The 72,089-nt window shown below is 44.2% G+C and overlaps 1 protein-coding gene across 2 annotated transcripts; it reads left to right on the top strand.

The window, feature by feature from the left end:
- The first annotated feature begins 38,083 nt into the window (after positions 1-38,083).
- Positions 38,084-41,355, top strand: LOC127291822 (uncharacterized). 2 transcript variants are annotated; one of them, XM_051321149.2, is made up of 3 exons: positions 38,084-38,306; positions 39,084-39,281; positions 40,990-41,355. In XM_051321149.2, exons 1-3 carry the CDS (start codon positions 38,240-38,242, stop codon positions 41,037-41,039), a joined length of 315 nt encoding a protein of 104 aa, XP_051177109.1. In that variant the 5' UTR covers positions 38,084-38,239; the 3' UTR covers positions 41,040-41,355. The 2 variants fall into 2 exon arrangements, with proteins under 2 accessions (XP_051177109.1, XP_051177108.1); XM_051321148.2 differs by having other exon boundaries at positions 38,104-38,306; positions 40,984-41,355.
- Positions 41,356-72,089: the final 30,734 nt, after the last annotated feature.

Raw genomic sequence — 72,089 nt, forward strand, 5'->3', positions numbered from 1 at the left:
TAGCATTGCCTTGATACAAGACTTATACCTAACTGAGGAGAAGTAATCCTAGTCAATTAAACATAACCTAACTATTGCTCACATCCTAAACCTAGTGGTGTATTATATTGGGTGATCACCACTAAAACCCTAGATCACCTTTGCATTTCAATCCAAGTATCACTTTGGATTATAAGTAGAACCATGCCATGCCTCATGCCTATTCAATACTTCAATTAGTGAAGTATCACCAAAGCTTTAAAACCATTCAAGTAGGATTCACTCCACATAAAATATTGTCCTAACTTGTGTATCATGGATTAAAAGTATAATCCAAGCTAGAAGTGGCTAAGCAAGATTAGTAATTATAGAGTTTGTTCAACCATTTTCTTAAACTCTTAGAAACAAATTCTCCACATAAAATGAGGAATCAAATTCCATCCTCATAGACAATTACTTTAAACCCTAGATATAATTAACATATATGTGAATCATCAATATGATTAAGCACACTAGCTAAACTTAATAACATGTTCCTCATGCATATATTTCAAATCACTTAAGTGGATTTGGTTCACAAATAAAAAAATAATTGAGAGTAACACCTAAACCCATGTCTATTTAATTATGTCTCATTAAAGCCCCAATCTAATCAAATACTAAGTATTAAATTAAACAACAAAACTATATTGTGAGCATGATTTTCAAATTATATTGGTATTGAAATAATTTAACACCTGCAAAACAAACAGAAATCAATTTGAATTCAAATATCAAATTCAAACCAGAAAATAGAAAACAAAAATAAAGAAAGAGAGGGAAAGCCTTACCTGGCAGGCCATCGCAGCCCAGCAGCAAACCGTGTCGCCAGCCCAGCCCATAAACGAAACAGCCCAGATACCGTTTCGGCTTGCTTTAAAACTCGTGCGAGGCAAGTCGTCGTCTCCTTCTTCTTCTCCGGGGACGACAGCGCAGAGGGGAGCTCTGGCCACGTCCTCGTCATGGATAAGCTCATCCCGGACGCCGCAGAAGGTTCTAGAGCTCCACACTATCGTCCTCGCGTCCGAAATATCTCCTTCACGCCAAGATTCGTGCCCAACAATAGCTCACCGTCACTCACAGTATCCCGGCCATCGCCGTCGACGAAAGGACGAACCAGACCTCGCCTCGTTCTATAAATATGCCTGGAGATTCTCTAGGAAACCCTAGAACCTCGCCGCTCATCTAATTCTTCTCAGACGCCCTCCAGCTCTCTCATTCTTCCACGTACTGTCGCCGGCGTCGATGATGAACCCGACAGTACAAGCCATTCCGGAGCCCATGGCGTGGCTCATTCGACGCGCCTGACCGCGTAGAGCACCCTGGCGGAGTTGAGCATCAAGGGGAGCCCGGAGCTAGGCAAATTTCATCGTTCCCTTCCTCAGTACTTCGCCGGTAATGGCGAATTTCTCGCCGTCTCCGTCAACAATCGACGTCGCCGACCACACCATCTTACTCAGGGTGAGTTTGCGCGCTTGTAGAACCTACTCTCGCTTCCTAGTATCATCTCTAGCTTGAGTTAGCCGTTTGGCCAGAGCAGCGCCGCCGCAGATGTCTTCTCCGGCGATGCTCCGGTGAGTATTTCGGTAAACTGCCACCACCATCGTGCTCAGTAGGTCGGGGGGTCCAGAAACATGTAGTAGATCATCCCCGGGAGCCCGAAATCGGCGTCGCCGTCGCGTACTGACTCGCCGGCGTCAAGCCGCCGGTGATGTCGACGTGGCAGTGGGACCCGTTGACCACTTGAACCAGTCAACTGCCAACGAGGCAGGTGACCTGGCATAGGACCCACCTGTCTGTCTCTGTGTGTGTAATCGAATCGGTATGTTTAGTATTTAGGTTAATTTCAAATTCCAGTAAATGTCTGAAACTTTGCAAAATCATAGAAATTTCATTTCAACTCAGAAATATATGAATAATATATCAAAATGTTCACAAAAATAAACTCTATTCAAATAAAATATAAAACAAAAATGTGTGACAAAATAAAAATCCATTTATTTTTAACTTCATTAATTATGCCATTTCATTTGTTTTAAAACACAAATTGAATTCAATAATTATTTAAGTTTCACCAAAAACAAATAATATCTATTCAGTAACTAAATAAAATGTTAAGATTAGTTTTCTTTATCATAATTGCATCCACTTAAATATTAGTGATAATTCATAAACCCTAATTTGAAAATTGTATCTTCTATTTTCTTAAATAATTACAAATTCTTGTGAGAACTAATAAAATGTCAAACCATTATTGATTTTGTTCCAAAGCAATTAGTAACCACACCTTTATTGCCATTTATCATTTTAAGAGTTGAACCATAATTTAGAAACCCTAGTTCTAATATAAGTAAGACCTTGAACCTATTGTTTTATGTGTTCATCATAAATTGTTTCAATTCTAAAACCCTAGGGGTTTAATCCATGTGAATCTATAAGCTTCAGTTATACCTATAGAACCCTAATAAGAAACCAATGAATGCATGCTTATGATCCACTAACATAAACCAAGTCACATGAGACTATCATTTCATGTCCATATACTTAGTTAAAACCTATATGATTCACTAGTGCCACCTTGATGCAAACCCTAGCTTGTTAAGTGGATTAGTACCATTGATCACCACTTCTATATACCATACCATTAGGATCAACCTCAACCATCATCATTTAGTAGAACCATAATTATGAACCCTAGTATCAACCTTGTGTAGTAATGCACATCACATGCTCCTATTCAACTAAACCCTATTTAAGGATCCTAAACCACTTAGCTTGGAAACCATTAGTGAATACTTAGTGAAGCAAATGTGAAGCCATAGTAAACCCTAACTCATAGCAACACCCTGACCATCATTCTTTGATATGATACCCATAATCAACCATAGTAATAAAACCTGTTAATACTTGCTACATATAGACCAATTCGATTTAAGAACCAACTAGTTCCTATTAGAGAACTAAATGAATCCAATAGTAAACCCTAGAAAGCCATAGCTCCTATGTATAGTAGTTCATATTCTTATTTAACCTTTTCTTCAAAATTTATTCTTTTGAAGTACAAATGTCAATCAAACCATAGAAGCCATAGTTCTTATTTGAAATACTTCTTAATTCTTAAACAACATGTTCTTCAAAAGTTATTCTTTTGAAGTGTAGTATAAGTAATCATCAACCATGATCTGTAGAACTTAAAATTAACAACTGTTCTTTACATATTATTCCATCACTATTCCTTATGTGTATGATTGTTATGATGTCTTATATCACTTGATTATGAGGCTAATATAACCAAACCCTAATAAGAACCTTGTTTGAGAACCATTCTAAAAGTGCAACCAACCCTAAGGAAATCTTTACAACTCATACATCCTAAATCATCGAGGTTAGGTTACGCTCGGGACGATTGCATCTCATACTATGCATTATAGCATCTTTGCCAGTTCTTTAAACATTGTCCTTACCGGACGATGATGGTATTTCAGAATTTGGAGTTCTCACGCATCGAAGCTTTTGCTTGCATAATTTTGCAGTCAAGAAAGGCAAGTTCATCGCTTGCTCATGTCATTTGATTATTTGTATCAAACTATATGCAAAGTCCTATACTTATCACTCATGCATTGAAAAGAAAAGTATTATTTTACAATTATGAATATGACTATGTGGTGGGCAATGGAACCATGGTATGTGTTGATATGGTGGAGGTTCCATTGCATGGGTTATATCACCCTAGGATTAAATTACCAATGCCGTCCAGTGATTCTAGCGCCTTACAAACCGCGTTGACCATGAGATCTATAATGGCTCTGGGGAAGCCAGCCGTATCTTTTCCCTTCTGCACGCCAACGGATTGGTAGAGCTGGCGGGGTGTTGGAGGCACTGCCGTAGGTTGGGATAGCCTTTTAAATCCCCATCCATTAGTGATGATGGCTCTACGATCTATGAAGGATTGTCCGGAGTACACCATGAGTAAAGCCGTATTATCGGGGGAAGTCTACTGGAGGTGTACGGTTGGACAAAAGGGTGGGTTTGCAGTCGCGGAGAAGGCGGTGTGGGCTTGGATCTTTATACCTGGCCTCACACCAAAGGAAGTGTGAACGGGGGCAAGTCCCTGCGGATGGCAAAAAGGGTGAGATCTCTTGTGGGAAAAGTAACGCACCTCTGCAGAGTGTATCAAATTGTGGCTGTCACTCCTGTTAGGAAGGAAGGGAGCTGACAGCGCGGCAGAAAGGAACTCCACGAAGTTCTAGTCAACCTGTGAAGACTGACGGGCATAGTTTTCAGAATAAAATAAACCTTTTGAAGAAATGCTTATGAAAACTTGCATTGGCCTATGACTTTCTGGTCTATGGTTGTAGCTAGTGCATGATACACCTATTTCCTAATATGAACTTGCTGAGTACGCTCGTACTCATTCTATCTCGTTTGAACCCCCTTCTTAGATCAAGGCACCGAAGGAGAAACTACCATAGAACTCGAAGACAAAGGAGTCAACTGCAACAAGATGAAGAATCCAATCAAAGAAGTCAATGGAGTCAACTTCTGCACCAACTATAATGGAAACCTATACTAGTAATAGAAGGGAACCTTTCCCTAATCCTAGCACCTAAGTAGCTAGATTTCTATAGCAAGCCAAGTAGCTCTTAAACTTGAGTTAGCAACAAGTTAGACTACGAGTCGTTCTTCTGGAGCTTTATTTGAAGTTTTACCTCACTGTAAAGTAGGAGGCTGTGTGGATCTTATGTAAACAGTTTGTGTGTACTTCTATAGACATACCTTGGACTCGCATATGTTTCTGTTGTACCACTCTGAGAGATGTAATATGGGTGGAACGGTGTTTCACTTGTGTTATGTCAACGACTTGTGTACTACACCATGCAGTGGTACGCTGGGTCATCACATAGACCATGAAAACTTCTAACTTGACTCACATTCATGGGAGTAGGCCAATTTTGAATAGCTTCAATTTTAGACACATCTACTTCTACTCCATGCTTAGACACAACATAACCCAGAAATATGACCTTATCTTTGCAAAATGTGCACTTCTCAAGATTACCATAGAGTTTATTATCACGCAACACTTGCAAAACATGTCGAATATGTATAGTATGATTCGATTCATTGCGGCTGTAGATTAATATGTCATCAAAATACACAACCACAAACTTGCCAATAAAATCACGCAAAACATGGTTCATCAGTCTCATGAAAGTGCTAGGTGCATTAGTCAAACCAAAAGGCATTACTAACCACTCATATAAACCAAATTTTGTTTTAAAGGCTGTTTTCCACTCATCCCCTTCTTTCATCCTAATTTGATGATAACCACTACGCAAATCAATTTTAGAGAACACAAGACACCACTCAATTCATCTAGCATATCCTCTAAACGGGGAATAGGGTGACGATATCGAATAGTGATATTGTTTATAGCTCTACAATCTACGCACATACGCCATGTACCATCTTTCTTAGGAACTAGAATAACAGGAATAGCACAAGGACTAAGGCTTATGCAGATATAACCTTTGTCGACTAGCGCTTGTACTTGCTTCTGTATCTCCTTCGTTTCTTCGGGGTTCGTTCTATATGGTGCCCGATTGGGTAGCGAAGCTCCGGGAATCAAGTCGATTTGATGCTCAATACCTCGCAATGGTGGAAGTCCTGCGGGTACCTCATCCGGAAACACGTCGCCAAATTCCTGCAAAACATTAGAAACACCAAGAGGAAGAGGGGTCATGTCGTTAGAAACCAAAACCGTACCCCTGTACAAGAGCACAAGAGGCATGGCTGTAGGATCCTCACTAAATTCTCTCATGTCTTCTTTGGTGGCTAATGAGACTAAGGAATCCACTCTCTCACTTTTCGTTATATCACTCACAACATTACAATTCTCTCGCCTATCTAAAGAAGCATCCTCCAAATGCACTTCAACTTTCTGACGAGATTCATTGACAATTTGCTGTGGTGTCATAGGCTGTAAGTTAATTTTCTTGCCCTTGAGCTCCAAGTGATATGTATTGGCACGGCCATTGTGTTGCACAGAACGGTCATAAAGCCAAGGCCAACCCAATAAAAGGTGACACACCGTCATAGGAACCACATCAAAATCAATGCAATCCTTATACGGTCCAGTAGCAAATTCAACACGCACCATGTGGTTTACCTTCATCTCACCATTGTCGCTCAACCACTGAATATAGTATGGATGCGGGTGCGGTAGATACTTCAACTTCAGCTTGGTACACAACTCCTTGCTTGCTAAATTGCGGCAACTCCCGCCATCAATAATGACCTTGCAAGCCTTGTCAGGACCAACTAAAGCTTTTGTTTGGAACAAATTGCAGCGCTGAGTAGATGCACTAGGCAACACATTAAGAGCACGCTGCGACACAACAATGGTGCGAGCATCAGACGGATATGCATCCTCACCATCAGTGTCATAGTCATCATCTTCTGGAGCATTAGGATCAACATCATCTCCAGTCTCATACTCATTGTCCTCATTGATAATCATGACTTTGCGGTTAGGACAATCTCTCTTGAAGTGACCTTTGCCGCCACATGTATGACAAACCATATCACGGTTACGCGCAGTAGACACATTAGAGCCACTCGTACTTGCAGCAGATTCGGACTTCTTTGTGTTAGACACATTGGAGACCGGCTTACTAGGAGTAGAGTAAGGGGCGGAGCGTGTCGAAGGCGCCAGCGCCGTAGATGGGGCTGCGCGGGGTGTGAAACGCCCAGCTCCTGTAGCTCGTCCTTTGATCTTTGCTTCGTCAGCCAACTGTGATTCAGCTTCTCTTGCATGATGTAACAATTGATTCATATTGGTGTAGCTGTAGTGACGAACAATGCCTTTGATATCATACTTCAAACCGTTCAGAAAACGCTGCATTGTCATCTCAAGAGACTCACGGACATGGCCACGCTGCATAAGCATCTCCATCTCCATGTAGTATTCATCGACAGTCTTCACACCTTGTCTCAATAGAGTCAGCTTATCATATATATTCCGCAAGTAATTTGTAGGCACAAAGCGAGAAGTCATCGCCTCCTTCATGGCACGCCATGTACGTATAGGTTGCTCACCATCCTCGTCTCGGTTACGAACAAAAGCATCCCACCAACGCAAAGCATAGCCATCAAATTCGGAAGAAGCAAGCTTGATCTTCCGATCTTCAGTATAATGTGGGTGTAAGCTCCACAACTTCTCAATCTTGAGCTCCCAAGTGAGGTATTCTTCAACATCAGCTCCTCCTTCAAATTTGGGTATAGAAAACTTGGGCTTACCCAAGCCATCTTGCTCATCTTGACCACGACCATTGCGGCCAAGTGGAGCCCAACCGCGAGGACGATAACCACGTGGCGCACCACGAGCATTGTGTGCGTCATCTTGAAGCTCAGGATCATCATCATCGTCTTGTTGTTGTTGCGCGGTCAAATTCTCAACAGCTAGGCGCAAATCAGCAAGACTGCGTTGTACATCCGTCATTTGATCTTGCATTGTAGTGACGGTCACATGAGTAGCATCCAACTTCTGGGAGATCTCTTGGACCGTCCCCTTAAGCTCATCATCCTGAGCGCGGAATTCACGTCGCATCTCATTACGAAGAGCCTCATACTCCCTCCATGTGATAATATCTGCAGCACTCTTATTTTCCTGGTTCACAAGTTTATGATCACTAGCAGACATCGTTAGTAGATTAGTGCACTAAATCAAAAATATATGGTGGTACTCTCACAACTCACTTAAAACTGATAAGAAAAGGAGATCTTACCGTTCCAAAGTAAATTAGTGTTGCTTACCACTTGTAGTAACAACTAGTGCACGGATGTAGCGAAGCGAATATCAAGGGTACAAGAACAAATCACACGACAAAGCAGGATATATGTGGGGCTGTAGGTAGGCTACCTATTTGCACCAATAACAAGCTCTAGCGCTGACCATAGACAACCAATGATACTCACACAAGGTGATATAATGGGGCAATGCAACTATATGTGGGAAAGGTTACAATGCACAAGAGAGACGCTAGCAAAGCTCAACGAGACAGGCACAAGATTGCTCAACTACGGGTGCAGTAAAGTAAACTTAGGCCTTCACTTGATTCAACTAGCACTTTACTTTTCTTTTTGGATTTTCTTTTTGTTTGTATAACACGCAGCTATGTAGCTCTTTTTGCTTCTTTTCTATTTTTGCTCTTTTTTTTTTGATTTTATGACTCAACTCCTTGATAACACGGCCAACAGAAATATGCAAAGCACCGATAACCTAACGAGCAGCCTGTCGAGCGGTAAAACTAGTCTCTTCTGGGGAAGTTCCTAGTCACTTTATATCGATAGGCTGTGTCTATGGTTGGGAACAAGCACACTGTACGCCATGTGGACTCGGAGTAAACAAAACTGATACTATGTGATAAGAGAAAACACAAGATGATAGCGTAGACTCAAACCCTAAAAACTAGATGGAAGACAAAGATACGCAAAAACAACTACGAAAAGCAACTAAAACTCGAAATTAGTGCAATCTAAGGCTATGGAAAACCCTAACCCTAATATTTTTGGCTTTTTCTGGATAGGAAAACACTCACAACTCAACTATGGGGTGGATTGTGGATGGCTTACCGAGGAAAACTGGAAATCTGATACCAAGATGATATGGGGTGGCCCGATCTTCTCAGTAAGCAACGGTGGTGATGATGATCACGGGGTGATGGCAGCGGAGAAACACGACGATGTAGTGGATGATAACTTGTATGACGCAACGAGATCTCTCGATTGGTCCCTGTCGCCAATGCAACAGCTCTCAACCCTGCAAGATATTCGCAACTCCACACACTTGCGCACGTAGCCGCCGACCACGAAGCGGTAAGTTGTAACCGTCTAATTCCCAATGGAACAGCAGATCACACAAGACTTTTTCAGGATCTACACAATATCAAGCAATATGGTGTAGGGATTCAATAGTTTTGCATAAGCAAACAACTAAGAACTAGGGTTTATCTTAAACTTGGTCTAAAGCAGCTAGGGGGCGTCCGGGGCACTTATATAGGCGTCCGGGACGACTCCAGGTCGACAAGATACAAAAATAACCGACCCAGAATAGATCTGGTCGAGACAGACTCGGACGAATCCGGTCTGGAATCCGGTCAACCGGGCCTGGGACCGGGTCGGCCGGTCTGGGGTCCGGTTCAACCGGGCGGCAACCGGGTCGGCCGGTCTGGGGTCCGGTCAACCGGGCGGCAACCGGAAAGTTGCGAGGTTTTCCGGTTTTCACCCGGTACGATAAACCTCGTCCGGTTGGCGCCCGGTCGACCGGGTCAGGGACCGGGTTGGCCGGTCTGGCGGCCGGTCGGACCGGGTGCTGGACCGGCCTGGACGTCTTCTTCTCCTCTCGCGCATGCCTCCCGCTCCTCCCTCGCGCGTCCATGAGATATCTTCATGTCCAGCTCCATGTCCAGCTTCACGTCCATCTTCATGTCCAGCTGCTCCTCTCCTCCTCGTGCGATGCTCGTCTCCTCTTGATACCTGATGATACATAAGTAATAGGACTTAGGCAGTATAAAGTTCTCATCAATCAAAGTACCGTTTAGAAACAAGTTCACATGTTGTTTAAGTAGCTTCGCACGAGCCCTTGTAATTGGTCCAATCCGAACTTCATTGGACTTGAGCTTCACAGCAGGTTCATCTTCATCTATCAATGATGGAGGTAGTGGTGTAGTAGGGATGTCCTTATCAAATGACCTCGAGTTCATCCTCGACCTGAACAATGGCGGTAAAACCTTCTACATCTTATCTTCGTCGTCGTTCTGCAACAACACGCCCTACTTCACCACTATATTTGTTACAACATGCATATTAGATTCGCTAGGGTTTCCATTAGGATTTGGTTCTAGTAGACAATTGTTTGTCGTTCGTGTCGAATGCTTGCCGTTCATGGTTGTGATTTCCTTAGATCTATTAGTATATGTTACAATCACGGTAGATCCATTCTAGATCGGATTCAGATTGCTCAAACTGTCTGATTTTACTATAATCACTAGGGGTTTTGCATGTTGTGATTGTTGTTCCAAAGATTAAGCTAAGTAGTCCTGGTTTGTTCAAAACCGAGCGCAAGACGAGCTGGATGAGTTGAAGAATGCTGAGGTTGCCAGGTTGAAGAATGTGCAGAGAACTCAAGCATAAGTTATGAGGTCTAAGAAACAGAAATGTGAGGCAGAAAGAGAGACGTTGCTGGCCGAAAAATAAGGTCTAAGATGAAAATAGAAAGTTAGAGTATGACAATCTGCTCAAACTGAATTTTGAAAAATGTATAAGCTCAAGAGGATCAGGGCTATTTGTGATGAGTGATGAAGATAATGTGTTAGAGATCTAATCTAGGAGATTCTGCTAATGGTTGAACTAAGTACCATTTGTAATGTACACACTAATTAGCATTTGTAATGTACACTATGTAGCATATCTAATGTACACTATTAGAAGACTCTGCTATGTTTGAACTAAGTAGCCCTCTATTTGAACTGGTACTTGTGTTGTTTATGAGTGAACTAGGCCGATGATTATATCCAGGGATCATACTATGGATGAGATGATTGATCAGAACCTATGGCATGAGTGAACATGACCATGACATAGGTTCTCATCAAACATCTCTTCTATATGCTATCATACTATGAGACCTATGTTATCTTGTTTTGGTGTTTTGCATGTTTCTGCTTCTTCATTGGTGATATCTAACCATGTGCATCAATTATGCCACAGAGGACATGAGGCATGTTTTGTTTTCTTCTTTTGTATTGGCCAATGATTCAAATATGGCACTATGAAAGGCAAGAGGTTGCCCTCAAACCTAGTCGTGTGTGTAACACATTCCTTGCACACTAGACTTAGTTTGCGGACAGTCCATTTGTCTGCCGTGTGACCCAATGTATGAGTCCTTGCTAATGTTTTTTATGTCCTTGTTCATCTATTGTGCACTTGCTTGTTGTGAGCACCACCTCTAATCGCTTATATTTTGTGTGCAGGAAAAGCATATCGACCTAGCTAGGGGCACATGTGGAGGTTCCCGGCGAGGGTTCACCCAAGAAGTGTCAAGGAAGGCCGGCTACCGTCGGCCACTTCCACAACAACGTAGTGCCAAAACACTTCGTGAGGATCATCTTCCCTATCTTTAGGTGACTTCCAATCCCTTCTGATTTCATCAAATGGTTCGGTCCCATACCTTCCAACATCATCGTCTGCATCAACACTGGTTGTAGCTGGAGGATGACTAACGGGAAAGTCGGCGACGATGCATTCGTCGACCAGGAGTGGGTAGTCTTGGCCATCGCCCATCAGCTCAAGATAGGCTAGTTCCTCACCTTGAAGAAGGAGTCCACTGGCGTCTTCTGTGGTCATCTTCGACCACACATGCACTGAGATGATGACAAGGTGCCCGGACCATGGCGATGCCACCAGGTGTATCGTGGTGGAAGAAGTAGTCTAAAGCTCAGCTGGTATGTGAGTCGAATGAACTACCGTAGCGTGTTGTGCCTGAATTCTGGTGTCGGTAGTGCTAAACAATTGCCATGTCGATCGCCGTATCATGTATGATTTTAGTAGTGTGATCTTGCCTTATGTGCTTGCTTGTGCGTTATTGATAGTGGTAACCTCGCTATTCAAGGAAATATGTAGCCATAGTCTGATTTTGGCTTCCAACCAAACAACAATATTCTCGTTTTAGGCGGCTACATGGACTTAAAACCGGCCAACCAATCAGCCAAAGCCCAAATCTCCACGGGATCGGAAAAAATCTTCACGAGCAACTAAACGACAGACCAATTCTGAGTTCTGACCCATGGCCCTTTTGCAACGTGCAGGTACTAGCTTCTTCCTGGCACAGTCATCCCCAAATTCAGTCCAGGCAACGCGCCATTGTTCTTGCAGGCAACGCCCCATATTCTCGTTTTAGTCGTTCCCGTTTCTGCTCTAATGCTACGCTCGCATGAAGCTTGCAGGAAACAGTACACCTCTTTCAGAATTTTGGTGGAACTAATCCAAGAGGTGTCCAATGCAAACAGGGCTCTGTCCACCATCGTTTGTCCACGGCCCCCACACGGTTAGTGGAATTTGGCAATAGCAATGCCACTCAATATCAGGCAAAAGGTGCATTGACTACTTCATATGTTCTGGTTCAGCAAAAATATATTACTAACTGCTATAGCTCTAGACAGTATTGTTAAACGATGGAAATAACAGATAATAAAACACCTTTGTTTGCATAAGCTGCTACAAGGTACATTCAGTGGGCAGTGCAAATGACCCCAGCAGAGTGATCCTGGAACTCACTCTATTTATCACAATTTCTCACACATCCAATTGCAGCCAACAGTAAACTATTAGCCTGGTAGCCTCTATGTTCGATCGTGTCTCCTGCCATCTCCCTTCTGTCGGATGTCCTCACGGCCTTGTTCCAGTGGCTTTTGCTCATGTTCTTGGTTGCCTTGCTTAGTTGCTTGGGTACAACCTTGCTGTTTCCATATCCTACTTGCACACTGCTGCAACAGCACTAAGGTAGAGTGCGGTTTTTCTAACGGATCCGGTAACTACCGGTGTCCATCTGCCCGTGCGTTGGTTGGTTGCGATGCGTGCTGGCCGAAGCGGTATACTAATTTTTTATTGAGTATTGCCCTGACACAAGCTGCGCTACTAATACAATACGTATCTACTGGTGGCCCTTAGAGCTGCTTCTTCTCCGGCTTGCTCTCTCTCCCATGATTTATCTCCTGTACTGGATCGAGATCCACTAAATAAGCAGCGGCGAGGCGGCGCGGCGAGGCAGTTGGCGAGGCTTCAACGAGGTGGCGATCAGGGACGGCGTCCTCCATACAGACTTTGTCGGCCAGAACGGTGGTGCCGTACAAGAGCACCACCTCCTAGCGCAGCTACTCACCGGCGTGTGTTGACTTTGGTCTCCTCCGCTGATTCCCCTTCGTCGCCGCTGCGTTACGCTCCAGCCCTAGCCGCGGATTGGAACGCCGGCGTGGCTTCGGCTACCCTTATGCATCGATTGCACGGCTCCCCGGTTAGATTTCCCGTCGAACTACACCTAATCCTGGACTCCCAGGTCACCATGGCGCTCCTGATTCGGGTCTCCTTCTGCACAACTTCCCCGTGGACGTCCCCCAGCTCATGGCTGTTGTATCTTTGTGTGTGGTTGCCGGATGTGTGTTTGGAGGAGCTCTGTCTCCTCAGATTTAGGCGAGTTTCCTGGCCACTCATATTACAAGAAGTCACTGCATCACCTCCAATTTTATTTTTCTTGGTACATCGTATCCAATTTCTGCTACTAGCCTACTACAATACTGTTGTAGATTTCCCTTTATTTTGTTGTTTGATTTCCTTGCAGTAGATTCAATTGTGTCTTATCCGGTAGCAATCTTTCATCCCACATCCTGTAGTAGTCTGTTTCTGATTTCTTTGATATACACATTCAGTTGATCTGCTCCTAATAGAACAGTGCTCACCCTGGGCTACGGCCAGGACGGCCGCGCTGTGCATGAGCAAGGGATCGCTCACGAGTTTGGACCTGCAGCGCAGCGCCTCGGCCTCCTCGTCGAGAGCCGCCGGAGGAAGACGAGCCGAGGCGGCCGCCGCCACCTTGTTCATGTGCGGGCTAGGTTTGGGATTCGCTTCCCCGATGTAGGAATTGTTTTCTCTCAATTCGATGAGGATGCAGATCTGAAGATTGATATAGGTGTTTGCTATTTCTTGTCCGATCTGTGATTTCTAAATCATCCAATTCTCTCTAGTTTAATTTTTCTCCTACTTTTTTTTATAATGGCCCAGATTGAGAAATTCTTGTTAAAATCCATCAAAAAAAACCAGATTTGAAGAATATTCTGGTGGTGGTTTGTCCATATGAACGGTGCTTTTGTTGATATTATATTGTAAACAAATGTATCAAATATCAATGGCGTATGCTATACTTTGTTGATATAATCCTGGCTCCTGTTTGGTATCTGCAACTAAAAAAATGTTCCGTGGAACATAATTTGCTTGTTTGGTACGACCCTTGTATGAAATGTCAGATCCCTTTTATACCAAAATGTTATTGAACCCATACTTGAAACATCTCTGTTCCTTTTATGGAATTAGCTCAAAGATATATAAAAAATTGTTTTTTTAAATGTACTGAAAAAATTCTGAAAACAAAGCAAAATAATTGAAACACATGTGAATCGTAAATAATTTTTTAATGGAAAGCTTGGAAAATCATGTATAACCCTTATATGCAATATGTCATATCTCTTCTATACCAAAATGTTAGTGAAACCATACTTGAAACATCTCTTGTTCATTTTATGGAATTAGCTCAAAAATAGAAATATTTTAATTGTATTTTGTTATTAATGACATATATAGATAGTAAAGGATTTCTCAAATGGTGCCGTAAGATCACTAGTAGTGGCGCACCCCTCTAGTGGTGCTCCACTGCTATATAGCAGTAGCGCACAAAAAACAGGTGCTCCACTACTATGAAAATACTAGTGGCGCACCACAACAACCATGCGCCATTGCTATATTTATTTTATGATTCAGCTCCACCCCAGACTTAGCAGTGGCGCACCTAATATAAGGATGTGTCAAGGGTGGCGCACCTATAAGTTAGTAGTGACGCACTAGGTAGTGCGCCACGGTTACTTGAGTTAGCAATGGGGCATGAGTGGTGCGCCACTACTAACTGTTAGCAGTGGCGTGATAGTAGTGGCGCACCACTAGTGCGCCACTGATGACAAAAAATGGTGCGCCACTGATAGCCTGTTTTCTAGTAGTGAACTATAATATATGTGAATCATATTTGTGTGAAAAAGAAATAAAACAGGAATGTGTGCGAAAAAAGGAGCATATTTTCTTAAAAATTATCATGACCTAAAACTTTTATGAAAACAATGTAAGATGATTGGAGTATATGGTAATAATATATGGAACTTCTATGAACTTACGAAAATAGGAAATTGTGACATGATATTTCGTAGGAAGATTTTGTCATTTATTTTAAAACTGATACAATATTTGAAACATGGTAAATGTGGCATATGTAGTTTGTACCAACTTGATATTAAAAAATGTCTCACATTTTAATATTATATACCATAATTTGTTCATAGCATAAGGCTATCCATAATCAAAATAGTTGATGTCCGAAACCTAGTTGGATTGTACTAGGTATGAAAAAAATTATATAAATGTGAGTAATATATGTAAAATTTCTTTGATTCCTTGATGTTACAGAATCTGATTTGAGTAGCTCACAAATTTTGAAGATATTTTGATTTTTTCTGAAACAAACTTACACTGTTCTGGAAATAAAGAAATATAACTGGAATATGTGTAAATCTTGTAGGGAGCTTCTATAAAGTTGTTTAAAAAATTTACAAAGCATAACTTCAAATTTGTATTGAAAATAGTTAAAATATATTTCACCCTCAAATGTTGTGGTGGAGGCCGGAGATCAATAATTAAAGAGAGAGAGAGTATGGAAAGCACATATGGGTAATAATGCAGACACATCCACGTGGGTGGGCTCCACAGACATGCAGTAAATCAAGATACAAGGATTTCAGGAAAAATACCCATGTGATACTAGATGATGTGGCGGTACTTGATTGGTGGGTGAGACTCCGGTAACTACCGGTTCCGTTAGAATTCACTTTCCCGGTATGCATGTATACTAGAGGGTGGAGTTCCAGAGAATACCCGAGTGGAGCCTTCAGCCCTGTGCTGCCCCTTCCTTGCTTCCTCTTCCACATCCCTCTGCCGGCCTCTCTCTCCCTCGCCGCCGGCGGCCATGGTGGCCGGCGACGGGTGGGAAAGGGGCCTGGCTTCTTCTAGTTGTAGGTGTTTTCTTTGGTAGCTCTCTCCCAGCGAATAAACAGGCGGCCGGATCCAGATACACTGCTTCTCTCTCTCAAGCCTTTCTTCCTCAACAGCGCAGCAACGAGGCAGAAGGTAGAAGAAAGAGGGCTTGTGTTTCTTATGCCGGCACCTCTCTGCTGGTTCCATGGCGAGGATTTGTTTCGTCACTCCTTGCTCCCATGTCTCTATCTCTTTCTTGCTGGAATAAATTGAAGCTGGTTAGCTGCTGCTCTCTTTGTCCATGTCAGTTCTTGGCCATGGTGGCTGGGAAGATGGAGATTGGATGGACTCAGCTTTCCTGTTTGGTGGGGTGCTGCTCTGGCTCTGTTCGTCCTCATCGCCGTGGTGGCGGAAGGGTGGATGGGGTGATGGGATTCGCTGCTCCACGGGAAGCTCAAGCTGCAACTGACGGAGTTCATCAATGGCGGCGAATTTGCGCCGCTGTTACCTATGGTCATCGGGGCCACTCCGTGCTGCGGTGCTGCGAACGCCGCAGTCTTCTCAACCTCCTGGCCGGCGAGCCTATCTGGAGGCCCTTCTGCGACTCAGTCAAGGCGTTCATCGTCGCTCCGAAGTCAAGTGGTTCTGTCCCCGACAACGGTGCCGGCGGCCATGGCGTTGAGTGCATCTTCATCTGCGGTGGAGTGGGACTTGATTGCTTTTCCCAGTTTCTTTTTGAGGTCCTTTGTGTAAAACTAGATGGCCTGATTGTATTTTCCTTTTCTTTTGAGGTCATTCATGTAAAAGGTTACCCCACCGAGTAAATGAAAGCAGCTGGACCCTTCGAGGTCCTTCCCATGTTCAAAAAAAAAAAATGTATACTAGAGAAAACTAGCTTGACATGCTTGTTTCTTTGTTTTTGACTGTTCAATCTAGCTCCATGAAACATTTTATCGAGTAGCTTAACTCATGAGTTTATTTGCTTTGCCGGCATTCTGCAGGGAGAAGCAAATGCATACACCAACCAATATGCAAACACCCCGATGCCCATGATTGGAGATACTACTGCAACAAGAAATGGCAACGAAGATGGCCTCCAACACAAGAGCTTGGATGATGATAGCAGCACGCAGACTAAATTTCCGGCTCAGGCAGGAAATCCCGATGATCTTGAAGTAAATAGGCTAGATGATGATGCCAGCATGGAGATGAATAATAGAGATCAACAAAGAGACTTGGAGGATCAGCTCCCCCATTTTTTCCCTCTCTCTCTAGCGTGAACAGTAGTTGAGAGGCCTCCACCTCACGGTGCAAGCGGGACGCTCCGCAGTAGCCCGCGTACGCGCCGCACATACCGCATATCATTACGCGGAGCTGCGTATGATTCGCCTTATTTTGCGGCGCCGCGGGCGCGCGCCGCGTATACAGCTCGGCCTGGAGGGCGTTCAGCAGCGCATCAACAGGAGGACGTTCCTGGAACTGGGAGGAATGCAAACGCTGACGACCACGCTCGATCATGTCTCCCAGTCCCAGCAGCAAGATCTTGTCTTTCTTCTCCACCTCCACCTCGCCGAAGACCGGCCACGCCCATGTCGGTGACATACTCCTCCTCCTCGTCACACCCTTCCATCACGAGGCCCATCTCCGACCCCCTGGCGTCGTCCGCCGGCCCTTCCCCACCTCTTCCTCCTCCTCCTGGATCGCCAGGAGGCATCTGTCCATGGCCGCGCCGCGCGCAGAGCCAGCTCCCGCCGGCAGGGGCAAGCCGATGCTTCTTGTCGCCGGCGGCGGAGCGCGGGCGCTCGCGCAAGGGCGAACAGATGTTGACCGCAATCTGGTAGACCCGACCGCCATGGTTCAGCGGGCTGGCATCCTAGGACCCCTTGAGGCTAGCTCCCGCTGTTGCGCAGCCGCCGGCTGAGCGACGAGCGCAACGCCGGTGCCGTCTCGGCGCCGCCGCGGCCAGGGCTGAAGGGCTTGGAGGCGGAGGGGTACAGGCCGGAGTTGGCGATGGAGGGGCGGGCGGTAAAGCAGATGAAGAGCTTCGTGCCTCCGCCCGCGGGCGCATGTGAGATGCGAGAAGTGGGGCCTGTGGCCGCTTCTTGTTTTTTCTCCTCTCAGACCGGAATCTCACTTGCGACTTGCGGCGCTACGCGGCAACTGCGGGCCGGCCTGCTTACGCCGTTTTTTTTTATATTCATTTTCGGCTGGAGCTCGCATATGTAGTTAACTGGGCCCAAAACTACGGCGCCGCGACGGCCCGCTGCCGCTTGCACCCTGACCACCACCACCAACCGGGTCAATCCGATGCCCTCTCCACTGGACTAGCCGGCCGGAGTTGGGCTAGGAGAGGCGGCGGAGTATATAGCTCTAGTTTTAGGGTGTTTGGCAGTATGCCTGTAGTTAGGAGTAGGGAATCAGTCTTTCCTGGCAAGATTTGGTGCATCCTGGGTTTGCTTCTTCACCTTCTTCAGCTCCGGTGGTTGGAGTTGAAGGTGAGCAGACTCTCTCCGGGGATCTCCATTAATAAGGCTATGGATGTGTGATGTTGCCTCTTGAAGTTTGTTGCTGCTCGGCAACAACTTATACTCCCGACCGGCCATGGAGGCGAGGGGGAGAAGAAGCCACTCCCGTGGTCATACGACTCTTGAGGAAGCTGGAGATATTCTCCCGCTTGGGTGCTCTGGCACAACACCGGCGGTCGTTGACGAAGCTCTCCGTCTGGCTTCGATTGTTGAAGAAGATGGAGCTTGCCTTGGAGGCAAGTCTTCTCGATAAGCTTCTTCTTCCATGCTTTGGCCCTAATCAGGTGATCTTCCTCTTCTCGGCCGGCCGTGGTGGCGAGGGAGCGGAGGAGGCTAGCCGGATGGGGGCTGGTTTGCAGCGAAGGATCCAGGAGCTCCTGGAGTTTCAGCTCCTTGTGACGGATTCCAAGCGACGACAATTCCGTGTCGCCGCTATCTTCGGTCTGGCACGTCAATCTTGGCAGCGTAAAGAAGGCCAAGACTTTATTGTTACAGTTTTTCACCTTTTCTGGAATGGGTTTTCCTTTTTCGACATGTAAATTACAGTCTTGACAACACATATAGATGTTAAATTAAAAGTCATTAATACATAAAATAGTCTTACTTGTGAATAACTATTTTTTATGTAATAGTACATATGTTCATGTAAATTACATCTTCTGTTAATTCGTAGAATGGCACAGCACTATGTCGCACCGGAGTGGACACGACACGAGGGACCAACCGTGGGAGCGCGCGGACGCCAACCAAAGGAGCATACATACTCCACTGGTATCGAGATGGCATGGTGCCTACCTGTAGCGTCGAGTATAGATACTCAGTCCTCTGAAAAGATCTCGCTATACTATGCGGTCGCCGCCTGTGCACGTACGGCAAAGGCAAAAAGAAAAAGGCACTCTCCACTTTCTCTTCTTTAGCCTCTTCGTCATTTGTCATTCCGCTCTTGAACTCTCAGTTTAGCCATTGTTTTCCTTCTTGATTTACACACGGACCATTGCTCAATTCCCGTGAATTCACATGAATTTGGTATCAAACTGAAACATGGACTATCGTATCTCCTTTTTCAAATAGGCAAGGCTCCTATATATAAGGCCACTATGAAAAATATACTTCTCCATCCTAAAATATAAGGCACACTGCTCATTGTGTTCCTGGGCCTGGTCGTCCCGTTCTCCTGTTAGTGCTCTTTGACGGGCAGCAGATGACCCTGGTGTGGATCATGGTGTTCAGCCTATGCTCATACGTCTTCTTCTTCCTCCTGCAAGTCTCGAGCTATTCTTCGCTCTACGACTTCTCCTACTCGCCTTCCTCGCCGCCACCATGGTCGGCCATTGCACCGCCATCTTTCGTCCTGCACCTGACCACGGTCTGGGCTGCCAGATACCTGGACTACTCTCTCGCCGTTGGCCCGTGCGCCACCGGCCTGCGCAACATGTTGGAGCGGGCTATGTACTCGTTGCCTAGTCCCTCGTGTCGTAGCAAGAAGGAGGCCGCATAGCTCACTTCCTCGATCAAATATGGAGTGTCCATTGCACTGGTTGTGTAGACTGCAGTCATGGGCATGCATGACTGTGTATACAGCAACCTGACTCGCGTGGGCTGGACATTTTCTTCATCCTCTCGTACATGGGCTAGATCCATCATCCATGTCTGCCTCTTGGAGTTCTCGTTGGTATGATGCAAGGGCAAGGGCTACTATCGTGCATGGCTGCCTCTTCTTTCTTCGGATGTCCTCTCGGCCTTGTTCCACTGGTTGTTGAAATGTTCTGGGTTCCCTTCCTTGGCTACAACCTTGCTGTTTACATATCCTATGCACACTGCTGCACCTGCACTTAGGTATGCATGCATGGTTTAACTATAGCCAGAACAAACTATCTTAACATGTTTGTTTAATTGTGCAATCTAGATCCATGAAACTTTTTATCGAGTAGCCTAACTCATTAGTACCCCTAAGTGGCTCTTGGGGCACAAGTGCCCCTAATTAGCATTTGGGGCACTTTGAGAAGTGTCCCTATGTAGTGCCTCAAATACCTTCTGAGACGTAAGTAAATATGGCATTTGAAAAAGTGCCCCAATAGATATTTACGGGCACTCTGTTCAAATTTAGGGGCACTTTGAAATAGTGAGTTTATTTTCTTCGTCGACAATATGTAGCGAGAGGCAAGTGACTACACCAGTTGGTTTAAAATTTCAAAGAAACTAAATTAATTTCAAGGGTCAGAAAATATATGTCACGCAATTTTACTAATTTCGAGGATTTTCAAAATATTTGTAACTAATTCAAGAAATTTTGGTTCATTTAAACTCTTCCAATGATAAAGAGAACATATAATCGCTGCCTTCCGAATAAGGGCCATTTTAATATAGCTCAGATTTCTTTCCTTGCTCTACAAACATGGGTGAGAATTCCCCTAACAATGGCTGGGAATCTTCGCGCCATAAAGAAGACTAAGATTGTTTTATTACGGGCTTTTCACGTTTCTTGGACTGGGTATTCATTTTTTGCCACATAATTGTAGTCTTTACATTACATGATTACATGCGGATGCAAATTTAAGTTGTTACTGTGTAGTATATAAGATATTCTTACCTATAAATTAGTACTATTTTTTGTGTAACACATATATACATGTAAATTATATCTTATGTTAACTCCTATGCACAATTAGTATTCATTGTACCGAAAAGGGCTTAGGTTTAATTTTTTTTCCCGTGCTTTTTGCATTTTCTGAGATGAACTTTGCATTTTCACACGAAGATGACAGTTTTGACAAAGACACTGAACAATGGTAGTACATTTAGATTTAAATTACAATTTTGGTATATATATACAGTAGTATTTTCCTATGTAAACATACACTAGTACAGAAATGACTTTTTGTGGCATGCCATTCTGTGGGGCATATGTTTTGCATGCTGTCACACAAATTATTTTTGTGGCACACCACTCAAATAGCATATTTTTGTGGCACACCACACTCACATGTGCCACAGGAATATGGTGGGCCCCACCCTGGCCAGGCTCAATAATTGATTTTACTATTTCTGTGACGCACAGAATCACGTGCGTTACAGAAATAAGACATTCTATGGCGCACCAGGCACACCTTGCCTGCTACGTCACAGAAATAAGACTTTATGTTGCGCACATGGGCTGGTACGCTATAGAAATCCACATTTCTGTGGCGCACATGAGCTTGCGCTACATAATTTTTCCTGGTTTTTTTTTTGATCTCCACGCAACTCGCCTCCTCCCTCCGCGGATCACCTTTTTAGCCTTGTTAAAACAAAAGAAATAGTTAGAAACTTCAAAAAAATAAAATCGTTCGTGGTGTCCATGCATTATGTCATCTAATTTTAATGAGAATTAATAAACATAAATTTTGAATTTTTTTGCAAAATTATGTTGCAAAATCATCAAACTGGATTTTCTGGTTGCATACGAAGTCGAAAATAAAATCTGTGGCCCACCAAGTGCACAAGCGCCACATAATTCTTTGGCTGAAATTTGAAATTCGGTGGCGCCTCCTCCTCCTCTCCTCCACTTCTCCTCCTCACCTTCTACCCCACTTCCACTTTCCCTCCACTTCTCCTCCTCTCCTCCTCTTCCCCTCCTCCACTTCTCCTCCTTCCTCATCTCCTCCTCCTCCTCCTCCTCCTCCTCCTCCTCCTCCTCTTCCTCCTTCGGTGACCTCCTCATCCAGCGACCCCTCCCCCCACCTCCGGTGACCCCCTTCGTCCGACCTCCTCCTCATCCTCCACCCACCCACCCACCACCGGGCGGCTTCCTCCTCCTCCTCCACCTCCGGCCTGGCTGGTGCGTGCCTGCCTGGTGCGCGTGTCTAGCTAGTGCGCCACAGAAAAAAGAATTTTCTGTGATGCATGGGTCCACAAAATGATAATTTTGGTGCGCACTGCTGAGCCTTTCTCTACTAGTGATATATTAATCATACTAGTTGAATGCCCGTGCGTTGCTACGGTTATTTTATTCTACTTACACACATGTTAATATAATTTGCGTGAAAACTTACATGCATATAAAAGATAGTACATCAACATAGTCTTAATTTTTTTGTCATGCTTATTTTTCTCATTTTTTTACTCCGCTGATCACGAGTGTTTAATGCAAACATGGCAGAAACCTATATCAAGCACATAAAATTTATAACTTACACATACAATTTTATATGAAATCAGCAAGATCAGTGATGTATAGTTACAATTTTGTATTTTCCTGATTTGGAGAAAAATTGTAATTTTTCATGTCTTACCTATAAAAACCAATTCAAATGTATTCGTGAAGTTCAGAAACCACATTAATGAACTCTTTAATACTAATATTTAAAATAAAATTGCTCCATTATATATAAAAATGTAAGGTCTATGCCTTTGAAATTCAAATTGGCTTACTAAGACATTCATGTCTCATATTCATTTTTTTTATATAGTGGTGTGCAAATTTCATGAAAATTTAAGGTCGCTATAACCCTTGTTATGGATCTTACCATGGAGTATTGTGGCTCCATAGTGTGCCAACGATGTGTTCACCTGTGGGCACCGAAAGCTGCGATGAAGATATAACACATCAGAGTTTTGGCCTCTCGGAATTGCACATGTCCTTTAGTGGCAACATTATATGGATATAAATATTTTAGAAATTTAAGTTTTATTTTTATCCAGATCAACAACATATTCTGCAGAAAAATGCATATGTTATACCTAGCTTAACTGAAGAGTGACACGTTTATAAGCTATACCTAGAGAATGATAAAAAATATTTTTAAAATTAGGGACTGTAGGTGTTCTTAAGCGGTAGCATGGAGTAATTTCAGATTTTAATCATTTTCTATATCTAGATCAGTAGCATATCTTAACAGACCAATCTGATTCAATCATTCTTAAGAAACAAATGATATGTTTGCAGATTCGATCGGAGATGTTTATAATATCGCAATGCATTACACATGGCATTTCTGCATATAGAACTTGTTATCACCCGAATTTGACCAGATCAGAGGTGGGCCGCGACCATGATGGGCTTGAAGATTATACATCGAAGAATATACGTGAATCGGCCTTATGTAACAAGTGTGGGCTAGTTTGCTCGTGTATATGTAACATAGTAGGATACGTGTCGGTTAGTTAGAGTTTGGCCCGTGCCCGGTTGGGACTATTCCCACGATTAGAAAGTCTACGGACTATAAATATGTATCTAGGGTTTATGAAATAAACAACAACCAACGTTCAACACAAACCAATCTCGGCGCATCGCCAACTCCCCCAACTCGAGGGTTTCTTCCGGGTAAGCGTCATGCTGCCTAGATCGCTTCTTGCGATCTAGGCAGTACAAGTTTATTCGTATCCATGCGTTGCTCGTGCTGAAGCCTTTTTGATGGCGAGCAACGTAGTTATCTTAGACGTGTTAGGGTTAGCATTGTTCTTCGTATCATATGCTATCGTCGTGCAACCCTGAGACGTCTAGCCGCCCCTGCACCTATTTTAGGTGTAGGGGCGGCACCCCGCTTGATCGTTATTCAGTAGATCCGATCCGTCATGATTTGCTCCTTGTTCTGCAAGGATTAGTTTAATATCTGCATCGTTAGGCCTTACAAACGAGTTGAAGGATCTAGTGGCGCGTAGGGTGTAGTTTGCTAGCCCTAGACAGGATGTTCCGAGGATCAACCTTGTGTTGGTTTTTAGGCCTTGTCTAGGGTCGGCTTACGATCACCGTGCGTGGCCACGAGGCTCAATCACGAGTAGGATGTTCCGATTATGCGGTGAAAACCCTAAATCGTAGTAGATCGTTTTAGCTTTATTTCGATCAAGCAGGACCACCATATATTCGTGCACCTCGTACGAATCATGGGTGTATCGACTCTTTGAGCCGATTCGCAGGATAACCTGAGAGCCGATCGAGGCTCGTATTTAATGTTTACGTGTATGCCATGCAGGAAACTAAGCGAGGCATCATCCACCACCTTCCTGGCCAGGTATACGGTCAGGTGGCACGCCCTTGCACCAGCATCGGCGCGTGCGTTCCAGAAGACCTTGCGGGCCGTCGCTCGGAGGGACCAGGGCCAGCCGCAGCCCTAGGTTGTTCCCGGCTCTACTGTGTTGCCCGTCGCTACTCGCCGGTGGGTTTCTGACGCCAACACATTCTGGCACGCCCGGTGGGACTATCTTCGACAACAACCCCATCGCCATCTACATCTGAGATGGCGGAAGGAACGCCAGTCACGTACGACGACCTGACCGAGGAGCTCAAGAAGAAGTACGACGAGGTTAAGACACTCCTCGAAGCCGACCTCATCGGCTCTTTTCATAGAACCCGCTCGCACGGCGTCAGGTGGAAAGGGTTCAACCCTGAAGGCGCGCTCGATGGAGTGGACCTGTCCGCCCCGTCAGAAGAACGCACCAGGTCCCTGCGTCAGGAGATTAACTACATGGTAGCTCACTCGCTACACCGCCATTCTGAGAGCCTGGTGAACACTTTGGAGCGTGTCGCTCTTCGGGTGATCCAGGAAATCATGAGGCATCAGTACTCTCCGTCAGGACCAGCTCTCGGGACTCACCAAGGAGAGATACCACTCCAGTCCCGTCCACCGCTGCCATTCGCGCTGGCAGCATCGGAAGTGCCGGATTCACCGGCATACGTCGTCTACAAGATCGGTGGTGACCCTAGTGACTACCAATTCTTGCATGAGGCGCCTAAGGAGATCCCTCACGGATACACGTGCACATACGTGCCAGACTGCAGCAACTGGGCACCCACAAACCAGGCTGCAACAGCAGGGACTTCTGGAACAACAGGAGGGGCTTCGGGAACAGGTCTTGAGAAGCAGACGTGGCTAACTAAGTATGCCACTCCGACAAACCTCCAGAGCGCAACTCCTGCAGTTGGCTCAGAGCTGGAGAAGCAAGCATGGCTGGCTAAGTATGCCACTCCGGCAAATCTTCAGAGTTCGAACCCGACAGCCAGCACTGTGGATCAGATCAGTACCATCTTGAGAGACCAGTTCGGCATGGTGCCGAAAAGGAGGGCAGTCGGCTATTCTAAGCCGTACCCCGACGCGTACGAACTGATCCCCCTACCACCCAAGTATCGGCTCCCAGACTTCTCCAAGTTTAATGGGTCAGATGGGTCCAGCCCCATCGAGCATGTGAGCCGATATTTGGCACAGCTGGGCATGATCTCAGCATCAGATGAGCTGCGCGTGAGGTTCTTCGCACAGTCCCTCACAAGATCGGCTTTCTGGTGGTACACATCGCTACCACCAGACTCGATCCGGACTTGGAAGCAGTTGGAAGAGCAGTTCCACGTGCAGTATCACTCAGAAGCTTCCGAGGCCGGCATAGCCGATCTAGCACAAGTACGTCAGAAGCGCGGAGAAACAGTATCAGAGTACATCCAGCGCTTCAGGACCGTTAGGAACCGATCTATTTGGCTCGGGTGACTGAAAAAGAAGTAGTCGAATTGGCGGTGGTGGGTCTCGCATCATCGATCAAGGACGTGGCCTCCCAAGCAGACTACCCTTCACTGGCTCACATGGTGCATAAGCTGTCAGCATATGAACAGCGCCACCCAAACGTATACCAGGACAAATTCAAGCGCGCGGTGGTCCTGGTTGAGGCCGATGAAGACGAAGGCTCCGCGGGAGATCAGGAGGTAGCTGTGGCTGAATGGACTCGGGGGGCAAGCCCCGTGTCCTGCAAGTGGGTTAAGCCACAAGGTCCTCCCAGAGGATTTGACTTCGACATTACCAAAGCTGAGCAGATCTTCGATCTTTTACTCAAGGAGAAGCAGCTGAGGGTACCCGAAGGCCACAAGATCCCCACGGCACAGGAGTTGAACGGGAAGCCATACTGCAAATGGCATAACACGTTCTCCCATCCTACCAACGACTGCAGGGTGTGGCGTCAGCAGATCCAAATGGCGATAGAGCAAGGGCGTCTAATTTTCAGCCAGTACGCCATGAAAGTCGACACGCACCCCTTCCCCGCCGTTAACATGGTGGAGTGCACTTACCCAGGAGGGTGCCAGCCAGGATTCTCGGTCAGTATCAACATGGTAGGATCTGGACACCAATCTGGTAAGGATGGAGACGAGGGCAGCTGCTCTCGTAGCAAGGACACAGAGGGAGCCGCTCCACGCGATCGGCTCCGGCATGATGGCAAGCGCTACGTCACAGAGGGAGAAGTGAAGAATATATGATACCAACGACCTCTCTCTGATCACCTCCTCAACAAATACGTGAGTCGATATGACCAACGCCGACGATACATCGACGATGATGAAAGGGATCGCCTGGCTAGGGACGCCGGGAGGCATCGTCGGCGGGAGCACGACGAGGAGAGATATGAGCGCCACGCCAAGGAAGAGGCGAGAGAGCAAGACGACGTTGACAGGCACTGGGACTGCCCCTTCTTTAAGCACTGCTGGGATTCAGGAATGAGCCGATTGCCTACAATCGGCAACTGCCCAGAATGTAGACAGAAGAAGAAGGATGCAGCTAACGTGTCCGTGTTCAGGCGGCTAGGGCCTCTCCCGCCTCGGAACAGGAACGCTGAGTCCTCCCGAGAAGAAGATCTCGAGGAATGGAAAGACAATGATGACGAAGAAGATAAGTACCACCGGCCAAGGTGGTGCCCTGATGGACTCAGCCGTTCCCAAAAAAGAAGGGTTCAGCGACTACGTGGTTTGGAGGAAGCCGAAAGGTTATACCTGCACACGTTGAGGAAGGCGCGGCCTGACCTGGCCGCTAAAGTTCAGCGAACCCTGGACGAAGAAGGTCGGCCACAAAAGAAAGAGTGGCGCCCCAAACACAGGAAAGCCGATGATGAAACATCGGCTGGCACAAACATGGTGTTCATCCTTCCGACGGAGTTTAGCGCTCTAGGATTGGACGAAGCACCTGTGGCACAACTTGACTGCGGCCCACGGCCGGTTATCTTTGAGAAGCCACGGGAGAGAAGCTACAGGCATCTAAAGGCCCTATACTTGCGAGGTTATATCGATGGGCAGCCTGTCAACAAAATGCTGGTGGACACCGGAGCGGCAGTCAACATAATGCCATACTCCATGCTACGTCGGCTGGGACGCTCTAGCTTGGATCTGATCAAGACCAACGTGACACTGAGTGATTTCAACGGCAAACCGTCTGGCGCACAAGGTGTTCTGAACGTGGATCTGACCGTAGGGAGGAAAACCATCCCTACGACTTTCTTTATCGTCGATAGCAAGAGCACCTATGCTGTCCTGCTAGGAAGGGATTGGATCCACGCCAACTGTTGCATCCCATCCACGATGCACCAATGCGTAATACAGTGGGATGGAGATGAAGTAGAGGTCGTCCATGCAGATGATTCAGCCGAGATTTCAACGGCTGACATGAACATTTGGGAGGCAGCGGGCCAAGAGCCGCTCTCAGGCATCAATTTGGACGACTGTGAGCGCATCGACGTCACAAAGGACGGGGTTAGGCTGGTCTTAGCCACCGGCCTGACAATATAGCAGGAGCAAGCCTGTGAATAAACGTGGCGAGGCCGATCCTTGGGATCGGCCCCAAGGAGCTATGGAGGAACATTGCAAGCCTTCATTGAGCGAGTTAATCAACATGGAGGCCGATTCCAGCAATCGGCCGAAATTGTCCTCAACATACGTTCTGCCTGTGTTCAACGTTGATCTAATGGGCAGCGGTGTTACGTCAGCTGACGAGAGAAAAACCTTATTCCTACTGAAGCTGACGTTCAAAGACACTGCCATGGCTAACTACAGAGCCGATATCCGCAGTAACCTGGCAGATTCGGCTCGGGGGGCACTTAATCGGATGAACATGTGCAACACATGCGCAGTAACATATTGGGGGCCGATAGAAAATCGGCCCGGAAAAAAAAAGAAAAATCTAGATGTACAGCCGATGCACGACATCGACTCTAGAACTGAGGAACAAAGCCGATGCACAGCCATCGACTCTAGCACAGATTACACAAGGTCTACTTACCACAGGTCCAACGATGATATCGACTGTGATGGGAAAGGAGACGATTGGTGGGGGCAAGTTTGACTGGATTGACATGGTGAATGATCAACATCCTCACCTTTATCCTCGCCTTGACTGAGGCTCGGGGGGCAATCGATCTGTAAGTACTCTCTTAGAAGCCGACTGAGTTTTCATCGGCTAGCCCGTCATCGTATACCTCTCCCAAGGTGGTGAGTTGTTGCAAGAAGAGATCACCAGAGCTGCTGGAGGGAATTTGAAGGGAGGTCTGTCATTATTGATAGACTTTGAAACAGAACAGGGTTATGAATCATCACTGGAATCTATCGCAAGATTTGCGAGCAAGTGACACCTGTTCTGCAGAAGTATCAGCTTCAGCATCAAGTCGTTTCAAGTGACGGTCCTAGAGTTCTCCTGAAGGCATGGGTTTTCCATGTGTATCCACCAGAACCCAGAATCGTTTGGAGAATCGAAGGGTAGATTGTGAAGAGCCGATGCGTTGCTATCGGCTCGTTGGGCATTGGCGGAGCAAGCAGTCGGCAAGGTCAGTATGAGGGGAAATCGGCTAAATTAGCATAGGGAAATCGGCAAAATCAAGTTAAAGGAAATTCTTCATTAATAGCCGGATTTCTTACAAGAAGAGCTGATTGCTCTCAAAAGGAAGTACTAGGGGATACTTTGCCCCATCTACTACTGGTCCTATACTAGGTCCTACTCTACGGGCCATCGCTGCCCTCAGCGTCGGAGCTCTCGTCGGCGCTGCTACCAGCAAGCTCCTCGTCACTGCCGTCGCGGCCGCCAGCAGGGCCCTCGTCGTCCTCGTCCTCCTCGTCAGCAGCGTCGTCGCTGTCGAGGTCGCTGAAGTTCCCCGGCCAGGGACAGAAGCGCTTGGCCGGCGGTTCGTTGGAGGAGGTGTCGTCCTCCTCCTCTTCCTCCCTCTCCTCCTCTTTCTCAGAGGAGGTGTAGTCGTCCCAGGAGAACGAGTCGTCCTCGCTCTCCGGCTCCAGCTCCCCATCAGCAAGGAACTGGAGGTCATCATCTCCGCTGGTCAAGGACTTGTCGTCCTCAGACCAAATGGAGGAGGCGTGGTCCTCCTGATCCCACTTCTCCGGGGCGCGTATGTCCTCCGGTGTTTCACGGGAGGAGGAGGATTGGTAGGAAAGTTCGGAGGAAGAAGATGAGGAAGACATTGCTCTGGATTGGGGATTTTTTGAGTGCCGATGGCCAGAACAGAGCAAGGGATGAAGAGGCGAACTATTCGGTGCGGTTAAATAAAAGGGGATTTAGCGGAGATTCAATGCCACAGCAGTTTCCGAGGAGATGGTGCCCAAAGAAAAAAAAACTGCCAAGTCACGCGGAGAAGTTGAGAAGGCAAGGCATCATGATGAAGGATACTGCGATGGTTCTGCTCTGCTACGACGTGACCCGACGAAGGAAAGACTGGGTGATTTTGGAATTATCAATTCCAAAACCAGGGGGGCATGTGTTATCACCCGAATTTGACCAGATCAGAGGTGGGCCGCGACCATGATGGGCTTGAAGATTATACATCGAAGAATATACGTGAATCGGCCTTATGTAACAAGTGTGGGCTAGTTTGCCCGTGTATCTGTAACATAGTAGGATACGTGTCGGTTAGTTACAGTTTGGCCCGTGCCCGGTTGGGACTATTCCCACGATTAGAAAGTCTACGGACTATAAATATGTATCTAGGGTTTATGAAATAAACAACAACCAACGTTCAACACAAACCAATCTCGGCGCATCGCCAACTCCCCCAACTCGAGGGTTTCTTCCGGGTAAGCGTCATGCTGCCTAGATCGCTTCTTGCGATCTAGGCAGTACAAGTTTATTCGTATCCATGCGTTGCTCGTGCTGAAGCCTTTTTGATGGCGAGCAACGTAGTTATCTTAGACGTGTTAGGGTTAGCATTGTTCTTCGTATCATATGCTATCGTCGTGCAACCCTGAGACGTCTAGCCGCCCCTGCACCTATTTTAGGTGTAGGGGCGGCACCCCGCTTGATCGTTATTCAGTAGATCCGATCCGTCATGATTTGCTCCTTGTTCTGCAAGGATTAGTTTAATATCTGCATCGTTAGGCCTTACAAACGAGTTGAAGGATCCAGTGGCGCGTAGGGTGTAGTTTGCTAGCCCTAGACAGGATGTTCCGAGGATCAACCTTGTGTTGGTTTTTAGGCCTTGTCTAGGGTCGGCTTACGATCACCGTGCGTGGCCGCGAGGCTCAATCACGAGTAGGATGTTCCGATTATGCGGTGAAAACCCTAAATCGTAGTAGATCGTTTTAGCTTTATTTCGATCAAGCAGGACCACCATATATTCGTGCACCTCGTACGAATCATGGGTGTATCGGCTCTTTGAGCCGATTCGCAGGATAACCTGAGAGCCGATCGAGGCTCGTATTTAATGTTTACGTGTATGCCATGCAGGAAACTAAGCGAGGCATCATCCACCACCTTCCTGGCCAGGTATACGGTCAGGTGGCACGCCCTTGCACCAGCATCGGCGCGTGCGTTCCAGAAGACCTTGCGGGCCGTCGCTCGGAGGGACCAGGGCCAGCCGCAGCCCTAGGTTGTTCCCGGCTCTACTGTGTTGCCCGTCGCTACTCGCCGGTGGGTTTCTGACGCCAACAGAACTATCTTATTAGTATCGAGACAAAATTGTAAAAATAAATAACTATATTACATCAGTTACATAGAAAGAATATTAGTTGGTTTATCGGTCATCCCTACCACTCACCATAGTAATCATGTCAGCAAGAGAGCCAAATGTTGAAAGGAAATTAAACACAATACCATGAAAAATTTGTGTGACATTTTTATTGAAGAACCAAAGGTAACAATGTATGAAATTTGAAGCCTGCATTTTGAAAAATAAAAATTAATCTCAAATACGTCTCTGAAATCATAGAGAGTATGAAAAGTCACAACACGAGTTTGTGACGTAGCTTGGAGAAATCACTGGTCACATGCACAGTGACTTCCTCCTCAAGTGACCGCTTGAATAAATCGTGGTACGCTGCAGCAAAGAACTACATGGGCATGCGCGCCCATGCAATCTTGACGAGCGCGTGGCCATCGGGTGCCATTGGCCATCTCTGTTTAGGGTACAACCATCACATGAGCCCGATCAGACAGAGATGGAAGACCAAAAACACATATCAGGATGTATGTATACATTCGCTGGATTGACACATACCTTTTTTTATCGTGTTCCTCAAAATTGACGTCGATCTCATCGTCCAGAGTGTTGAGAAGCTACTCGACGTAGGCCTCGGCAAAGATGGAGATGATCAGTCTCCTTCGTGCCCTATTGCGACCAATAATAATGAGAATTACCTACCCGGTCATGTCAACCACGACGAAACAGAGCGGCACAAGAGTGCATATAACACACCTTTGAAGGCACTATGGAGGTCCTCGCTATCCTCCACGACGGGTGGCACTCTGGCGGAACACTGAACATCACCATTTGTTGATGCAGCAGAGGCGGCGTCTAGCTCACGACGATCCCGCATCTGGCAGAGCGGTAACAGTGAGGACACGACATGCCACCTCCCGTTAGGCAGGGCGTGAGCATTCTCGCGCAGCCACGGTGACATGATAAGGACGTGGGGATCAAAATATGTACTCCATTTGTTTGTGTGAAAAAAGAAGTACGCAGGGTCCATTGTACTTTTTTTTTGCGAAAAGGGTCCATTGTACATAACTTTCTTAGATTATTGATACGTCTCAAACGTATCTATAATTTCTTATGTTCCATGCTACTTTTATGATGATACTCACATGTTTTATACACATTATATGTCATTATTATGCATTTTCCGGCACTAACCTATTAACGAGATGCCGAAGAGCCAGTTGCTGTTTTCTGCTGATTTTGGTTTCAGAAATCCTAGTAAGGAAATATTCTCGGAATTGGACGAAATCAACGCCCAGGGTCCTATTTTTGCACGAAGCTTCCAGAAGACCGAGGGGGAAAGGAAGTGGGGCCACGAGGTGGCGACACACCAGGGCGGCGCGGCCCAGGCCCTGGCCGCGCCGGCCTATGGTGTGGGCCCCTCGTGACGCCCTTTGACCTACCCTTCCGCCTACAAATAGCCTTCGTCGCGAAACCCCCAGTACCGAGAGCCACGATACGAGAAAACATACTGAGACGCCGCCGCCGCCAATCCCATCTCGGGGGATTCTGGAGATCGCCTCCGGCACCCTGCCGGAGAGGGGAATCATCTCCCGGAGGACTCTACACCGCCATGGTCGCCTCCGGATTGATGTGTGAGTAGTTCACCCCTGGACTATGGGTCCATAGCAGTAGCTAGATGGTTGTCTTCTCCTCATTGTGCTATCATTGTCTGATCTTGTGAGCTGCCTATCATGATCAAGATCATCTATCTGTAATGCTACATGTGTGTTTGTTGGGATCCGATGAATAGAGAATACTATGTTATGTTGATTATCAATCTATGTGTTGTTTATGATCTTGCATGCTCTCCGTTACTAGTAGATGCTTTGGCCAAGTTGATGCTTGTAACTCCAAGAGGGAGTATTTATGCTCGATAGTGGGTTCATGTCTCCGTGAATCTGGGGGAGTGACAAGAACCCCTAAGGTTATGGATGTGCTGTTGCCACTAGGGATAAAACATTGATGCTATGTTCGAGGATATAGTTATTGATTACATTACGCACCATACTTAATGCAATTGTCTGTTGCTTGCAACTTAATACCGGAAGGGGTTCGGATGATAACCTGAAAGTGGACTTTTTAGGCATAGATGCATGCTGGATAGCGGTCTATGTAATTTGTCGTAATGCCCAATTAAATCTCACAATACTCATCATGTCATGTATGTTCATTGTCATGCCCTCTCTATTTGTCAATTGCCCAACTGTAATTTGTTTACCCAATATGCTATTTCTTATGGGAGAGACACCTCTAGTGAACTGTGGACCCCGGTCCATTCTTTTACATCGAATACAATCTACTGCAATACTGTTTTTACTGTTTTCTGCAAACAATCATCATCCACACTATACATCTAATCCTTTGTTACAGCAAGCCGGTGAGATTGACAACCTCACTGTTTCGTTTGGGCAAAGTATTTTGGTTGTGTTGTGCAGGTTCCACGTTGGCGCCGGAATCTCTGGTGTTGCGCCGCACTACATCTCGCCGCCATCAACCTTCAACGTGCTTCTTGGCTCCTACTGGTTCGATAAACCTTGGTTTCTTACTGAGGGAAAACCTGCTGCTATACGACATCATACCTTCCTCTTGGGGTTCCCAACGAACGTGTGAGTTACACGCCATCAATTATCCCTCTAAAACAATGGTTGGAGTAGTTACGCCCATGGTCCTAGTAAATGGAAGAAATAACTGAGATTAATTGAGCGCAAGTATGGAAAATAATCTTCTCTCTTCTCACGTAGCTCTCCTTAAATTCAGCGCTGGAATTTTCACTCCCTTTTTTACGGGAATTAAGATAATATGGGAAAGGGGATGATGTTTATTGTTTTCTGTTTATTTGTGGCAATCCCATGATTGTTGGTACACAATTTATTTCCTTAAATATTGCACATTTAACACGCTGAAATTTTGGTCTTTGATCTTTAATTGGATGGTCAAGATGTCTTCAATCTTTGATATCAAACATTTTTTATGACGTACGAACTCACATATAATAGTAAAGATTTGTGGCAATCCCATGATTGTTGGTACACACTATATTTCCTTAAATATTGCACATTTAACACGCTGAAATTTTGGTCTTTGATCTTTAATTGGATGGTCAAGATGTCTTCAATCTTTGATATCAAACATTTTTGATGACGTACGAACTCACATATAATAGTAAAGACTTATTAATGAAGGTAAATACTCTGGGAGGGGGCGGTTGCCCCCCCCCCCCCCCCCCCCCACAGACACACATAGTCTAGGTTACCATGGTACGGAGATGCATGAAAACAGGGTATGCACTATGTAATAGATCTCATTCCCCACACAACCATCAAGCTACTATGTGGCAGGCAACATCAAATGCACGAGGAACCATTCTTGATTCAAGGACGACACTATCGTTCCTTGCTGATGGAGTGTACGATCATGTTATTAGTGATGTGAGTTATTCACATGGTATCTTTATAAACAAATAGTTGACCGGTTTATTCATTAATAAGTTAGTTGTGTCATTATGAGTTGTAATGCTTTGTTTTTTCTTCTTCTCAAAAAGAAGGTTGAAACAAACGACCTCTGCATCGAAATGACTAATATGGGTTCTTGTGACTTGTTTGGAATCCGTTGTGGGCAAGGCACTATGTGGAAGGATGACGTGAAGGAACTGCTTGCGGGGTGTGTGTGTGTGGGGGGGGGGGGGGGGGGGATGCCTCTGGAAGTACCTCTTATTAACAGTTTGAATATATTTTTTGAATATAATTAAAACATAACTAAGTCATAAGTAATTAATAAACAAGAGTTAAATAAACCTAAATTTGGGAAAAAACCACTTCAAATCCAAGTCAAATAAAGTGCTCCGGCTGATTCATAATAAGTGATGAGCTTTAGTTCAATCTACTCTAACTTTCAACTAAAACTCCAACACTTATTATTAATTGGAGTGAGTAAGTCAAAACCAAAGAAAAATGAAAATTTGATTTGTCTACATTCACACATACTATATGGATTGAGTTGTGAATCTAAACAAATCAGTCACTTATTTTCGAACGAAGGGAGTAGTTTATTGTACCCGGTTATTTTCATTCCAAGATAAATTTGCACTTGATATCCTTTGGAATTTTTTATTACATGAAAAAAAAATTGTTGGACGTAAGCACTGCTGCATCGGTGCTCTCTTGTCATTTCCAACCGTGACATGATGCCGCGATGACGTCTGTGGTGCCACAGAGCTATATTTTACGCCAGGGTCCGAGGTAGATGTAAATCTCTGTAACCCCCTTGTGATGGTACTTTTCTTGTTAAGTTTCTTCTTCTTTGCGTATGTGCTAACTAATTAGGTGTAGACGATGCAATCGTCCCGCAAACGAAAGCACCTGCCCAAGAATATGCATCTTGCAGAAGCATTGATGGCGGCTCATGCGAGCCCCCCGTCTGCAGCCGCGTCAAATTAACGAACCTTTTTTTTTTGCGAGGCGGGTAGATACGATCCACACTCATTTCTCCTGTGTACTACGTACTGGGCTGGTTACCAAGCATGTACATGCATGTGACGGTGACTTATGAGACGACTGATACCGTGTAAGGCCAGGCGCATGCTATTTGGCCAAACACCGATCGAACCAAGTTACGACTGACCTCGCCCTCGATTTGTTTTCCTTTTATTGAAATAGAGGCAACAATTTTATCTTATCTATTAATTATAAAGAAGGTGTTCAGTTTTTAGACTAACCTATAACAACACTCACAATCAAATCTAATATAGACATGAACAATATATAGAGTCGCACCCACTCTAGTCAACACAAAATACCACAAGGCAACATGAATAAATACTTCAAACATGGCACTCTAACACCGTACCGACAAATACATGCCATGATAAATGAGGCATCCATCAATCAACTGTGGTGACTAGTATAGCGCTAGGCAGCGTTGCCAACAGACCAAAATCTCGTACGAGTCGAACCTCACTTTTCCACACAACTTATATAACTCTGGCATGATCTGCAGTACCAGAGCCAAAATCATGTCTATATAGACTACCAACCCAACAGGCTACGAGAAACAACCATAGATATGTTCTTCCTCAACCATTTGAATGGCACAGCAGTACGTCTGATCGTATGGTACTGGAGTGGAGCCGGCCATGGGAGAGCGCCCACGCGACCCAAAAGAGTGCTACCGGAATCACGTATCTACAAAGTGTAGAATAGCCATTTCCATGACGAAAAAAGCTCTATCGATTCCTACAAAGTGTTGCAACACTGGTTGCAAGTGGATGATCATGCTAAAGGATGTCAACGGGCCAATGGTCATGGATCCAGGGTGGTCCGGCCAAGTTTGTTGTAGCTCACAAGCTCATGACAGCAGGATACTTCATAACCTTATTTTTTTTTAGTTTAAGGCAGTATTTCATAGTATCAGCCGTCCGATTAGATAGAAAGAGTGATACGCATATCATAAAATTCAGTTTATAAGAAAAAATGGGGTCCAAAATTCATACATTATCCGGTTTATAAGAGAATCTCTAGCAGCCCGATGCGTTTCGGTCACCAAAAGTGATGTGCGCGTCTATTTGCGTCTGGTCGTAGATGTGAAATCGGCCTCCAAGCCACGATTGAATTTTTGCATCTGGGAATGCTCCTAGTGGCCCGCCACATTTCATCTGTCCAACCCAGCCATGTTTTCTAGCCAACTAGATCAATTCAAGCCCCAGTTCTAGCTATATTTAGGCCATTCAAACGCGGCATCAGTGGCACGAATTACACCTAGTATAGTCCATTACGTAGTGGGTATAGTAGAGTACGAAATTAAGTTCCAAAAGGGCACAAGAGTGCCATGAGTAGCAAGGGTAGAAGGAAGCCATAGACCAGTTGGCGGATCTCGGCTCGCTTCTTCTCGAACCATGAGCATTGGTCGTCATCCATGTTTCTCAAGTTGGCAAGCCTGATCCTGGTGTCCTCGCTCGACACATGGCCTCAGCGTCAAGCCTTTGCACCCCACCCACCATGCGCAGAAGACCATCGGCACTGTCCCCAACCGCCACGGATGATCCCCTGCCATGATGCAAATCCTCGGTGTGACATCCTGGTCTAGGGCTTAATAGGATTGACAACAAGTTGCAACTTCTTTTCCGGAAGCTCATATCCAAAGAACCCCAAGGTTAAACGTGATTGGACCGGAGAGAATTAAGGATGGGTGACTGACCCGAAAGTTTTAGTCCGGGTGCGCATGAGTGAATTGCGCATAAAAGACATGCGTTAATATGTGGGGCTAGTCTCGAGATCCAAGTGAGTCACCCGCATAATATGCATCGGGCCCGCCAACACTGCGGTCCTCGCTGGTGGCAGCAGTGGCAAGGGCGGACACCTGGGCCTAGGTTGTTACCCGACGCGAGGGTTTCTCCTTGGTGCCACCAAGGGGATGACACAAAGATCGAATTTTCTCTTTTTCCTAATGGAGTCAAATGCATGGTAAGCATGTCTTGAAATATCAAATCCTGATGTGGCACAATTGCAATTCCGTGGAACAAATCAAACCAAATTCGTGTCCCGATTTTCGTGCCCTATGAATTCTCCTGTGTATAGCCCATCCCCTATGTATAGGGACGTTTGACGTGCCCCAAATATTATCCAACGTCCCTTGCTCATCCCCTGTATATAGCCCATTCCATGTGTATAGAGGCTCTATCACGGACGCCGAACATGATTTTTACATTTGCTTTTCGTTTGGAGGTCACGTTTGGGGGACGCGGGTAGTAACGGGTGCTCCCTAAACACGGATTCGGTTCAAACGTCCCCAAACGACCAATTCGACACTTTTGCGGAACGTTATTTGGGGATGCAATTGCTCTTCCCCGGATCATCTTGTTCATTTTAAACATGAGCGATCCATTTTACTCTCGGCTGGACATAGCTCGTGGACCGAAGCTCATCCATAGCTCATAGGCAGGGTGGTTAAAAAAAATGAAAAAAGTATCGAGTGAAATCCACGCGTCAGCTCATAGAAAAAGTAGTGTCACGGGTTGCCAGTCACTTTCCCCTCCTTGCACTCTCTGTCTCAGGCGTCATCGCCCGGAGCAGGCAGCAGCGATCCCCCGCCGGTAGATCCGGCGCCGCCCCCTCACTGGAGGTAGATCCGTTCAGGCACCAGCTAGCTCCAGTGCAATGTCTGCAAAATTCGCCGGCACCGGCGTGATTCTCCTGCTGGCGCTTCTTCTTTCCGCTTCATTAGGTGAGCTTACTGCACCAGTTGCTCCTAGTACGAATTAGCCATTAGGGGTGCAAGAGGAGGAGAGATACCCGACCCGATACACTAGCAGTTTACACTAGGAGTGGCTGAAGTTAATTTATTGTTTTCTTGTACTTGGAGCCCTAACCTTTGCCCTATATAAAATCCAAGAAAAAATCAACCCATGTTTAGGTCATCGTGGTCGTCTCAAAGCCTCAGACCCGTGTACATATTTGCCCTATATAAAATCCAAGAAAAAATCAACCCACGTTTAGGTTTTCTGAAAGCCTGGAGGCCTCAGATCCGTGTACTAACTAATCAATTCAGTCCCTTTTATTCCTCAAGCGGTATAAACCACGCCTATATTCCTTAATTGCTCTGATCTGAAGTTAACTGCTATGCAGTGGCTACCACTAGTATCTACTATTTTTTATGGATTACAACTTACAAGTTTCACAACATAGTAATAGCTACTCTTATTTCTTCTGGGATGCTAGTCTGATTGAGTAGCACTTCCACTCACATACACGGTTCACTGTACTATTTACTAAAAATTAGACACGTCTGTGTTTCAATTTTGTTCGAGCTGGTTGTGAACGGTAGAGCTATAATCAATATAACTGTGATGAAAATGTAGTTTTTCATGGCCAAACATATGCTTCAGTGTTGCGATATGGCGCTACATGACAAAATATGTAGTTTTTTCCATTCTTGTCCTGTCGGACAGACTTACTCGTCTTCTGACTTACAAATAACAAAAATATTTATTTTACTACGTAGGGGCAAGCACCAAGGTTAACTGCACGGTTCAACAGGCGAAGGATCCATCCTGCCCCAACCTAGACGATGGAGTTTGTGCTAAGCAGTGCAAATCCGAGGGATTCACTGGGTGGATGTGTGTGTCTAACTGCACATGCATATCGTGCCCATCTTTTGATACTGAGAATCACCCGGAAACCGTGGAGCTGCAGAAGCAAGGTGTGTGTCTAATACTCATATGCTTCTAACAAGACAGAATCTAGGATTTCTTTTTATAAGAATCTAGCCATGACTATACGATGTTATTTATCTTTTGGTTCACTGGACGGGTTTATCTCAACCTGGTACGGCTGAATAAGGAGCGGAAGGGTGTGCAAGCAAGGTTAAAATACGATTTGTGGAGAATTTGGGTTGACAACGAAAATCCCAACCAAAATTGCACTGAATTAGTGGCTGTGATAGCTTTTCTGGAGTCCAACAGCTTGCTACCCTTTCAGTAGGCCCCTCCCATCCTGTTGTCATATCGCTATCTGCAACTCCACCGGTGGATTCTGTATGTCTTGGAGAACATCTCTGTGCAGTTACCAGTTCCTCCAAACTAGCATCAGAATTCTCACCCTTGTCTCGTCGTATGATCTTGCCACTAAGTCCAATAACCTTCCTTGTCTGGTGTTATTACATCTTCCTTCACTGGCACCTCCCAGACCTCCTGCATTACCTCCCACACCCTCGCATCACCATGCCATATTATGAGCGCATGGAATGCATCCTCGCTCTCCATACTAGATCTTAGGCATGTTCCCAAGCGCCAAGTGCCTGCGATGTTTTGACTGCATTGTTGGTAGACCTTGAACAACCAGTCTTAAGGCACAAATCCTAACCTTTTGTGGGACCTTGGACCAAATCGGCGGTACTCCATCTGGTCTGTTACTGGAAGCAGCACCCCTAGCCTCACGCAACACTTCAGAAACTACAAGGGCATCGACGCTTTTAAATGTAAACAAACCATTTTCCTCCGGATGCCAAGCTATGAAATTTCCTCCCTCCTCACTTTTTTTATTTTTGAGAATCAACTCAACATCTTCCTGTATCATGTGGGCTCTAAGATCCTCCTCATCCCATGATCCATCAACACTGGAAGTGCTGGCAACACAGGCAGTACCCTGATCAGTTATAGGGTGGCGAGAGACAACACTCGGTATCCAGGGATCACACCAGCACCTTACCGTTCGTCCATCACCAATGCGCCAGATTCTGCTCTTCGTTAGTAACCCAATGCTTCTCCACACAGCCGAAGCGTTCCCAGTAGATACTCTATCAGCTATATTCAGTCTTTTATAATAGTTGGCCTTCGTAACTTTCAGGCTGATCAGTGAATCTCCAAGCCTGACAAGCTAGAAGTCTTAGTTAAAGAGTATCACAAGTATCATCAGTTCATCACAATTTTAGGTATTAAACAGATATCAGCCGGTATGTCAAAGTTGAAAACTAATTAATCAGTTGGGAACTGAGAACATGAAGGCAGTGCCCCTGCCAGTTGCTCAAAAAAAAGTGAGAACATGACCTTTTCATATATATGTGTTATTAGTTAGAGACACAAGTACATTATGATCCTTCACTCCATCTCAAGTTTTCAATTATTGATACAAATAAATTTAGTTCATTGCACATTTAGACTTCAAGGAGGCAATCAGAGTATTTGACATCAGCAAATACGCTGATCAGAGCGATGGAAAATGGGCAAGCATAATTGCATTGCCAAAAGTAATGCTAACAACAATTTCATTGTTAACAATTGTGAGTTAATGTGCTCCATTGGCCCATTACACCAGCTAGGCAGCACTATCAGTCTTACTAAGTTCAGCTCTTGCCATTACATCTGCAAACTTGTTGTGTACTGATACTTTAAATTTATGTTCAGCTGCAGGCAACAGGGGCGTGCCGGCTGCTAGTGTTGGCGCTGACCACGCCATCTGAGACCTTCCACGGAATGTTAGACATAGTCTGGTGGTGCAACGCCTGGTGTTGGCAGTGTTTAGTGCTGGGCTTGCTATCTAATGTAATAAGTACTAGAGATTCGGTTTGCCCTGACAAACCTGAACTGAACATGCTCCCTAGTTGTATTGTCTTGACAAATCGTGGTCACCCTTGTTCCCTAGTGGTGTCTGAGACTAGCTCTTTGTTGTGCTTAGTGAGGCTCTTGGGGCTTACTCTTTGATGTACTAATAAGCCAGGATTTGGTCATCAGACCTGAACTGAACTGAGAATAGCTGGTTGCATGCTTTTGCTGGTATTCGCCTTCTTAATTGCTTTTCTTTCATCCCCTAAAACGTCCTGGGGGCTATGAACTCTCCGATTTCTTTGTAGTGATACTGAAGACAGGTACTTCATTTTTATAATATCGTGCTGGTTTATTGGAAGAACGAATTTGGTGGAATCAGTATTGCTTCGGGATCGTATTCAGATACATCATTTAGGTTCTAACAGGACTAGTTGCACGGGCCATCTAGTTTCATCCTTTTTCTGATGTAAGTGAACATTTGTGTGCACAGAAAGAAACGTACACATCATTTATCAAAAATAAAATTTAGGATTTTATCAAGGTAAAATATAATAGGACCTCTTATCCATATAAAGAAGGTGTACAACTATTTATGTACTACTAACTCAAATTTAGTCACTGACATGCTATAGATATTCTTGTACAACGTGAGGAATGTTGTATTTTGCTTCATTTTATTTAGGAGGTGTACAAGTTTCTTCCTCGGCTACAATCAATCGCTCTTTCCTTTCTCTCAGTCTCTCACATAGAAGAAGTGAACAATACATTGATGATGTATGTATATTCGTGCGTATAATGTCACAACTAATTAACTTTTTGTTTGCCCAAAAAAATTTGTCTCTCCTTCCCGCTAGCTCTCCCCCCCCGGCCAAACTAAATAGTACAAAAAAGTATATCATGCCATGTCACATCGGAATTTATATTAACATGGAAGAAAAATATCAACTTATCTTTACAATACAATGCCCACCGTTGATAAAAACAACATTAAACAATGTACATGATTTAATTTTAATGTTGGCTAAGCTCTAATTCTCTCGAACAATATATTTGAAACACACGATTTTAAAACATGGAGATCTAAAATTTGATATAGCGAGCTATTATTCTCCTTTCAGGATATTAGCCGTTGCAAATCACACTCAAAAGTTTATTACTTCACTACAGATAATAGTATCCCTTTTTTTTGAGATATCTAGCATGTAAATTTGATATGAAATGTATTCAATAGCCCATCCTCAATGCTCTAAAGGTGAAGATATCACTCTTCGTTGGTTTGTCAAATAGTCAAAATATTTCAACCTAACTTGGATGACTTCATTCTCCATGAACATTTGTTTGTACATAAGCCGAAGATAATGGCCAGGTAGTCATGCCAATATATAATTTTGGGCGAGAACTAATAATATTTTATATTGTTATGTGATTATTTCCCTCGTGTTGAAGCTGAAGAAAATGACATAGCAGTCTATATGTAAGCCCACACTTATTTTATATAACAGTAGTACCTCTAATGATGCCCTCGGCAACCCAGGTGATGTTTTAGTGAGCAACAATTACAAATGTATCGATAATCTAGTCCCTCCTTCCTTTAGCCCGATGATATTACAAGAAATAGAAGAGTGTTTAACCACAAGGGTTAACCAAACATATTAGATTTCCCAAAACTGTTTTGCAAATTGAATTGAACTGTATACGTGAGTTACAACTAAGTCAAAAAAAAGAGAGAAAGGATTTAAGTCTTTATTTTTCGAAAATGAGTGAATGTAGCTGGTGGCTCCATCCCCCGCCACCTCCGAGTTGCGCATCCTCGGATGGCGCTCGATCGAGCGGTGCTAGATGATTTTAACGTGGGGTCCTCCGCCTACTGGACACACTATATCTACATGTCTACGGGCCACACCCTGCTCTCTCTCCTTATCTCCTTCTTCCCAATCGGTTTCATCCCCCGATGAACAGTCGGGGATGGCTCCTCACGCCGAGTCACCTCCCCATATCTGGCCAATCACCCTAGTCAGCCTGGATCCAATGCCGACCACCACACCACCCTCGTCCAGCCCTCGCCGCAACATAATCCTAGCGCTGCCAACCTTGTACACCGCCTCCTACCTCATGTTGCTGCTTCTCTGAGGTAGACGCCACTCTGCCGACCTCAAGCCATCGGTGGACACTCTGTCGTGGACTTGCGCTGGTTTGGTGCATGATGGCTCGGAGTCGCCCCAGTTAGAAATAAACCATGCATGTCTCGTGTGCGTGCGTGAGTCTGTGTGAGTGTTGGTTTGTACTTAGGTGTGCAGTACATAGGGGTCGTTTGGAGCCGTTGGAGGCAGCAGTGTCATGCGCGTGTGTGCTTGTCGTGTGCAGGTTGGCCGCAGCATGCGGATCGAACATCAAAAGTAGATGTGTGGGTGCTTTGTGTGTTAGCTTGGGTATAAAAACCCTCTGTAATAATGCTGGTGAAAGTGGTGAGTATTGGTGTGAGCTAGCTGAAATATAAGAAGGAGCAGTGTATGTGGGCCGTGGAGTTTGCCGCCGGAAAACCAGTGCATTCTTCTCCTTCTTCCACCTTCGTTCGAGCGAGAGATAAAGAGTGACATAGGGGCGGCGAAGATGCAGCGCCAACATGCCCAACGCTTCAGCCACTCCGTCCTCTCGCCCCAGAGCTGCGGTCACTTGGAGCCGTGGTCTGGGAAGATCTCGAGGTCCACGGTTGCCGTTGTCATTCGTCTTACAGATCGACCGCTTCAGAGGCTCCTTGCGTGGGCAGTCAGGACATCTTGTCAAAGGCACGGGTCCATACTGCGGTCATGAAGAACGGGAGGTCGAAGAGAAACTAGAGATGGGCATCTTGTCAAAGGCACGGGTCCATACTGCGGCCATGAAAAACGGGACGCCCAACCTTGCCCTGATTGGTCTATCCCTTGTCACTTGGAGCATTAGGCGGGTGATGTATATTTGTACATGTGTACCTTGCATGAGAGAGCTTGCCATATAGAGATGGGGATAAGGTTAGATCTCGCTCCAATTGCTCTGTTTTCTCTCGATTTTCTTATTATTCCCTCGAATTTGGGATTTAGGGTTCACGTTGTTGTTTTTAGATCCTGAAGAAATGCAGGCATTTCGAGTGGATCGATGTGTACGTTCAGAGGCTTCAATTACAGGAATCAATTGACGCTATTGGGGAGCGCAATTTGGGAGGGGGGACTTGATGTAGAGAATGCGGCGGAGAGAGGAGCCGTTCCGATTATGCCTAATGCTCCCAATGCAGAACTGGTGGAAGTGAAGGGAGAACTGAAGAAAATGAACAACCAGTTAAGGCAGCTGATCGAGTTGAAGAAGCAAGCTAATCTGATGGCTGGTTTTCTTTTTGTTGTATAGTTGCGATCGGATTCTTATCATTGCTCATCAGGCGCTAGAAGTTGTTACAAGGGATCTCTTGTTATAAATCCATTATTCAGTTATATGTACTTGTAGTTGTTTTCAAAGTTTAGTGTGTGCATTCACCGAAATTACCACAAAAAAATACGTGTTAGGGAATATAGGAATGCTAAAGATAGTTGATAATTGTTAGAGGGGTGACTAATAATGCATTCACCGAAATCTCACAAATATGTATGTCTCATGTTTATACCAAAATTATACCACTTTTGGGACGTTTCAAATAACAAACACTATAATCCCTAAAAGAAAATGAATGCTAAAGATAGTTGATAATTGTTAGAGGGGTGACAAATAATGCATCACCGAAATCCCGCAAATATGTATGCCTCATGTTTATAACAAAATTATACCACTTTTGGGACGTTTGAAATTATCAAAACTATATCCCAAACTATATTCCCTAAAAGAAAAGGAATGCTAAAGATAGTTGATAATTGTTAGAGGGGTGATAAATAATCAATTCACCGAAATCCCACAAATATGTCAAATATGTATGTCTCATGTTTATACCAAAACTATACCACTTTTGGGCCGTTTAAAATTACCAAAAATATATTCCCTTAAAGAAAAAGGAATGCTAAAGATAGTTCATAATTGTTAGATGGGTGACAAATCATGCATTCACCGAAATCCCACAAATATGTATGCCTCATGTTTATACCAAAATTATACTACTTTTGGGACGTTTGAAATTACGAAAACTATATCCCAAACTATATTACCTAAAAGAAAAGGAATGCTAAAGAAATTTGATAATTGTTAGAGGGGTGATAAATAATCCATTCACCAAAATTCCACAAATATGTATGCCTCATGTTTATACCAAAATTATACCACTTTTGGGCCGTTTCATATCACGAAAACCATATTCCCTAAAAGAAAAAGAATGCTAAAGAAAGTTGATAATTGTTAGAGGGGTGATAAATATGTATGCCTCATGTTTATACCAAAATTATACCACTTCGCGCTCCCTCTCCTCTGCCAGCGATGGACAAGGAGAATGCGAATCCGTCCTCCATCCTCGATGTCGTCCCTGCTAACCACGGTGCCTCCGTCTTCGGCGCCGTCCCCTCTACGGCCATCGCCGCCGCCGGTGCATTGGCGGCTCCCGCCGGTGCATCGGAGGCTGCCGCCGGTGGCGGTCAGATCCCGCCGGGATGGGACCCCTACGAGGTGGTGCCGTATGACTGTCCGCCGAACCCCTACGGCACCTGCATGGAAGACCCTTGGAATGAGGTAACTACGGTTTGCTCCCTTGTTGTTCCCCTTCCCTTACTTTTTCAACCCTTTTTTTGTTGGTTCCATGATTACTTGCCGATCTGTCGGTAGGATGAGTATTGGGTTAATATTTGCGCCAATTTTATTCCATTTTGATTCGATATCTTCTTGATTTATGCAAATAATCATGAGATCTCAATCGGTTAAGATTTGGGGTTAAGATTTGAGGTTCGGCCGGTTAATTTATGCAAGTAATCATGTGATCTCAATCAGTTAAGATTTGGGGTTCGGCCGTTCGGTTAATTTATTCAGATCTAGAATTTGTTTCTTTGCCTATGATGAATCGGTTGGCACAAATTTGTACAGAGCGGGTTCAGTGAACCATTGCTGTGTACAAATCTGTTGTGCATGAGCTTTGGTTCGCTTACCCCGTCCCTGTAGATATATAATTGTGTTCAATCTAACTGAGGTTGCCTCTGTTTTTCCTAGCTTTGTTATGTTGCACCTCATTCACTCATATTTTCCGTTTTATATGGATCAGCTATCTGGCAGCGATGTCGGCAACGACCAGGAGGAACAGCACGTCAAGACTCGGCAGGTGCTGCGGAGGCTGCAGGTCAGCCAGTTCGCCTCCTACTTCGCCAAAGGTGTCTACAAATGCCCCTTCTGCACTAGGAGACTCGGCGGCACCGACTTCAACTGCCTCCTCACGCATGCTGAGGACATCGGAAGGACCTTCCCCAAGGTCGGCTCGACGGTGAACGTCTACTCCTTCCGCTCCAAGCACAAGGCGCTCATCATTCACCTCCACAACTTCCAGCGGGTGGAGATCGCCGATGGGCGCATGCCTCCGCTCAAGGGACAGGGGAGCAAGAACTGGAGGAGGAGGAGCCAGATGGAGTAGGCGGAGTCCAGGACGTGTGCTGCTGCTGCAAAGCAGCTTTTTATTTTGTTGTTGTTAATATGTTGGTGTTGTCAAGAACCTAAGAACCTTATTTTGGCTGCTGTATGCAGCTTATTATCTACCTACTATCTATCCCTATTGTACTATACTTGATTGTTGGACGCCCTTGATTGCTTAGATGTTTTAGAGTGGACTGCATTCAAACTAAAAAGAGTGAACCTACACACTAAAACCTAGACTAGATACAAACTAAAGTAGATGAATTAAAGAAAAAATCAAAACATCTTATATACATGCACGGAGGGAGTACATATAAACCAAGTTTGGTGAGGTTATTAATATGGACCAGAGGAAGTACTAGATTTGCTGTCATATTTAGCAAAAAATGAGGATCAAAAGGAACAAATAATTGAAGAAAGACAGAAATGAAAACTTCTCTAGATTTGATAATAGTTTGGTGAAAAAAGACAGAGAGAAAAAGAGGAAAAAGGTGCTCTTAAAAGCGATATGCCAATTTGGGCCGAGAGAGACAGAACCCAGCTCCTGCTCACGTACAACCAAACGCGGTCTCGTCCTGTCCCATGCGGTCCCTTTCTACAAGCCCCACGCAACGCGGCCCCACACGACGCGGCCCCACACGTCAGCACAGAACGGTCAACTAAACGGGAATCCTACCATCCGACCTTCTTCTGCGGGTTTCAGACAAGGGCCTGGGAAAACTGAGGAAAAACTAAAGAGCTGGGGAAAACTGAGTACAACTAAGTAAACGAGGGCACAAAAATAGAAAGCCCATTTTTCTAATGCTGATCTCACCATGTCACCAGATGCAAATAAAGATACCATGCAATAGACTTTGCGAAATACATAACGCAATGCACATTCAGCAGCTAGAGTTCAAATGAGATGCACAACTATGGAAAAATACACCGGGACTCAATATAAAAGGATGGAAATTGTTGCTTATTTAGCCCATCCAGAATTCAATAACACTTGGAATGTTATGAGCCATTCCCATATGAGATAACCCTCGGGCTCTTTTTTTTTTTGAATAACAGCAGGAGAGCTGTTGTGTTCATTGCATTAGAGGATGAAATTTTACAGTGAAGGAAGCCCCTAAAACGGGTTACTTCCGAAAAAACAAATGTTGACCCCTCAACCGGGGTCGAAAGGTGTCCCTCCAACCTGAGCTACAAGAGGAATGGGCGCACCTGCGATTCTCCACACGTCTATTTCCTCTAATGTTTTTGCGATCATAACGTATGTTGACAACTCCTTTTTCTCGAAGATTCGTCGGTTTCGTTCTTTCCACAGCTCCCAACAGACTAGATTGGTGAGAGTAAAGATAGTTTTGCGCCGGTCCTTCACAGTCCTCCCGACTAGGTTCCTGTACCAACTCTGAAAGTTGTGGTATGTGTTGGGCCAGGCGTTTGGCTTCAATTCGTCCAGCTCAAGCTTAGAGGCAATGGAAGACCAGACCTTCAGGCTATATGTGCACTCAGTGAACAGGTGCGTGGTTGTTTCCAGGTTCCTTCTGCAGAGGGGGCAAAAATATTCATTCTCCCATCGGCGCATCAGCAATTTGTCTGCAGTTAAGACACGGTCAAGCATTAATGTCCACTTGAAGAACTTGCACCTGGCAGGTGCCCATCCTTTCCGGATGATCTTTTTGTGATCAGTGTTGGTGGCGCCTAAAAATTGCAACAGATACACGGACTTGATCGTATAGTAGTTCTTGTTTCCAAAGGTCCATGTGATCTCGTCCGGGTTCTCGGTTAGATGGATGCCATCAAGGAGGATCTCCAAACGTAGCAATTCATCGGAGTGCCTGATATCCAGTGAGAAACGAAGGTCCATCAGCCATTTCCCATTATTGAGTGCTTCACTAACTGATCTGTTTTTTCGGACCGATATCTTAAAGAGCTCCGGCGCAATTTCTTTAGGAGACAAATCATATAACCATCTATCTGTCCAGAATTTCGCCGTTTGGCCGTTTCCAATGGTTATTTTGGTCGCAGCTTCGAATAAGGCACGGTCTTTGGCAGTTGAAGGGATCTTTGTGTGTGACCATGGTTTGTTTGGGAATTTCCATTTTTGCCACATCCATCTAAGACGGAGCGCCCTTCCAAATGAGTCTATGAAGTGAACGCCAAGACCACCAAGGTGCTTTGGACGGCAAACTATCTTCCAATTTACTCTACACTTCCCTCCGTTACAGGAGTTTTCTCCCGCCCATAACCAAGCTCTTCGACGCTTGTCGAATTCTTTCTTTACCCAAGGTGGCATCTCATTAATGCTCATCATGTAGACTGCCAAGGAGGTAAGCACCGAGTTGAGCATCTCCAATCTCCCTGCCTTGCTCATGAGCCGTGCTTTCCAAGTGGCCAGGTATCGATCCATCTTGTCCAGAAGGCCTTGCCAGTCTGCCTTGGTGAGTTTCTTAATGGATAGCGGTAGCCCCAGATACATGCAAGGGAAGCTGGATAATCCAATCCCAACAGAGTTGGCAAGCTCTTGGACATTGATGTGCTGACAACTAATAGGAGTAATTGAGCTTTTGGTGAGGTTTGTGATTAGGCCCGTAGCACGGCCAAAGGTGGACAGAATCTCCCCAAGGCCGTTTATGTCTTGCTGCGTGGTTTTGATGAAGAGTGCAACATCATCAACGTAAAAAGGAGGCTCTAAAAGTGCATTGCTTGCCTTTTAACTTGGATAAAACCCCAGCCTCTGTGGCGATTTCAAGGAGGCGGTGTAGGGGCTCAAGGGCCAGGTCAAACAGGAAAGGTGACAGGGAGTCACCTTGTCTAAGCCCTCGTTGGTGCTTTATCGTCCTTCCGGGTAATCCATTGATCAGCGCTCTCGAAGATGCAGAGCGGAAAAGGAGTGAAATCCAGTTCCTCCATCTCAAAGGGAAACCTCTAGCTTCCATCATGTCGATGATGTAGGTCCAGGAGATGGTATCAAAGGCCTTTGCGATATCTAGCTTCAGAAGCAGAGTTGGTGTTTTAGTCTTGTGAAAGTGTTTGGCCACATTTTGCACATAGAGGAAATTGTCTTGGATGTTCCTCCCACTAATGAAGGCGCTTTGACAGGGTGAAATGAGCTCTTCAAGGTGAGGTTTTAGCCGTTTAGCCAATATCTTGGAGATAAGCTTTCCAAAGGCATGAATTAGGCTGATTGGGCGGTAATGCTTCGTCTGAGATGGTTGATCTATTTTAGGCAGTAAGATGAAGAAGGCTGTGTTGAGCTTATGGAAGGAAGGGTCATTGAGACTATGGAATTTGTGTAAGGCCCGTAGTAGATCCTCCTTAATGACATTCCATGACGATTGATACGTCTCCGACATATCGATAATTTCTTATGTTCCATGCCACATTATTGATGATATCTACATGTTTTGTACACATTATATGTCATATTTATGCATTTTCTGGAACTAACCTATTGACGAGATGCCGCAGTGCCGCCTCGTTTTCTGCTGTTTTTGGTTTCAGAAATCCTAGTAAAGAAATATTCTCGGAATCGGACGAAATCAACGCCAAAGATCTTAGAATCCCCGGAAGCATCCAGAACACCCGAGAGCCGCCAGAGGAGGGCCTTGTGGGCCCCACACATGCAGGTGGCGCGGCCCAGGCCCTGGCCGCGCCACCCTATGGTGTGGTGGCCCCACAAGCCCTCTGATGCCTCCCTTCCGCCTATTTAAAGCCTCCGTCGCGAAAACCCTGATACGTTCGACGAAACCCACAGAAACCTTCTGTAGCCGCCGCCATCGCGAAGCCAAGATCTGGGGGACAGGAGTCTCTGTTCCGGCACGCTGCCGGGACGGGGAAGTGCCCCCGGAAGGCTTCTCCATCGACACCACCGCCATCTTCATCACCGCTGCTGTCTCCCATGAGGAGGGAGTAGTTCTCCATCGAGGCTCGGGGCTGTACCGGTAGCTATGTGGTTCATCTCTCTCCTATGTACTTCAATACAATGATCTCATGAGCTGCCTTACATGATTGAGATCCATATGATGATGATTGTAATCTAGATGTCGTTATGCTAGTCAAGTGAATTTTACTTATGTGATCTCCGGAGACTCCTTGTCCCACGTGTGTAAAGGTGACAGTGTGTGCACCGTGTGGGTCTCTTAGGCTATATTTCACAGAATACTTATTCACTGTTATGAATGGCATAGTGAAGTGCTTATTTATATCTCTTTATGATTGCAATGTGTTTTGTATCACAATTTATCTACGTGCTACTCTAGCAATGTTATTAAAGTAGTTTTATTCCTCCTGCACGGTGTAATGGTGACAGTGTGTGCATCCGTGTTAGTACTTGGCGTAGGCTATGATTATGATCTCTTGTAGATTATGAAGTTAACTATTGCTATGATGGTATTGATTTGATCTATTCCTCCTTTCTTAGCATGAAGGTGACAGTGTGCATGCTATGTTAGTACTTGGTTTAGTCTTAATGATCTTTCATGCACTCTAAGGTTATTTAAATATGAACATTGAATTGTGGAGCTTGTTAACTCCGGCATTGAGGATTCGTGTAATCCTACGCAATGTGTTCATCATCCAACAAGAGTGTAGAGTATGCATTTATCTATTCTGTTATGTGATCAATGTTGAGAGTGTCCACTAGTGAAAGTCTAATCCCTAGGCCTTGTTCCAATACTGCTATCGCTGCTTGTTTACTGTCCTGGGCAAAGCACTTTTCTGGTGCCGTTGCTACTGCTTATTTACACCACCTGTATTTCACTATCTCTTCGCCGAACTAGTGCACCTATTAGGTGTGTTGGGGACACAAGAGACTTCTTGCTTTGTGGTTGCAGGGTTGCATGAGAGGGATATCTTTGACCTCTTCCTCCCTGAGTTCGATAAACCTTGGGTGATCCACTTGAGGGAAAACTTGTTGCTGTTCTACAAACCTCTGCTCTTGGAGGCCCAACACTGTCTACAGGAAAAGGAGGGGGCGTAGACATCAAGCTATTTTCTGGCGCCGTTGCCGGAGAGGAAAGGTAAAAGGCACTCACACTTCGGTTCCAGGTAACAGTACTTTTCTGGCGCCATTGTGTTTGTGCTCGAAGCTATTTCCTTTAGATCCTGCAATTGCATCTTTTTGTTTCTTGTTTACACTAGTTTGGCATAATGGACAACAATGAGCTTCTTATTCTATTTCCTGATTTAAGACATGGATGGTTTGATCCGGAAATTAAAAAACCCATGGAACATGTTAGCATGAACACATTGAACACTATTGTTGCTAATGATATGGAAAATTCTAAGCTTGGGGAAGCTGGTTTTGATGAGCATGATCTTTTTAGTCCCGCAAGCATTGAGGAGAAAATTTACTTTGATGATACTTTGCCTCCTATTTATGATGATTATAATGATATTGGTCTTTTGGTTCCACCTGTTATGGAGGATAAATTTAATTATGATTACAATATGCCTCCTATATTTGATGATGAGAATAATAATGATAGCTACTTTGTTGAATTTGCTCCCACTACAACTAATAAAATTGATTATGGTTATGTTGGGAGTAGTAATAATTTTATGCATGAGACTCATGATAAGAATGCTTTATGTGATAGTTATATTGTTGAATTTGCTCATGATGCTACTGAAAGTTATTATGAGAGAGGAATATATGGTTGTAGAAATTTTCATGTTACTAAAACACCTCTCTATGTGCTGAAATTTTTGAAGCTACACTTGTTTTATCTTCCTATGCTTGTTGCATTATGCTTCTTGAACTTGTTTATTTACAAGATTCCTTTGCATAGGAAGCATTTTAGACTTAAATGTGTTTTGAATTTGTCTCTTGATACTCTCTTTTGCTTCAACTACTATTTCTTGCGAGTGCATCATTAAAACTGCTGAGCCCATCTTAATGGCTATAAAGAAAGAACTTCTTGGGAGATAACCCATGTGTTATTTTGCTACAGTACTTTATTTTATATTTGTGTCTTGGAAGTTGTTTACTACTGTAACAACCTCTCCTTATCCTAGTTTTGTGATTTGTTGTGCCAAGTGAAGCCTCTAATCGAAGGTTGATACTAGATTTGGATTTCTGCGCAGAAACAGATTTCTATCTGTCACGAATCTGGGCTGTTTTCTCTGTAGGTAACTCAGAAAAATATGCCAATTTACGTGCGTGTTCCTCAGATATGTACGCAACTTTCATTAGTTTTGAGTTTTCTGATTTGAGCAATGGAAGTATTTATTAAAAATTCGTATTTACGGACTGTTCTGTTTTGACAGATTCTGCCTTTTATTTCGCATTGCTTCTTTCGCTGTGTTGGGTGGATTTCTTTGTTCCATTACCTTCCAGTAGCTTTGAGCAATGTCCAGAAGTGTTAAGAATGATTGTGTCACCTCTGAACATGTGAGTTTTTGATTATGTACTAACCCCTCTAATGAAGTTTATGAGAAGTTTGGTGTGAAGGAAGTTTTCAAGGGTCAAGAGAGGAGGATGATATACTACGATCAAGAAGGGTGAAAAGTCTAAGCTTGGGGATGCCCCGGTGGTTCATCCCTGCATATTTCAAGAAGACTCAAGCGTCTAAGCTTGGGGATGCCGAAGGCATCACCTTCTTCATCGACAAATTATCAGGTTCCTTCTCTTGAAACTATATTTTTATTCGGTCACATCTTATGTGCTTTACTTGGAGCGTCTGTTTGTGTTTGTTTTTGTTTTTATTTGAATAAATGTTTGTGTGGGAGAGAGACACACTCCGCTGGTTCGTATGAACACATGTGTTCTTAGCTTTACTTTTAGTGTTCATGGCGAAGGTTGATTGCTTTGTTCATCATTATATGGTTGGAATCAGAAAATGCTACATGTAGTAATTGGTAAAATGTCTTGAATAATTTGATACTTGGTAATTGTTGTGCTCATGTTTAAGCTCTTGCATCATATACTTTGCACCTATTAATGAACAAATACATAGAGCTTGCTAAAATTTGGTTTGCATAATTGGTCTCTCTAAGGTCTAGATAATTTTTAGTATTGAGTTTGAACAACAAGGAAGACCGTGTAAAGTCTTATAATGTTTACAATATGCCTTTTATGTGAGTTTTGCTGCACCGGTTCATCCTTGTGTTTGTTTCAAATAACCTTGCTAGCCTAAACCTTGTATCGAGAGGGAATACTTCTCATGCATCCAAAATCCTTGAGCCAACCACTATGCCATTTGTGTCCACCATACCTACCTACCACATGGTATTTCTCCGCCATTCCAAAGTAAATTGCTTGAGTGCTACCTTTAAAATTTCCATTCTTTACCTTTGCAATATATAGCTCATGGGACAAATAGCTTAAAAACTATTCTAGTATCGAATATGTACTTATGCACTTTATCTCTTATTAAGTTGCTTGGTGTGCGATAACCATGTTCCTGGGGACGCCATCAACTATTTCTTTGTTGAATATCATGTGAGTTGCGATGCATGTTCGTCTTGTCTGAAGTAAGAGCGATTTATCATGATCAAATGGTTTGAGTATGCATATTGTTAGAGAAGAACATTGGGCCGCTAACTAAAGCCATGATCCATGGTGGAAGTTTCAGTCTGGACAACAAACCTCAATCTCTTATGAGAATATTATCTGTTGTTGAATGCTTATGCATTAAAAGAGGAGTCCATTATCTGTTGTCTATGTTGTCCCGGTATGGATGTCTAAGTTGAGAATAATCAAAAGCGAGAAATCCAATGCGAGCTTTCTCCTTAGACCTTTGTACAGGCGGCACAGAGGTACCCCTTTGTGACACTTGGTTGAAACATGTGCTATGCTATGATAATCCATGTAAATCCAAGCTAATTAGGACAAGGTGCGAGCACTATTAGTATACTATGCATGAGGCTTGCAACTTGTAGGATATAATTTACATAACTCATATGCTTTATTACTACCGTTGACAAAATTGTTTCTTGTTTTCAAAATAAAAGCTCTAGCACAAATATAGCAATCGTCCTCTTTGAAGGACCTTTTCTTTTACTTTTATGTTGAGTCAGTTTACCCATTTCTCTCTATCTTAGAAGCAAACACTTGTGTTAACTGTGCATTGATCCTTACATACTTGCTTATTGCACTTGTTATATTGCTTTGCATTGACAACTATCCATGAGATATACATGTTACAAGTTGAAAGCAACCGCTGAAACTTCACCTTCATTTATGTTGCTTCAATTCCTTTACTATGAATTTATTGCTCTATGAGTTAACTCTTATGCAAGACTTATTGATGCTTGTCTTGAAGTACTATTCATGAAAAGTCTTTGCTTTATGATTCAGTTGTTTACTTATGTCATTACCATTGTTTCGATCGCTGCATTCATTACATATGCTTACAATAGTATGATCAAGGTTATGATGGCATGTCACTTCAGAAATTATCTTTGTTATCGTTTACCTGCTCGGGACGAGCAGGAACTAAGCTTGGGGATGCTGATACGTCTCCGACGTATCGATAATTTCTTATGTTCCATGCCACATTATTGATGATATCTACATGTTTTGTACACATTATATGTCATATTTATGCATTTTCTAGAACTAACCTATTGACGAGATGCCGCAGTGCCAGTTCCTGTTTTCTGCTGTTTTTGGTTTCAGAAATCCTAGTAAAGAAATATTCTCGGAATCGGACGAAATCAACGCCAAAGATCTTAGAATCCCCGGAAGCATCCAGAACACCCGAGAGCCGCCAGAGGAGGGCCTTGTGGGCCCCACACATGCAGGTGGCGCGGCCTGATGTCTACGGGAGCTTCTATTCTTGTAGACAGTGTTGGGCCTCCAAGAGCAGAGGTTTGTAGAACAGCAGCAAGTTTCCCTTAAGTGGATCACCCAAGGTTTATCGAACTCAGGGATGAAGAGGCCAAAGATATCCCTCTCATGCAACCCTGCAACCACAAAGCAAGAAGTCTCTTGTGTCCCCAACACACCAAATAGGTGCACTAGTTCGGCGAAGAGATAGTGAAATACAGGTGGTATGAATAAATAGTAGCAGTAGCAACGGCACCAGAAAAGTGCTTTGCCCAGGACAGTAAACAAGCAGTAGTAACGCAGCAGTAGTAACGCAGTAAAACAGTAAACAAGCAGCGATAGCAGTATTTAGGAACAAGGCCTAGGGATTATACTTTCACTAGTGGACACTCTCAACATTGATCACATAATAGAATAGATAAATGCATACTCTACACTCTTGTTGGATGATGAACACATTGCGTAGGATTACACGAACCCTCAATGCCGGAGTTAACAAGCTCCACAATTCAATGTTCATATTTAAATAACCTTAGAGTGCATGAAAGATCAATAAGACTAAACCAAGTACTAACATAGCATGCACACTGTCACCTTCATGCTAAGAAAGGAGGAATAGATCACATCAATACTATCATAGAAATAGTTAACTTCATAATCTACAAGAGATCATAATCATAGCATACGCCAAGTACTAACACGGATGCACACACTGTCACCATTACACCGTGTAGGAGGAATAAAACTACTTTAATAACATTGCTAGAGTAGCACATAGATAAATTGTGATACAAACACATTGCAATCATAAAGAGATATAAATAAGCACTTCACTATGCCATTCATAACAGTGAATAAGTATTCTGTGAAATATAGCCTAAGAGACCCACACGGTGCACACACTGTCACCTTTACACACGTGGGACAAGGAGTCTCCGGAGATCACATAAGTAAAATTCACTTGACTAGCATAACGACATCTAGATTACAATCATCATCATATGGATCTCAATCATGTAAGGCAGCTCATGAGATCATTGTATTGAAGTACATAGAGAGAGAGATGAACCACATAGCTACCGGTACAGCCCCGAGCCTCGATGGAGAACTACTCCCTCCTCATGGGAGACAACAGCGTTGATGGAGATGGCGGTGGTGTCGATGGATAAGCCTTCCGGGGGCACTTCCCTGCTCCGGCAGCGTGCCGGAACAGAGACTCCTGTCCCCCAGATCTTGGCTTCACGATGGCGGCGGCTACAGAAGGTTTCTGTGGGTTTCGTCGAACGTATCAGGGTTTTCGCGACGGAGGCTTTAAATAGGCGGAAGGGAGGCGTCAGAGGGCTTCTGGGGGGCCCACACAACCAGGCGGCGCGGCCCCCCCCCTCTGGCCGCACCGGGCACAGGTGTGGGCCCACCAGGGCTCCCCTCTGGCGGTTCTCGGGTGTTTTGGATGCTTCCGGGCAAAATAGGAACCTGGGCGTTGATTTCGTCCAATTCCGAGAATATTTCTTTACTAGGATTCTGAAACCAAAAACAGCAGAAAACAGGAACTGGCACTGCGGCATCTCGTCAATAGGTTAGTTCCAGAAAATGCATAAATATGACATATAATGTGTACAAAACATGTAGATATCATCAATAATGTGGCATGGAACATAAGAAATTATCGATACGTCGGAGACGTATCAGCATCCCCAAGCTTAGTTCCTGCTCGTCCCGAGCAGGTAAACGATAACAAAGATAATTTCTGAAGTGACATGCCATCATAACCTTGATCATAATATTGTAAGCATATGTAATGAATGCAGCGATCAAAACAATGTAAATGACATGAGTAAACAACTGAATCATAAAGCAAAGACTTTTCATGAATAGTACTTAAAGACAAGCATCAATAAGTCTTGCATAAGAGTTAACTCATAAAGCAATAATTCAAAGTAGAAAGCATTGAAGCAACACAAAGGAAGATAAAGTTTCAGCGGTTGCTTTCAACTTGTAACATGTATATCTCATGGATATTGTCAACATAGAGTAATATAACAAGTGCAATATGCAAGTATGTAGGAATCAATGCACAGTTCACACAAGTGTTTGCTTCTTAAGGTGGAGAGAGATAGGTGAACTGACTCAACAATAAAAGTAAAAGAATGGCCCTTCGCAGAGGGAAGCAGGGATTAAATCATGTGCTCGAGCTTTTTAAGTTTTGAAATCATATAAAGCATAAAAGTAAAGTTTTGAGAGGTGTTTGTTGTTGTCAACGAATGGTAATGGGTACTCTAACTACCTCGCCAACCAGACTTTCAAGAGCGGCTCCCATGAAGGACGTTATCTCTACCAGCAAGGTAGATCATCCCTCTTCTCTTTTGTTTACACATGTATTTTAGTTTCATTATGGGTGACACTCCCCCCAACCTTTGCTTACACAAGCCATGGCTAACCGAATCCTCGGGTGCCTTCCATCAATCTCATACCATGGAGGAGTGTCTATTTGCAAAATTAAGTTGCTTACTGATGAATCAGAGCAAAACATGTGAAGAGAATTATTAATGAAGTTTGATTAATCGGGGCTGGGAACCCCATTGCCAGCTCTTTTTCCAAAAATATTGGATAAGCGGATGTGCCACTAGTCCATTATGAAAGTCTGTCAAGAGTAAATGACAAGGTTGAAAGATAAACACCACATACTTCCTCATGAGCTATAAAACATTAACACAAATTGAGAAGCATTTTGAAGGTTTAAAGGTAGCACATGAAGTATTTACTTGGAATGGCAGAAAATACCATGTAGTAGGTAGGTATGGTGGACACAAATGGCATAGTGGTTGGCTCAAGGATTTTGGATGCATGAGAAGTATTCCCTCTCGATACAAGGTTTAGGCTAGCAAGGTTATTTGAAACAAACACAAGGATGAACCGGTACAGCAAAACTCACATAAAAGACATATTGTAAACATTATAAGTCCTTACACCGTCTTCCTTGTTGTTCAAACTCAATACTAGAAATTATCTAGACCTTAGAGAGACCAATTATGCAAACCAAATTTTAGCATACTCTATGTATTTATTCATTAATAGGTGCAAAGTATATGATGCAAGAGTTTAAACATGAGCACAACAATTGCCAAGTATCACATTATCCAAGACATTTTACCAATTACTACATGTAGCATTTTCCAATTCCAACCATATAACAAATTAACGAAGCAATCAACCTTCGCCATGAACACTAAAAGTAAAGCTAAGAACACATGTGTTCATATGCAACAGCGGAGCGTGTCTCTCTCCCACACAAGCATGATGTAATCCAATTTATTCAAACTCAAACAAAAATAAAAGCACACAGACGCTCCAAGTAAAGCACATAAGATGTGACCGAATAAAAATATAGTTTCAAGAGAAGGAACCTGATAATTTGTCGATGAAGAAGGGGATGCCTTGGGCATCCCCAAGCTTAGACGCTTGAGTCTTCTTGAAATATGCAGGGATGAACCACCGGGGCATCCCCAAGCTTAGACTTTTCACCCTTCTTGATCATAGTATATCATCCTCCTCTCTTGACCCTTGAAAACTTCCTTCACACCAAACTTCTCATAAACTTCATTAGAGGGGTTAGTACATAATCAAAAACCCACATGTTCAGAGGTGACACAATCATTCTTTATACTTCTGGACATTGCACAAAGCTACTGAAAGTCAATGGAATAAAGAAATCCATCAAGCATGACAAAACAGGCAATGCAAAATAAAAGGCAGAATCTGTCAAAACAGAACAGTTCGTAAAGACGAATTTCTAACAGGCACCAGACTTGCTCAAATGAAAAAACTTAAAACTAATGAAAGTTGTGTACGTATCTGAGGATCACTCACGTAAATTGGCATAATTGTCTGAGTTTCCTACAGAGAATTAGCCCCAGATTCGTGACAGCAAAGAAAACTGTTTCTGCGCAGTAATCCAAATCTAGTATCATACTTTTATTAGAGACTTTACTTGGCACAACAATGCAATAAAACTAAGATAAGGAGAGGTTGCTACAGTAGTAAACAACTTCCAAGACACAAATATAAAACAAAGTACTGTAGCAAAATAACACATGGGTTATCTTCCAAGAAGTTCTTTTCTTTATAGCCATTAAGATGGGCTCAGCAGTTTTAATGATGCACTCGCAGGAAATAGTATTTGAAGCAAAAGAGAGCATCAAGAGGCAAATTCAAAACAACTTTAAGCCTAACATGCTTCCTATGAAAAGGGATCTTGTAAATAAACAAGTTATGTAGGTATAATGCAACAAGCGTAGAAAGATAAAACAAGTATAGTTTCAAAAATTTCAGCACATAGAGAGGTGTTTTAGTAACATGAAAATTTCTACAACCATATTTTCCTCTCTCATAATAACTTTCAGTAGAATCATGAGCAAATTCAACAATATAACTATCACATAAAGCATTCTTATCATGAGTCTCATGCATAAAATTATTACTCTCCACATAAGCATAATCAATTTTATTAGTAATAGTGGGAGCAAATTCAACAAAGTAGCTATCATTATTATTCTCATCATCAAATATAGGAGGCATATTGTAATCATAATTAAATTTATCCTCCATAACAGGTGGAACCAAAAGACCAATATCATTATAATCATCATAAATAGGAGGCAAAGTATCATCAAAGTAAATTTTCTCCTCAATGCTTGCGGGACTAAAAAGATCATGCTCATCAAAACCAGCTTCCCAAGCTTAGAATTTTCCATATCATTAGCAACAATAGTGTTCAATGTATTCATACTAACATGTTCCATGGGTTTTTTAATTTTCGGATCAAACCATCCATGTTTTAAATCAGGAAATAGAATAAGAAGCTCATTGTTGTCCATTATGCCAAACTAGTGTAAACAAGAAACAAAAAGTTGCAATTGCAGGATCTAAAGGAAATAGCTTCGAGCACAGACACAATGGCGCCAGAAAAGTACTGTTACCTCGAACCGAAGTATGAGTGCCTTTTACCTTTCCTCCCCGGCAACGGTGCCAGAAAAGTGCTTGATGTCTACGGGAGCTTCTATTCTTGTAGACAGTGTTGGGCCTCCAAGAGCAGAGGTTTGTAGAACAGCAGCAAGTTTCCCTTAAGTGGATCACCCAAGGTTTATCGAACTCAGGGAGGAAGAGGTCAAAGATATCCCTCTCATGCAACCCTGCAACCACAAAGCAAGAATTCTCTTGTGTCCCCAACACACCAAATAGGTGCACTAGTTCGGCGAAGAGATAGTGAAATACAGGTGGTATGAATAAATAGTAGCAGTAGCAACAGCACCAGAAAAGTGCTTTGCCCAGGACAGTAAACAAGCAGTAGTAACGCAGCAGTAGTAACGCAGTAAAACAGTAAACAAGCAGCGATAGCAGTATTTAGGAACAAGGCCTAGGGATTATACTTTCACTAGTGGACACTCTCAACATTGATCACATAACAGAATAGATAAATGCATACTCTACACTCTTGTTGGATGATGAACACATTGCGTAGGATTACACGAACCCTCAATGACGGAGTTAACAAGCTCCACAATTCAATGTTCATATTTAAATAACCTTAGAGTGCATGAAAGATCAATAAGACTAAACCAAGTACTAACATAGCATGCACACTGTCACCTTCATGCTAAGAAAGGAGGAATAGATCACATCAATACTATCATAGAAATAGTTAACTTCATAATCTACAAGAGATCATAATCATAGCATACGCCAAGTACTAACACGGATGCACACACTGTCACCATTACACCGTGTAGGAGGAATAAAACTACTTTAATAACATTGCTAGAGTAGCACATAGATAAATTGTGATACAAACACATTGCAATCATAAAGAGATATAAATAAGCACTTCACTATGCCATTCATAACAGTGAATAAGTATTCTGTGAAATATAGCCTAAGAGACCCACACGGTGCACACACTGTCACCTTTACACACGTGGGACAAGGAGTCTCCGGAGATCACATAAGTAAAATTCACTTGACTAGCATAACGACATCTAGATTACAATCATCATCATATGGATCTCAATCATGTAAGGCAGCTCATGAGATCATTGTATTGAAGTACATAGAGAGAGAGATGAACCACATAGCTACCGGTACAGCCCCGAGCCTCGATGGAGAACTACTCCCTCCTCATGGGAGACAGCAGCGTTGATGGAGATGGCGGTGGTGTCGATGGAGAAGCCTTCCGGGGGCACTTCCCTGCTCCGGCAGCGTGCCGGAACAGAGACTCCTGTCCCCCAGATCTTGGCTTCGCGATGGCGGCGGCTACAGAAGGTTTCTGTGGGTTTCGTCGAATGTATCAGGGTTTTCGCGACGGAGGCTTTAAATAGGCGGAAGGGAGGCGTCAGAGGGCTTCTGGGGGGCCCACACAACCAGGCGGCGCGGCCCCCCCTCTGGCCGCGCCGGGAACAGGTGTGGGCCTGATGGCGTGTAACACACACGTTCGTTGGGAACCCCAAGAGGAAGGTATGTTGCACACAGTAGCAAGTTTTCCCTCAGAAAGAAACCAAGGTTATCGAACCAGTAGGAGCCAAGAAGCACGTTGAAGGTTGATGGCGGCGAGATGTAGTGCGGCGCAACACCAGAGATTCCGGCGCCAACGTGGAACCTACACAACACAACCAAAGTACTTTGCCCCAACGAAACAGTGAGGTTGTCAATCTCACCGGCTTGCTGTAACAAAGGATTAGATGTATAGTGTGGATGATGATTGTTTGCAGAGAACAGTAGAAACAGTATTGCAGTAGATTGTATTCGATGTAAAAGAATGGACCGGGGTCCACAGTTCACTAGAGGTGTCTCTCCCATAAGAAATAGCATATTGGGTAAACAAATTACAGTTGGGAAATTGACAAATAGAGAGGGCATGACAATGCACATACATGACATGATGAGTATTGTGAGATTTAATTGGGCATTACGACAAAGTACATAGACCGCTATCCAGCATGCATCTATGCCTAAAAAGTCCACTTTCAGGTTATCATCCGAACCCCTTCCGGTATTAAGTTGCAAACAACAGACAATTGCATTAAGTATGGTGCGTAATGTAATCAATAACTACATCCTCGGACATAGCATCAATGTTTTATCCCTAGTGGCAACAGCACATCCACAACCTTAGAACTTTCTCACATCGTCCTGCATTTAATGGAGGCATGAACCCACTATCGAGCATAAATACTCCCTCTTGGAGTTACTAGCAAAAACTTGGCCAGAGCCTCTACTAACAACGGAGAGCATGCAAGATCATAAACAACACATAGATAGATTGATAATCAACATAACATAGTATTCTCTATCCATCGGATCCCAACAAACACACATGTAGCATTACAGATAGATGATCTTGATCATGATAGGCAGCTCACAAGATCAGACAATGAAGCACAATGGGGAGAAGACAACCATCTAGCTACTGCTATGGACCCATAGTCCAGGAGTGAACTACTCACACATCAATCCGGAGGCGACCATGGCGGTGTAGAGTCCTCCGGGAGATGATTCCCCTCTCCGGCAGGGTGCCGGAGGTGTTCTCTAGAATCCCCCAAGATGGGATTGGCGGCGGCGGCGTCTCTGGAAGGTTTTTCGTATCGTGGCTCTCGGTACTGGGGGTTTCGCGACGAAGGCTTTAAGTAGGCGGAAGGGCAACGCGGGGGGCCACACGAGGGCCCCACACGCCAGGGCCGCGCGGCCAAGCCCTAGGCCGCGCCGCCCTGTTGTGGCGGCGCCTCGTGGCCCCACTTCCTTTCCCCTCAGGTGTTCTGGAAGCTTCGTCCAAAAATAGGACCCTGGGCGTTGATTTCGTCCAATTCCGAGAATATTTCCTTACTAGGATTTCTGAAACCAAAAACAGCAGAAAACAGCAACTGGCTCTTCGGCATCTCGTTAATAGGTTAGTGCCGAAAAATGCATAATAATGACACATAATGTGTATAAAACATGTGAGTATCATCATAAAAGTAGCATGGAACATAAGAAATTATAGATACGTTTGAGACGTATCAAGCATCCCCAAGCTTAGTTCCTACTCGTCCCGAGTAGGTAAACGATAACAAAGATAATTTCTTAGTGACAATGCTACCAACATAATCTTGATCATACTATTGTAAGCACATGTAATGAATGCAGCGATCGAAACAATGGTAAATGTCATGAGTAAACAACTGAATCATAAAGCAAAGACTTTTCATGAATAGTACTTAAAGACAAGCATCAATAAGTCTTGCATAAGAGTTAACTCATAAAGCAATAATTCAAAGTAGAAAGTATTGAAGCAACACAAAGGAAGATAAAGTTTCAGCGGTTGCTTTCAACTTGTAACATGTATATCTCATGGATATTGTCAACATAGAGTAATATAACAAGTGCAATATGCAAGTATGTAGGAATCAATGCACAGTTCACACAAGTGTTTGCTTCTTAAGGTGGAGAGAAATAGGTGAACTGACTCAACATAAAAGTAAAAGAAAGGTCCTTCAAAAGAGGAAAGCATCGATTGCTATATTTGTGCTAGAGCTTTTATTTTGAAAACAAGAAACAATTTTGTCAACGGTAGTAATAAAGCATATGAGTTATGTAAGTTATATCCTACAAGTTGCAAGCCTCATGCATAGTATACTAATAGTGCCCGCACCTTGTCCTAATTAGCTTGGACTACCGGATCATCACAATACACATGTTTTAACCAAGTGTCACAATGGGGTACCTCTATGCCGCCTGTACAAAGGTCTAAGGAGAAAGCTCGCATTGGATTTCTTGCTTTTGGTTATTCTCAACTTAGACATCCATACCGGGACAACATAGACAACAGATAATGGACTCCTCTTTAATGCATAAGCATGTAGCAACAGTTAATGTTCTCATATGAGATTGAGGATGTATGTCCAAAACTGAAACTTCCACCATGATTCATGGCTTTAGTTAGCGGCCCAATGTTCTTCTCTAACAATATGTATGCTTAACCATAAGGTGGTAGGTCTCTCTTACTTCAGACAAGACGGACATGCATAGCAACTCACACGATATTCAACAAAGAAATAGTTGATGGCGTCCCCAGAAACATGGTTATCGCACAACAAGCAACTTAATAAGAGATAAAGTGCATAAGTACATATTCAATACCACAATAGTTTTTACGCTATTTGTCCCATGAGCTATATATTGTAAAGGTAAAGAATGGAAATTTTAAAGGTAGCACTCAAGCAATATACTTTGGAATGGCGGAGAAATACCATGTGGTAGGTAGGTATGGTGGACACAAATGGCATAGTGGTTGGCTCAAGGATTTTGGATGCATGAGAAGTATTCCCTCTCGATACAAGGTTTAGGCTAGCAAGGTTATTTGAAACAAACACAAGGATCAAGCGGTACAGCAAAACTCACATAAAAGACATATTGTAAACATTATAAGACTCTATACCGTCTTCCTTGTTGTTCAAACTCAATACTAGAAATTTTCTAGACCTTAGAGAAACCAAACATGCAAATCAGATTTTAGCATGCTCTATGTATTTCTTCATTAATAGGTGCAAAGTATATGATGCAATAGCTTAAACATGAGCACAACAATTGCCAAGTATCACATTATTCAAGGTGTTATACCAATTACCACATATATCATTTTCCAATTCCAACCATATAACAATTTAACGAAGAAGAAACTTCGCCATGAATACTATGAGTAAAGCCTAAGGACATACTTGTCCATATGCAACAGCGGAGCGTGTCTCTCTCCCATACAATGAATGCTAGGATCCATTTTATTCAAACAAAACAAAAACGAAAACAAACAGACGCTCCAAGCAAAGTACATAAGATGTGACGGAATAAAAATATAGTTTCAGGGGAGGAACCTGATAATGTTGTCGATGAAGAAGGGGATGCCTTGGGCATCCCCAAGCTTAGACGCTTGAGTCTTCTTAATATATGCTGGGGTGAACCACCGGGGCATCCCCAAGCTTAGAGCTTTCACTCTCCTTGATCATGGTGTATATCATCCTCCTCTCTTGATCCTTGAAAACTTCCTCCACACCAAACTCAAAGCAACTCATTAGAGGGTTAGTGCATAATTAAAATTCACATATTCAGAGGTGACACAATCATTCTTTATACTTCTGAACATTGCACAAAGCTACTGAAAGTCAATGGAATAAAGAAATCCATCAAGCATGACAAAACAGGCAATGCAAAATAAAAGGCAGAATCTGTCAAAAACAGAACAGTTCGTAAAGATGAATTTCTAACAGGCACCAGACTTGCTCAAATGAAAAAACTTAAAACTAATGAAAGTTGCGTACATATCTGAGGATCACTCACGTAAATTGGCATAATTTTCTGAGTTACGTACAGAGAATTAGACCCAGATTCGTGACAGCAAAGAAAACTGTTTCTGCGCAGTAATCCAAATCTAGTATCATACTTTTATTAGAGACTTTACTTGGCACAACAATGCAATAAAACTAAGATAAGGAGAGGTTGCTACAGTAGTAAACAACTTCCAAGACTCAAATATAAGACAAAATTACTGTAGTAAAAACATGGGTTGTCTCCCATAAGCGCTTTTTCTTTAACGCCTTTCAGCTAGGCGCAGAAAGTGTGTATCAAGTATTATCAAGTGGTGGAGCATTGATATCATTAGCTCCCACATCTGTAGTGGTACTAAGGGCTTTGTCAATTTTAGGCCTATAATAATATTTTTTTTGTTTAGGCACCTTAGAGACATACATAAACTTTTGCTCCTTACCCACATAAGCTTTCTCCCTATAATTAAGAGAAGAAAAAGTTGAACCCAAAATTCCCATAGCTTCTTCAAGTTTATTTATCCTATGGGTTTGATTATCATGAGTAGCACAAGTTTCTAAGATAGAAATTCTCTCATTAATTCCTCCTAGAGATTCATCAAGTTTATTAGTGCTACTGAATAGTATTCCCAATTTAGTTTCAATACTCGGAAAGTTTTGCTCTATGATTGACAAGGTATCAACTTGTCAATGCCTATGGATTGTAGGCTAGGGTTTAGTTGGAAGTAGAGGGTAAGTAGATCTCGAAGGTTTCAGCCGAAAAGTACTCGACGATTATGAAAACTAGGGTTTGTAGACAATGATTCGATGATCTCCTCGTCCCTCGACTCCCCCTTTATATAGGAGGTGGAGCCGAGGGATTCGTGTAGTACAAATTACAGAGTCCGGGACGGTTTCTAACTCATCCCGCCAGATTACAAAATAACACTTCCTATTACAACTCTTGACTTTCCTTGATATATCTTGGGCTCCCGAATCTTCTTATTCTTCGGGTAGTGGGCCTTCAGTAAACCCCGGGTACTATCTTCGGCAGGCCCATTTGGGATGCCTATGTCAGTAGCCCCCGAGATTTTGCTTGAATCGTAGAATCAGGGAAAATCTCCACTGTTTATTTTTATTCGAAAGGTTCAACTTTTTTATATTTCTTCACATAAAATTCTATATTGTACAGGGATAATGGTAGTTGGGGCTAGTTCATCTGACGGATCAGGTACTAGTTAACTGCTCTAGTGGCAATCCGCAAAAACCTACTTCAAAATCACGTCCCCGGACATGATCTCGGGATACGTGTAAACTTCGACAGTGCCGCTTAAGGTCTTACCATTCGTCGAGTCCCGCCAAATTTATCGGGTACCTAACGCGTCCGTTAGGATTTTTCTTCGTATCTCGTTGATACGGATAAAGGTAGCAGAGCGCAGTCTTTGGCGATGCCACGCCCAGCAGAACGGATCTGGGTCTTACCTTCGCAAATTTGCGGCATTCAGAAATTGATCGCAACTTCGCGTTCTGAGAATATATTGTCGAGTGCTTTTCCGGCTGTTGGAATGGCACATTTTATCGAGTCAAATATGACTTATATTGCTCTCCCGATGGGAGTATATGTAGAGTTAATTATAACTCGAAATATACTCTCTTGCTTTTCTATTTTTCCTTTGTTAATTTCATCGGGCACGCGAACAGCGCTCCCGATGGGAGTAGCCCCCGAGGCTACAACCAAGAACTTGTGCTTGGTTGTAGGCTCAACATTTTGGTCCACCTTGTCGCTATATTGTCATTATTTCCCAATATGATCTCTTTCTTCTTTTTTTATCTCTCGGGTGCGCGAACAGCGCTCCCGATGGGAGTAGCCCCGAGGCTACAGCCAAGGACTTGTGCTTGGTTGTAGGCTCCCAATTTCTATATTGCCATACTCGAAATTTTACTTTTTGTCGAAGTAGCCCCCGAGCATTTGGGCAAAAACTTGTATTTGATCAAAGGCTCCCGAAGTATTTAATAATTCTCCCTGTCGCCAATCTTCTTTTATTTTCCTTGTCGACATGCTTCCCTTAATCAAATTTACTTCATCCCTGTTGAATAGTCGTGATTTTTCTGCCCTGTGGGTCCATTGCTTCAACCACGTTGACACGTCGTGCAAGTGGGGGACACACGTCCTCCGCTTTTTCTGGCGTACGTACGGTAACGCCTATCTCAAGAAAATACCTCTTTACCCTTGTATCTAGAAAATCTTTTCTCACCACACGATTTCTTCATCCAACGGCACACTGCTTCACCCGATTCTTATATAAACCTTTCTTCAACCTCCGTTCATCCCCTCGCTTGCGCCGCTCATCTGTTCCTCTTCGCAAAAACTTCCCTTGCGCCCAACTCTCTCTGATCTTCCGCACTCACGAGCATTGCTCTGCCCATTGTCGTTGATGCCACCGCGCACGCGACTCACTCGCCACAAGATTCGGAATCCAAGATGGCCGCCGAGGATCTTGAGTGGGAGAGATCCAAAATCTCCAACCAGGACACCAACATGCTGAAGAGGCTTGGCCTCATGAAGAAGGAGGACGCCATCCGCTTTCCCAGCGAAGAAAGCTACCCCAAGCCTCCAATGGAGTACCGGGTTAGTTTTGTTGATCACCTCATCCGCGGCCTTTCGGCCCCAATTCACGATTTCCTCCGCGGCCTTCTTTTCGTTTATGGGATTCAACTGCACCAGTTGACCCCCAATTCCATCCTTCACATTTCTATTTTCATCACACTTTGCGAATGCTTCCTCGGAATCCCTCCCAATTGGGCTCTGTGGAAACGCATTTTCTGCCTCCGCCGCAATGGCTCCCACAACGTCACTTATAACATAGGTGGCGTTGTTATCTGTGTTCGTACTGATGTCGATTATTTCGACGTCAAATTTCCTGATTCTGTCCAAGGATGGCGCAAAAAGTGGCTCTACATTCACGAAGAAAGCGCCAACTCCGTTGAACACAACATAGTTCCTTTCGACGGAAGTGCCAGAATTCAGCGCCGCCGCTCCTGGGATGCCGAAGCTTCTGAGGAAGAGAAAAAGGCGACAGAGGCACTCATGTCTCGTATTCGTCAGCTTCAAAACACTCGAGGCAAAGAGCTGTCTGGTGTTCAAATCACTGCCTACTTCCTTAGGATTAGAGTGCAGCCTCTTCAGGCTCGCAAAAATCCCCTTTGGACGTATTCTGGTAAAAATGACGCCAACAGAATCTCCGGTGATCTTTCCACCAAGGACTTGGAGAAGTTGATTCGAAGACTTTCTCGCCTGGGCAAAGATCCAATTCCTTCCTCTTGTCGCGTGGAGCCGTACAGCTCCGCCAATCCACTCCCCGAGGTATTTTGTCTTCCCGAGTTTTTATCTTGTTCCGCACTTTCTCTGCATCTCGTTGTATTGTCATCTCTTTAATTTTCCTTTGGTCACTATTTTTTACAGAACCATCCTACTATGACCTCCCTTCCTCCTCTTCCGGAGGGTGGAGAAGTCGAAGAACAGGCCATCGTTGCCGAAGATACTCAAGTTTCTTCTATTCCTGAAAGTGAAGTCGCGGGTTCTCACAAATCTGCGGCTTCTCACGAAAAAGAAGTTGAGTCTGAAGCCAGTGAGTCGACGCAATCCCTTCCTCCTGCTGTTTCTCCAAGGAACAAAAGGAAAAGGACTGATGCCGAGGATTCTGGCACCTCTAAGGCTGAAGAAGTTGTTCCTTCTCATCCGAAGGCAGCTTACGATCCTTATGTTGAATCCCTCGTCAGCTCGTAAGTCGTCTTTATTTCTCCCTTTTTTTTTTTTTTTTTTTGTACTCGAAATATTTATCTTGTCTTGCTTTTTATGCTGCCGATTTTTTGATCAACAGTGATGACGAGGAAGAAGTACCAACTACTGACGTGGCTCCTCGGACAAGCACGTCACGCATCGTACTTGCTTCGTACACGCTAGTTGAAGGAGAAGAAACCTCGCCTCCTCAACAAAACGTCGTCACCACTACTCCACCATCAAGCCCCCATGCTCCTTCACCAAAAAGGACAAGGGTTGAAAAGATTGTTGAACCTGCCCCTCAGTTGGGCAGTTCGTCGACTCTGCTCTTAGATGATGTAAGCTTGTCGACATCTTTATTTTCCTTATTTTGTTTTTTCACACCTTTTCTCTTTTTCATGCCGATGTTTCTCTTGCTGTGTTCACCTTGAACAGCCTATGATCAAAGATCTTCTCCGCATCGGTTCCCAATTTATTGGATACCGTGAATATGCTAACAGAGCCGAAGGTAACGACCTTTAAACTTGCCGTTTTTTCCTTGACTTTTTGCTCCTGTTGCTTGTCGTGATTTTTGATCTTTCTTCTCTCTTTTTTTTATATCTCGACAGAGAAACTTGCAGAGGCCAACGAACGTGCCGACGCACTTGCTCGAAAACTTGAGCAAAGTGAGGCGGCTCGCAAGAAAGCCGAACTCGCTGCTAGCAAAGCCAAGGCCGAAGCTGATGAAGCCAAGGCGAAAGCTGCTGGTGTCGAGGAACTGCAGAAAAAACTTGAGGATGCTACAGCTGCCTTGGATGAGCACAAAGCTGCGCAAGCTTCTCGTGAAGAAGGAATCCTCAAGCGCCTGAAAACTCAGAGTCGCCGCACTTTTAGTAATTTTGCTGATCCCTTCTATTTTTATGAGAATCGTTGTTTCTTGTCTTTTCACTAATGCTTTGTTTCCTTGACAGCCCAAACAAACCAGGATTTTGATCTGACGAATCCTGTCAATGACCCTGTCCTTGACGCACTTTCCTATCTGGAGCTTCATGGATCCGAGATTCGTGAAGGTGTGTCGAATGCTAGCGCAGTGTTGTCGGCATTGTTCCCCTACTTCTTCCCGAAGAAAGAGGAGCCTGTGACTTTCCTCAACCTTGCCAAGATGTTCAATACACCGGAAGACCTTGGACTGAAGATGCGCCAAGAAAATATGAAGGTTGCCGTTGAGAACACTGTCGCGTTGGTTGCTGACAATGGCAGACTATTGATCGGATTAAAGTTGGCGACACCGAGCAAATAGAGCAATCGTGGTGGAAGTCGCTGATTAAGGCAGCCAAGCCCAACACAAAGAAGATCTTGGCCTATCTCGGATTAAGCCAGCGTCGACTCCTAGCTCGTCAAGGCCGGAGGTCTAGTTGCAGGCCTCTGTTTTTCTGTCTGTTTCTTTTGCTCTTGTCGCCAAAGTAGTCATTTGGCGACACGTACTTCCTTAGCTCCACTGTAATGCCTTTGTAATTATTCCAAGAGATTAATGAAAACTTCTATCTTTGCTTGTTGTTTGATGTTGTCTTGTTTAAATTTCAGTTGATATTTGATAACTATACTCCATCTTCCGCTCCTTCCAATGTTTCGCCTTCTTCTTCTCGCGCGAGGAGAGCTTTTGCTGGTACGGCTCCTGTCGACGATACCTTATCGCAAGAACTGGATGAACTTCGACAGCAACTTCAGTATGCGAAGAAACAAACACTTGTGATGATGGAGCAATCTCGTAAGTCATCTGAAGCCGAAAAAGTTGCTCTTCAGCAAGCTCGCGAGGCCGTGGCTGCTAAGGAAATTGCTGCTTCCGAGGCTGAAAAGGCGACTACTCGAGAAAATTTCATGCTCGAATTAATGAATGAAGCCAGTGCGGATATGTCGGGTATGCTTGTTTTATCCTCCGATATCTTTCATCTTCATGCTATGTCTCTTAAAGGTTTCCACTTCGTTGTTTTGATAGGTTCCTTTACTGATGCTGCTGCCGAGGAAGAGAGGGTAAATGCTAGGACGAACCTCCTTGTTAACCTTTCCCTGGACCATGGTTCTTTGTTTTGGGCTACCCCAGAGAGGACCCGCCAAATTGTCAGATTTCAAGATCGCACCTCTCAAACTCGCGATTTTCTTGACTTCCGTACCAAGACCTTGTCCATGGTTTACAACTCCATGTTTCCTAACGTCCAACCAAAAACTCTTCCTGAATTGATGGAAAGATTCAAGGATGCTCGCAGTATCCATGATTTTGTCAAAGCTCAACTGGTAGCTGGCACCAGATTTGCTCTTATCATGCTCCAGATCTGCCACTCAAATCTTGACCTTACCCAAGTTGTCGCGAAAGTTCATCAAAAGGTAAAACGTCGAAGAGTTGGTGTTGATAGGATTAACACGAAGGTTACGCCTGTAGCCGAAGAAATGATTGAGGACCTTCTTCGGATGGACGCCGACTTTTTTGCCGATGGCCATTATGCCGATTTTCTTGGCGCTGCTCCTGAAGAAAACAGAGTTACTCTTGATGACATATTGAATC

The sequence above is a fragment of the Lolium perenne genome, chromosome 4, assembly GCF_019359855.2.
Source record: "Lolium perenne isolate Kyuss_39 chromosome 4, Kyuss_2.0, whole genome shotgun sequence".
In the NCBI taxonomy this organism is placed as follows: domain Eukaryota; kingdom Viridiplantae; phylum Streptophyta; class Magnoliopsida; order Poales; family Poaceae; genus Lolium; species Lolium perenne.

Bases quoted from the DNA above. Each gene is read 5' to 3' on its own strand.
- LOC127291822 (XM_051321148.2), top strand. From the start codon at position 38,240: ATGTCTGCAAAATTCGCCGGCACCGGCGTGATTCTCCTGCTGGCGCTT. The intron at 38,307-39,083 runs GTGAGCTTACTG...TTTACTACGTAG, and splicing joins TCTTCTTTCCGCTTCATTAG to GGGCAAGCACCAAGGTTAAC. The intron at 39,282-40,983 runs GTGTGTGTCTAA...ATTTATGTTCAG, and splicing joins CGTGGAGCTGCAGAAGCAAG to CTGCAGGCAACAGGGGCGTG.